Source organism: Lygodium microphyllum, chromosome 11, assembly GCF_053477565.2.
Source record: "Lygodium microphyllum isolate KBCC chromosome 11, Lygodium_microphyllum_v1.1.10, whole genome shotgun sequence".
Lineage (NCBI taxonomy): Eukaryota > Viridiplantae > Streptophyta > Polypodiopsida > Schizaeales > Lygodiaceae > Lygodium > Lygodium microphyllum.
In genome coordinates, this window is record NC_141145.1 from 140,973,980 (window position 1) to 141,046,068 (window position 72,089).

Genomic DNA, 72,089 nt, shown 5'->3' on the forward strand with positions numbered 1-72,089 from the left:
AATAAGATTTTTGTCTACATCAAAGTCTTCAACTTCTATGACCATGATCACTGTCCAGAACTTTGAGGTGCAAAAATCGACTAGAATGCTATCCACCAATGGTTTTTTGCTAAGAGCTTCCCTAACTTCAAGTTGGCCACAATGGTCTTTGTGAATGCTACCTAATTAACCGAACCCGTAAGTGCTCATAGAGGAACCCTTTCACTCCTTCTTTGAGATTGAACCGTGCTTCATTGTTTGCCTCTCTCATCTGCTCTGTTGTTGTATCCTTGATAGTGCCATATTGCTTGAAGGTGTTTTTTTTTCTAGTCTCCATGATTATGGGATAAAAATGCTAGTAATTAGACAATACAAAACCGAAAGGAAGAAGGGCACGTTCCCCATGACATGCAATAATGAAACAATGAAGTGGAATTTAAAGTTAAATTTTTTATATTAGGCTTTTGCATGCAAATATTTATGCCCCACCACTTGGAATATCAACTATCAAGTGTCTCTATCTCCCACCAAAATCTTCATAGCTAGTGTGCCACCTTGTCATACATATGCCCACTTGCTTAGTTTGAAATCTTAGTTGTTATCTTTGATATCTCTGAGAGGTGATCTAATTGTCCCACATGAGGAGGGCTTGAGTTTTTATCTCAAAGTTTTTATATTGCAATTTTCTTTGTATATTAATTTATTGGAGGTTGGGCATGTTAGAGACTCATTAGAGTTGCCCTACTCATACTACTTAAAGTAGAAAGATACATCAACATCCATCCAATGGAGTGCATGAAGATTGATCGAATAGCGTTGAAAACGTGGTTTATTCCTTCATTTATAAGTTCAACAATGAGAACAACACTTTCGGATTTTATTTCCTCCAACCCCTCTTTAATAAGGTCTTTTTTCAAGCCTTGGCTTATAGAAGTTCCATTTACATTCTTGATTCCTACTTTCTAGTCTATGAGTAAATGGATCATGGCTTTCTGAATATCTTTTCCTTCTTGATTCCTCCTTTCTAGTCTATGAGTAAATGGATCACGACTTTCTGAATATCTTTCCCTTCTTATTGCTCATCCATCCTCCATCCCCTTTTTATCTTTTACACCTTCATTAGAATCACATATATTCCCATTTTTATTTCATACCCCTTCATTGCAAATTGTATATTTTCCCCAACTCTAGATTGCTTATCTCCTTCAAAATTTCCCTTCTTTCTATCTTTTCTATTGATTCCCTCCGACCATTTTTATCATTGTTCCTTTCTTTTTCTGCCTCTCTTTCTTATTATCATTCCATCTTTTTTAGATCCTTTTTCTTACCCTCTCCTTCACTCATTATTTCTCATCCCTCTTCTTGAACCTACAACCTACATCAAACACCCCCCTGAATTGATTCTAGATATACACATTCAATATAGCCATGTTTCACCAATGACCATTGACTTTTATTTCTTTAACCAAATTTATCTTCATTGGTCATTAATTATGGGTTCTTAGCAAACCCTTTCTACATACTCCAATTTTTATTTGTAATTTGCTTGAGTGCAATCTTAGTTAAGGGATACTTTAGTGTGAGGCTAGTACCAAATTTTACTGACACTTGAACAAACATTATTGCATATTAGTCTCGCATGAACACTTGGAATTCTATCCCTTTACTCACAATCAATCCTAATATTGATGTTTCTATTTCCCAAATGAATATATTTCGTCGTTTTTCTTAGCTTTCTCTACCCACTTTGTAGTATTGATGGAGAGGATGTTTTGTTCATAGTTTCCTTACAATTCTCCATCTTATTTTGTAGATGAAAATAGAACAACTGAGAGGCTTCAAATTAGTGTGACTTTTAAGAAAAAATGCTCACATGCAAGTAAACATTCTAATGTATCTTGATCTTTCCCTCTCCATTTGATATTAAATTCATTTTGGGATGTCAATTAGTCCCATTTGTGCATTGTACATATGTATGTGTGGGAGTGTGATGTGTTATATGTATCATCTTCACATAGAGCTTGAGCATGCAAAGTTCAAGCTAATCCCTTGGAGATAGTGATTGAACACATAATGAAGAAGCATAAGAGTTCTAAAAACCACTTATATCCTATAAAAGTTCTTCCATATTTTAAACAAGATGAGTCAAAAACCTAATGATTAATTGTTTTTTCTTAAGTGACTGTTTAGGCCTTAGTTTTCATAGTTGTTCAATGTAGCTATTATGAAAGGATGCTTTGAAGAGACTTTTAAGATCATGTTGGGATCTTGGTTTATTTGTGGATGATCATAGTTGAAGACAAAGATGACGAAGGAAGATATCTAATTTAGATATTTTCCCTAATCCACCTATTTTCAGGGTCATGAGGACACTCCTTAGCTAAGTGTGGGAATACCTTTGAAATGATTGATTTGTGTTAATTTTTGTTGATTTTTATGTTGAAAGTGTGTAATTTGAGTTTTGCTTGTGAAGTTTTTGAGATATTTTGAACATTTTTGGATATGAGAGGACATGATTGATGAAGTGTGAAATGATTAAAGTGTCTATTTTTTATATTTGGATCTCATTTTAGCATTTGGATTGATTTTACATGGTTTTGGAGTGTTTTGATTGCTTTTGTAAGGTCTTATTAAGCTACTCATCTTTTGTTGAGAGTAAGCGTCAAGTGACTTGAGTGACTTATTGTCTTTGACCCTTGATTTGTGATTCTTCGACGTGGAATGATTTATTGATGTAGTTTTTATGGTTGTTTATAATCTTCACTAGCTTATGTCGACTTTTGTTAGCTCTTGTTAGCCTATTGTAAGTGTTTGTGACTATGTATCCTTCTATATGAGTGATGATTAGCTAAACAATATAGTTTCCTCTTGAAAAAGGGTGGATTTAGGAACTTTTCTAGCTAGCTAGATCAAAGTGGAAGCTTCTTGAAAACTCAAGTAAAAACACGGATGAGTAAAGAGCCATGTTGCCCTTTCAAACCAAAGATGACTCTAGGGGACCAATTTCTCCAACTTGACGAAGAGGAGAGATTGATGTATCAATTGATGGAGGAATGATGTATGCGTGATAGCATGAGAATATATCCAAAGTTATTTAATATAAACAATAGCCTTCTAAAGGTTGAGGAAAGCCTTCACAATATAAGGGCCTAATTACCTTAGATAAGAGTAAGGTGCCCTTAGGATCTTATAAATCCTATATGATCTTGATGGTAAACCCTTTGTCTTAATCAAGCATCTAACTATAAAGTGTGTAAATAACAGAAACCAAGTGTATAAAGTACCCACCCTCGTTTTCAAGATGTAGTGGCCTTGATATGTGATAAATTTTCACTCTTCTTAATAAGTCACAATTATTCCCTAACTGATGTGTTGACAACGCTTCTTTCAATGCAAAGGCAATTATCCTCATTGAAACAAATCCATGTGGGGTTGATTGCATCCAAGTGCTAAACTTCAATGCATTATTGGTGGGCTTGGCAATACTTGGCAAAGAGCAAAGCCCTTCATTGAAGGAAAAGTGTCAAGGGGGAAGAGATCAAGTGATGGCCAATTCCCTAGTCCATCAAATGATCTGCAAGATATAGTACAATAAGCAAAAGGAGGGAGACATAGAGGACTTCAAAGAGAATTATATGGACCCTTTTTTTTTCATGCTCTCTCTCTCTCTCTCTCTCTCTCTCTCTCTCTCTCTCTCTGTGTGTGGTATCAGCTTCCTACTTGTGCTTGTAACAGGTGGGTGGCTCAGAACGATTGAAACCGCTCTTTAATCTCTTGCATGCATGCATACACTCAATTTGTTCTCCAAGATGTCAGACATTCGGACGAGGTTAGAGTGGGAGAGACTTAGTGTAATAGCTTCATGATGATTTAATTAAACCGCATCACGAAATGGCACGGCTCGTTCGATTAATTGGTATATACCTCGAAAATGGGCATGAAGTCTGGGGCCTATACTGATATTTATCTTCAGCCTGGCTACATAGGGAGGAAAATCTGCCATATGGCATATGCTTCAATCGACGCACAGCTCTGTCAATAGAAGAAGGCGGGACGCAGAAAACATGCGCAAGATTGCCACTACCAGCCTGCCTGCCTTGAAGGTCGACTGCCTTAGCAGCAAAAGGGGGGCTGCTACGGCAGCATTTCCAGAAGCAAAGGACAGAGTGAAGGCCTGCTGCGGTGCGAGGGATGCATGTTCACAATCGGTAGCATCAAGAAGCCCGTTGCACGCTGCAAGAGGTTGGAAGATTCAGCAAGGAGAGGCAAGCGAGGTAGTCTATCCATCCACGCCCATGAGGTAATGTACCTGAATATAAATGCGGCTTGCGGTGTATGGTCATCATCTTGTTCGTTGCGAGCACAGTGATCATCCATTTGCTGACGTCCAAACGGCAATATTCGGTTGGTTGATCGTGTCAATGATTACGATGACAAACATCATAAAGCTGCCCCTTCAACCTTGTATTTAATTAACTCTGGTCTGGTAGCACAAGAGCCACTTCTCTGGTCCAGGAAAATTCAATTTCTTCTGACTATCGCATGCACAATGCACATGTTAGTTTTATACATAGTCGAACAAGGCCCGAGTGCTGATACACTTTTCTCAACGCCCATGACGCGTGATATTAAATTGTAGGTTGTTTTGCTGCTCACAAAAAACCTTTTCCTCTACTCCACCCGTACAAATAAAGGCAAGTTCCTAAAGCGACCGATTTGGGACTCAAAATCTACATGAAATGCTGGATTTATAACTAAAATACTCAAAATTCTAACCGACACAAATAACCGTTTTATTGTTAGCAAACCGTTGTTTATTACACATGCACGGCACACCTTCAATGTCCTGATAGGGTATCGTATAACGTACTAGCGCCCCGCGCTATGACCATTGACCAACGTAAGCCCAAAGCTTACTTCCATCATTCTCTATTATTATTATTATATATATATCCTCCATACTCGCATTCGCCATCCATCTTTCTCACGAGGGCAACGAATATTCTACAACATCGTGATGCCGAAGCCATTAATTATTGAGGGATTGATGGGGCGGATTTCAATCTTGTCCGATGACCATCTACTTTTAGCCTGGAAAAACTTCCAATCGATCCAGATTCCAACGTGTCGATAATTCTTACGGAAGTTCTTTTGGCCTAGGCCTCTGATCTTTGGATCCACACAAGGTTTTACAGGAATACGGTATGGATAGTATTTACACGCAAAAAATAGTTCTCTGTGTTTGACTTTCAATCCTCGCAACCTTTAATGGCCAGAGATCTTCTTTGATCGTAAACCTTTCTACGTAAAAGTTCCATTGGTATAGTAAAAACCTTTTAAGGATACGACCTCTCTCTCTCTCTCTCTCTCTCATTATAGACAAAATAAAAATACCTAATTTTATAGCATAAAACAAGTAAACCTGTAAAGTCTCCTTCCACATGCCTTGACACGTATACATCCCTAGGTAGGGATAGGCATTCATTAGACATATACCATGTAGAAAACATGCGAAGGTTAGATGCCCAATAGATCACACACATAAGGTTACGCAATCCCCTCTATCAAGGGCCCATAAGAAAGCTTGGTGTAAATCCATCTAAGGTATTCACTACCCTCAAATCCAACACTAAGGACTACCAAACTATGGCAAGTGACCCACCCAACACGAAGCACGCTCTCCTGAGCTTATCATTCACACAAGTATTGCTTGACAAGCCTCGACTTAGTATGTAATGCTTATAAAAAAATGTGTTCATAATTCATATGCTTGGTCAAATAATTGGTGGGAAGAATATAATGTAACCTTGATAAAAATGCACAATTCTATCGTTTGATCCATCATCTTGGCCACATTGTGACACCTTTTCCAATCAGATGCAATCACAAGTCAAGACCCTATCAACCATGTGCATCATCATCTTTATCATAATCTTTGCCAATCAAATGCAAGAGCACACAATATTTCCATGACACAAAGTATGCTCAAACCTAACACTAAGCTATATCCCAAGTCATGCTCCAAATCTAACATTCAATCACAATCCAACAAGTTAGGCGTGGATTTGGAAACCCCACCAACCTAATGAATATACATGTGAACTGATCGAGCAAATAAATAAAGGGTGCCATTATGGTTTGGGTCAAGAGGATTTTATGGGACAATGGAGCCCTATCAAAATGAGCCATAGCGCTTTTACCGCTCAAGAATTCCTTAGGGTATCCTTGAAGACAAACAAGTTCATCCAACTACAAGGCTCTGATACCAACTCACAAAGTACACAACACAAGACGCAAAGACAAGACAAGAACACAGTGGAAAACACAGATATGGTGCTAAAAAACAACAGTGCAGATATGGAGACAAACGTCAAGACGAATGGAAGATAAAAAGCAGACTTGCTATTGATTGTTGTCAAACTTGCTATGTTACAATGCTTTACAATGACAGCCTTATATAAGCGAAATCTGAAAGGCAATAGCCTTTCCCGCGTAAATATTGGAGCGGGGGCATCTTGAAAAGTTACATAAAGTTATTTTGATGCCTATTGGTGGGAACAAAAATTGGGTTTTGATAAAGGAGAGTCAGAAATATTATACATCAGGATAATTTGCTTTTCTTCAAGGTGGTTTTCAGAAAAGTAAATCAGCTATACTGTTTTGGATTCTCGGCACATGCTCAAATGTGACATCCAGAGCATCAAAGAATAATGACCACCGAAGTAACATTTTGTTCCCTATTTCATTTGATGCCTTTTTTGTCAAGCAGCCTGGTACATGTTTCAAATTAGTTCTGATTGTGAAGGGGACAAGTTCAATGAAAAAGCGAAAGGCTTTGATAGCCTTAATCATTACAAGGATTTCTCTTTGGTAGGAGGGATAATTCTTCTGAGTCTTCGAGAAAATCTCGGATGCATATCTACAAGGGTACAATGTTGTAGATTCTTTTTCTTCTTCACAAAGACATGCTCCCCAACCTGAGTGAACGCATATGTATAAAGGATAAGTGGATGGCCAGATGGCAATCTTAATGGGGAAAGATTGCTAATTAGGTTTTTTATGTTTTGGATGGCCAAAGTATGGATATTTTGCCAATGAAAATTATCATTTCTTAGTACATGATATAATTCCTTTAAATATATGGCAATATTAGGAGTGGATGAATTTCCCCAATTTAAACAACCTAAAATTTATTGTAATTGTTTGACTGAGGTTAGGCTATTTGGCATATCCAAAATTTTCTTCAAAACATGGTCTTGTAGTTTGACATGTCCCTGGGTTATTTCAATTCCAAGGAACTCAATAGAAGTTTGAAACATTAGGGATTTTGTAGATGACAAAACCATTCCAGCTTCTTCGACAACAGTAGCAATCTAAGAAAGATGATCCAAGTGATCTTGGATGGTCTCAGAGAAAACCAAGATATCATCTATATATGTCAAGCAAAAAGAAAATTTGCCAAAAACAAAATATGTCCATTCTTGGAATTTCGTTGGAGCAACCATTATGCCAAAAGAAAGAACTGTCCACTGATAGTGGCCATGGAGAACGCAAAAAGCGGTCTTGTACACCTATCTGCTTCTTTTAGAGGCAATTGCCAAAAACCAAATTTGAGATCAAACTTATTAAATATATTGGCCCTTTTTATTCTTTTCAAAAGTAGATCCTTCAGAGGAATAGGGTGTCCATGCCCTGTGAGATATTTGTTGAGTGGCTTATAATTTATCACCATTCTTTTTTTACCTCGCTTTTGCTCCAAGTGCTTGTTGACGTAGAATGTTTGGCAAGCCCAAGGGAATTTGTAGGTTCAATCAAGCCTTTCTCTAACAAAGACTTTATTTCCTCTTTACATAGTAATAAGTCTTCTTCTTTCATTCCTTGATAAATAGTCTTTGTAGGTATAGCATTTGGCTGATATGGCAAAGATATAGCAAACTTTTCTCTTTTCTCCTTATAGACCAAAGGATCTTCATGCATGAACTGTTGAAGCCTTGTTTCCATGCTTTTTATCTGATCCGCATATTTTTTCATTTCCTGCTTTATCCAATATTCCCTTGATGTTGTTTTGTCAAGGCCAATAGTTTCAGTTATTGAATAAACTGATCTACCAATCTTGGGGAGTAGAGGTAGTTCTTCCTTCTTGTCTTGGTAAGTGATACCAAAACGATTTGACCAAAAAGTATATGGCACAAGATGTTGAAGAATATCAATACCGATCAAAAGATTGTACCACATCTGTCGCATGAGCTGAATTTCAATTGGCACTTTTATTTTGCCAAAATGGAGATAGGTCTGAGTTACATGAATAAGAGTGATTCTCTTATTGTTTGATAGTTCCACTATAATTGGAGTGGTAACTTTTATGCATTTTCTAGGGAAAACCTCAAAGGGGAAATGGTTAAGCTTGAGTCTGTATCAAGTAGAGCATCCACATACAAAGAAAATTGTGGCATGTTTTTTAATTGAATACATACCATGGGGATAGGACCACTGGTATCCAAGGTGTTGACCTTGAATGCATGTTCTTTGCTTAGCCTAATTTGGTTGAATGGGACTGTTGGTGTTGAACTACTAGGAGTAGCTTTATCCTGGGAAGTAGAAGGTCTATCTTTAAGATCTTTGAGATGAAGATATCTAAGAATAGCTATTGTTCCTTCAGCTAGTTCTTTCTGGCTGTAGAGAATTTTTCTGTATACTTTACAAAGTGAATGTAATTCTTGCTGCATTTGGGTAAATGCCTTTATCATTTCCTCATCGGTTTATTGAGTAGCAGTTGTTGTGGGCGCTAGGGATTAAAGTAGCTGTGATGCAATTCTTGGTTGATGCATGCTTTCCAACTCGTATGAGATGAACATGTTGGCTTGGTTTTTGGTCTCCGGTCCCAATGTACCTGGTTTAGGCAAGTCATAAGGATTAGCAAAAAATTCTTGTCTAAGCTTATCATTATGTTTATTATGCTTGGACGAGGATGTATCTATGTCTGCCTCTAAAAAAAGCAGACATGTTCAAGACCGCTTTCTGCGTTCCCCATGGCCACTATCAGTGGACAGCTCTTTCTTTTGGCATAATTAAGGTTGCTCCAACGAAATTTCAAGAATGGATAGATTTTATTTTCAGCAAATTTCCTAGATGATATCTTGGTTTTCTCTTAGGCCATCCACAATCACTTGGATCATCTTTCTTAGATTGCTACTGTTGTCGAAGAAGTTAGAATGGTTATGTCACCTACAAAATCCCTAATATTTCAAACTTCTATTGAGTTCCTCGGAATTGAAATAACCCATGGACATATCAAACTACAAGACCATGTTTTAAAGAAAATTTTGGATATGCCAGACAGCCTAACCTCAATCCAACAATTACAAAAAAAATTATGTTGTTAAATTGGGTCTTCTAATATTACCATATATTCAAAGGAATTATATCCTTTACTAAGAAAGGATAATTTTCACTGAGAAAATATCCATACTTTGGCCATCCTAAACATAAAAAACTAATTAACAATCTTTTCCCATTTAGATTGTCATCTGGCCATCCACTCATCCTTTATACGGATGCGTTCAACTCAGCTTGGGGAGCATGTCTTTGTGAAGAAGAAAAAGAATCTAAAGCATTGTACCCTTGTAGATATGCATCCGGGATTTTCTTGAAGACTCAGAAGAATTATCCCTCCTAGCAAAGAGAAATCATTGCAATGATTAAGACTATCAAAGCCTTTCATTTTTTCATCGAATTTGTCCCCTTCACAATCAGAACTGATTTGAAACATGTACCAAGCTACTTGACAAAACAGGCGTCAAATGAAATAGGGAACAAAAGGTTACTTCGGTGGTTACTGTTCTTTGATGCTCTGGATGTCACATTCGAGCATGTGCTGGGAATCGAGAATACTACAGCTGATTTACTTTCCCGAAAACCACCTTGAAGAAAATCAAATTATCCTGATGTACAATATTTGCGACTCTCGTTTATCAAAACCCAATTTTTGTTCCCACCAACACGCATCAAAATAACTTTATGTAACTTTTCAAGATGCCCCCACTCCAATCTTTACGTGGGAAAGGCTATTGCCTCTTAGAGTTCGCCTATATAAGTCTCTCATTGTAAAGCATTGTAACATAGCAAGTTTGATAGCAATTAATACCAAGTCTTCTTTTCATCTTCCATTTGCCTTAACGTTTGTCTCCATATCTGTACTGTTGTTTTTCAGCACCATATCTGTGTTTTCCACTGTGTTCTCATCTCATCTTTGCGTCTTCCGCCGTGTACTCTGTGAGGATTGATATGTGTGAAATCTTCTTCTATTACACTTTCACCATCTTTATATGAAGATGTGATAGTATGAGCCATTCTTTCCACAAAATATGCTTGATCCCAATAATACCATGCATGTGTTTCGATAGATGGTAGATTTGGTGGAGTTTGTTGTATACTTTCACCCAAATATCTAGAGTTGATTCTGTTATGAACATGGTGGGTAAAATCTTCATTGTCTTGTTCTTCTGGGTCAATACACAAAGGCATCTGGTCAAGAACTTTGTTTTCTTCTCTTAACCTACTGATTTTCTCTAAGTCAACATCAATGTCATCAAAATCCCATTTGTAATCAGATTCTGACCAATCTAGAAACATAAATTCTAGATACTCTGATAAATCAAGTGCTGTTGATCCTGTCTGGATCGGTCTTTGGAACAATGATGGTTCTTGTGTTTCCTGTGATGTATGTAACCATGAACTTGTGGGTTGACAATAAATATCTTGAATCTATTGCAAGATAACTTCTGGGTAATCTATGTCATGCAGATTTTCATAGCATAATAGCTCATTTTCAGGTATTGAGGCTTTGGGTTGCCGTGTTGCCACTTCAAGCACTTCTGTCCTCTTACGTCCAATAAATTCCTCATGGCTTCCAAGCAAGTTGGGAATGCTTTTTCCTCTGCATTCAAGCATCTCTCAGAAATATACAAATTACTAGGAAATTCTACCATTATAATTGACGAAGCTCAACTAAGTTCTAAATGGATCTTGTCGGAGATTGATGCATCTCAAATTTATGGAGAAAACGGGATTTTGAAGTTCAAGGCTTCTATCATGTTTATAGAAGATCAAGGTATTTTGACTGTTGGAGATTCTCTATCAAAAGATCAGCATGTAAATATATTGTCACTAGTTTATCCAAAAATACAAAAGCAACAAAATATACAGGAATACCCTTACACACACCTTGGATATATTGCTACAGGTATTATCCCACTATTTAGAAAAGGCTTAAATGCATCATGTATGGTAGTAATTTTAGACACACGCCATTTAAATCTACATGATATGATAGTTGGAGCTGCAGTATCACCACTGTCAAATGGCCCCATCTTTTTTGAACTAAGATCAAATTATGTTATAGCAATAAATGATCCTTATATTCCAGAACTTCTTATGTTACATATTAAAAACATAGGCTTGCAAATGAAAGCATCATCTGCACACCTTGCAATTCAATACAGAATGGTTTTCCATTGTATGTCTTTAGCCATCCCCAGAGTAATAGAAGGGGTAAACTCTTCTAATGATAAAGGACAAACCATCATCATGAAATTTGATGAGGTTACACAAAGGTTTTTACCCGATTCTGTAAATTGGTATGAGATAGAGTTGTCTACTGAATGACAGCTTGATATTATTAGCTCTATTAGGAAGAAAGAATTACTTCCTCAAAAATTTATAAAGGTTCAGAATATAAAAGAAAAAACATTATTACTTCCGTAAAAACAGGTGATCACAAATTCCTCTCAAGAACAATCATCTTCAAATGCAGTGATACAACCACAACTGAGGCTTTCTCTGTCTCAAAGAGCAAACACTTTAAAGTTTCACACTCAACAATGCTCACATGGCCAAGTTATTCATGGAGTCTGCCAACACTGTAAGAAGCTCATTGAAAAGGCTACATCTTCTGTAATCCACAGATGATTCAGATATAGATACATCCTCGTCCAAGCATAATAAACATAATGATAAGCTTAGACAAGAATTTTTTGCTAATCCTTATGACTTGCCTAAACCAGGTACATTGGGACCGGATACCAAAAACCAAGCCAACATGTTCATCTCACACAAGTTGGAAAGCATGCATCAACCCAGAATTGCATCACAGCTACTTCAATCCCTAGTGCCCACAACAACTGCTATACTCAATAAACTGATTAGGAAATGATAAAGGCATTTACCCAAATGCAGCAAGAATTACATTCACTTTGTAAAGTATACAGAAAAATTCTCTACAGCCAGAAAGAACTAACTGAAGGAACAATAGCTATTCTTAGAGATCTTCATCTCAAAGATCTTAAAGATAGACCTTCTACTTCCCAGGATAAAGCTACTCCTAGTAGTTCAACACCAACAGTCCCATTCAACTAAATTAGGCTAAGCAAGAACAAACATTCAAGGTCAACACCTTCGATACTCGTGGTCCTATCCCCATGGTATGTATTCAACTAAAAAACATGCCACAATTTTCTTTATATGTGGATGCTCTACTTGATACAGACTCAAGCTTAACCATTGCCCCTTTGAGGTTTTCCCTAGAAAATGCATAAAAGTTACCACTCCAATTATAGTGGAACTATCAAACAATAAGAGAATCACTCGTACCGCATTTGTCGCATGAGTTGAATTTCAATTGGCCCTTTTATTTTGCCGAAATGGAGATAGGCCTGAGTTACATGAATAAGAGTGATTTTCTTATTCTTTGATAGTTCCACTATAATTGGAGTGGTAGCTTTTATGCATTTTCTAGGGAAAACCTTAAAGGGGCAATGGTTAAGCTTGAGCCTGTATCAAGCAGAGCATCCACATACAAAGAAAACTGTGGCATGTTTTTTAGTTAAACACATACCATGGGGATAGGATCATCAGTATCCAAGGCGTTGACCTTGAATGTATGTTCTTTGCTTAGCCTAATTTGGTTTAATTGGGCTGTTGGTGTTGAACTACTAGGAGTAGCTTTCCCCTGGGAAGTAGAAGGTCTATCTTTAAGATCTCTGAGATGAAGATCTCTGAGAATAGCTATTGTTCCTTCAGCTAGTTCTTTTTGGCTGTAGAGAATTTTTCTATATACTTTGCAAAGTGAATGTAATTATTGCTACATTTGGATAAATATCTTTACCATTTCTTCACCAATTTGTTGAGTAGCAGTTGTTGTGGATGCCAGGGATTGAAGTAGCTGTAATGCAAATCTGGGTTGATGCATGCTTTCCAACTTGTGTGGGATGAACATGTTAGCTTGGTTGTTGGTCTCCGGTCCCAATGTACCTGGTTTAGGCAAGTCATAAGGGTTAGCAAAAACTTCTTGTCTGAGCTTATCCTTATGTTTCTTATGCTTGGACGAGGATACATCTATATCCAAATCATCTGTTGATTCAAAAGAATCATCTTTTCTTTGTTTTCCTTTTGAATCTTTTTTAAAACTAGATCTGGGATAAGAACTGAAAGCTGAAGCCATAAACTTTTGCTTCTTATCTCCTAGAAAATAATATTTATGAGCATTGATAGGATGAAAACTTGAAAAAACAATTGTGTCTTCATCTGTGACTTCTGTTGCATCAGAAGTAGTGTCTTCTGATATGCAATCTTTTGATTCTTCTGTAGTATGCCAAGAGTAAGGAGAACTTGATTCAGCTTCTGAATTAGTGGTTGACTCACTTTCTTCTGAAGTACTGGATTCTTCTTCAATTTCAGTCATATCATCATATGTGTAACCATCTAGAGAATAATCTGATGTAGAGTATTCTACTGAATCATCTAATGAATTTGAATCATAGATGTACATATTGACGTTAGCAGAATTGTTCTGCTCCTTTCCTTTTTTTGAACATTTGTTTGCCAAATGTAAAGGACTTCTATAAATGAAACATTTTAGATCTTTTTTCTTTGATTCATTTGTATATTATTTATTTTTGTATTGTGATTTGTTTTTTGATTGTCTATACGACTTCCTCAAATGTTTTAAGTGTTTGTGGCCAGTGTAATCCTGTTTGTTGAAAAATGATTTAGAATGGTAATAATTTATGTGATACTTGGAGGAGTGGCAATTCCGATGATGACGATGACTGTATTTGGATAGATTGTCACAATTGCATTTTTCACATCCAAAATCCATATTGAACTTGTATGCTTGCTTGTAGATTGACTGAGGAAACTTTTGGTTCAATTGGGTCATTTTTTTATGGTGGCAAACTTCTTTCACTATTTGTTCAATTGTCTAAATGATTTGTCTCACACTGTCTGTGAGATCTCTATTTTTTTTTCATTCTTTCTTTGCAGTAAAAAGGAATTGGCTCCGAAAAAGAACAAACTAAGTGTTCCTTCATAGTATTGTCATGTGCTCCCAAACCCTCATATAGTAGATCTCTCATGTAGATCAAGTATTCCTTGTACATGCGGGGGTCACAAAGCTTCCACTTGAAGAAAGCTTCTTGAGCTTCCAAAACATCGTCAAGCTTGTTGCCTACTAACTCACCCAGCAATAATTCAAAAAATACTTGTACAGAGTCAGGTTTTGCGCAATAGCCAATTTTACATGTGGATGTATAGATGTCCACCAGTGCAAGCTTGATGGCGCCCACAAAACCATGGGTGATTACGTTCAAGATATCAATCGTACTTGTCTTCGACTTGTCAACTATCTTCTGGCCTGCATAAGCGTACATCATGTAGCTCAATCATTTTATTTCTTCTGGTGTTTTTCCATCAATAGACCAGATAGGAAATGAGCCAACTTTCTCAAGGACTCCAATTTTCTTGTAAAACTCATTGTGGGAAGTTTTGGATGCTGAACTGGAAGTAGTAGCATTCAATGGAAAAGTTGGAGTAACGAAATGCTAATGTTGGTGAGCATTCATTTGGGCTCTAAGAATGCTTGTAGGGGATTTGGACCTGTGAGGATTGATAGGTGTGAATTCTTCTTCTATTACACTTTCACCATCTTCATCTTAAGATATGATAGCATGAGCCATTCTTTCCTCAAAATATGCTTGATCCCTATAATACCATGCAGGAGTTTCAACAGGTGGTAGATTCGGTGGAGTTTATTGTATACTTTCACCCAAATATCTAGAGTTGATTTTGTTATGAACATGGCGGGTAAAATCTTCATTGTCTTGTTCTTCTAGATCAACACATAAAGTGATCTGGTCAAGAACTTTGTTTTATTCTCTTAACCTGCCGATTTTCTCTAAGTCAAGATCAATGTCATCAAAAGCCATTTTATAATCAGATTCTGACTAATTTGGAAACATAAATTCCAGATACTCTAATAAATCAAGTGTCTGGTTGGATCGGTCTTTGAAAAAGTTATGGTAAGACTTGAGAGTTTTATGTTGGCTATTGTTCAATGAGATGGGGACCATGCAATACTGAATGAAAGATTTAAAGGGCATATGAAGAAGCGGAGGTGGACGTTCATTTTGGATACATGATGTGAAGGGACCACATATTTGGTATTTTTCTTTTGAGCATAATGAAAACTCTAGTAAAAGTAGACATTATTAATCATGGACCAGTTATCCATTTGTGGACATGATTGGATGAGGATCTAAAACTGAAATTATTGATCATGCTTTTTTTATTCATTGAGGGGGCCATCTATTTATAGGTTAGGGATCTCTTTATAAACTATGCTTATTTAGTATGCAAAGTAATTTCATTTTTCCTGATTTGATGCTCCAATTTCATTTCTGTTGAGCCAATTTTTTTTCAAGGTAATCTAGATCTTGCTCCTCTTCTCCTATTATGAAAAGTATGCAAGTTTATTGTTTGCCTTTTGCTATGATGAATACATCCATAAAGCTTGGTATTCACTGAGGGGGGTACCTATTTGTAGGTGATGGATCTCATTATAAATCATGCTTATTTTGTGTGCAAAGAAATTTTATTTTTCTTAATTTTAATGCTCCAAGTTCATTTTTGCTAGTTGTGACAATTTTTTTCTCAAGGTAATCTCGATTTTGTTTCATAAAGCTTGTTGATCACTTCGTTTTAATTCCCCTCAGAGGATTGTCTATTTATATGTGAAATATCCCTTTATAAATCATTCTTGTTTTGTGTGCAAAGCATTTTCATTTTTCCTGGTATTGATGTTCCAAGTTCGTTTTTGTTGATTGTGATACTTTTTTCTTAAGGTAATCTTGATCTTTGTCCTTTACTCCTATTATGGAAAGCATGGTTACATAGAATCTAATCATGTATCATCTACTCTAGTCACATTTCTAATATATATTATGGTTGCTTCTCCTTCCCATGTTACACCTTCTCAATTGTTTGCTTCCCCTTATCATGTTATCAAGGTGTTTTTTATCTAAACCATGTTCTAATTTCTAATTTTCATTTGTTAATTGGGTATTTTTGATCTAAACCATGTTTCATTTAACCTTTGATTGGCAAGTCTGCTATTGATATAAATCACGGCCAAGTTTGATGTTGAACCAAACCATGATATGGTTGCTTCCCGTCCTTATGCAACAACTCTACTCTTTGCTTCTCTTTTGCATATTGCTCTTCCTTTCACTTTCCGTAGTCAATTCTACTAATTTTTATTTTTAGCATAAGATTTTCTTTAAATTCTACATGAGTCAAATCATGCCTAAACCTACACAGGAGGAGCTAAACATGAGAAAGACCTTCAGAACTGCAAATGGTAAACTAGATTCATTGTCAAAAGCTACAAACTATGATGAGAAGTGGTCAATAAATGATGCAACCTTTGCCATTGGAAAGGTTGAACAAATATTTGGCCAAATTTTTCAACAAGAGGATGAAAATGATATATCCCTTGTAGTTATGTTAGAGTTAAAGCTCCCTACAACCATTGCATATATGAGAAGCTTTGGAGTGATTAGTAAAAAAGATGAGAAAGATATTGACATTTGTTGCTATCAAGTTCACATATCGATACTATATAATAGTTATATATAAGTGGCTTTCATAATTTGCCTAAATAGTTGCAAGAGAAATAATTATATTTTCCTATATTGAGTTCTTTTTGTGTTTTGTTTAGATTGACTCATAATTTTAGAGATTAGTCTGATTAATAAGGGTACTTTTTGAGATGTGTGGTAGAAACCCAATTTTGTTCATTTTTCTCTCTTCGGTATATTTTGAGAGTTTGAAAAAAATGGTCCCTTGAATAGCTTGTTTAATACAAATTTTCAATATTGGTAACAAGATTATCCCTCATAAAGTTACAAATTTTGTGAAAAAACTCCAAGTTTTGGCAAATACATTGAAAAACTCCAAGTTTTGGAAAATTTTGTGAAAAAACTTCAAATTGGGAGCTTTCTTTGTTAAATCCCCCGTCAAGTTCATGCTTCATAGGTCAAGATATTAAAATCTGCTCCTTCATTGATGAGAACATTGACACTGCGCTCTCTTTTTGCAGTGAGTTTGACCCTAAGCAAGTGGTATTATGTCTTCATCTTTCAGGGCTTGGCTTATAAGTTCAAGCCTTTTGATACATGCCTTTGAGTCTCCAATTGCACAACCAGATGTGGATTCTCTACTAATGTATTGGGTCATTTGTGTAGTGTCGTTCAAGGTGCATCTATCGTCAGGATTGTCATGTCTAGTCATGCTTGCAATTGTAGCTTGATGTTGTTGCATTCCACTTTGACTAGATGTAGTCCGAATGCAATATATACATGTCCCCTAGCCCATAGGGCTGTTATGCTAAATACCATGCACTATTTGAAGGATCAAACCATTTGTAGCCAAGTTTTGAACTACTTGCTCTAGATTTCAGCCCAATAATAGATCTATGATGTGCTTTCGGCTCTATATGGTCTCTAGGTCGGTTTCAGGGGTTAGATGTATCAAATTTGTATTTTGTTCACATGTTTGATTTTGACAATTTTATGTCCGATTCTTAGAGGTCAGATTCTCAAGAGACCGATTATCAGAATCGAACATCCGATTTTGGGTTGGTCCAATTGGCAGATCGGATAGTTTGAGCTGTCTGATTATGGGTTGGATCCCATTATGGGTTGGTCTGATTTTGAACGTCCGGTTGTCCAAGTGTTTGAATCGGACGAGTCCAATGTATATGATCGGATGGGTTTTTTGGGTATCCGAGTTCGAGAATTAGACTGCATCCGATTCTAGGAATCGAATCATCTGAGTCCGATTCTAGGAATCAGAGTTTGGTAAAAGTGTCTAATTCTTGCGAACGAGTTTCCAAAGATGACGAAAATCAACTCGATTCTAATGATTTTGGTTATGAGGGGTCACACAAACTTTCAGAATGTAAGAATAGACCCTAATGAAGGATTGCATATACCTGAAATAGAAAATAAACTCCAAAATACAAATCAACAAACAAATCAAACCCTCTTGCCCTGTTATGACAATAGAAATCCTAATGCTTTTTTTTCTTCTTTTTCTCTCTGTTTTTTTCTACCCTAATACATCCAAATCAAATCACAAAGCAAACATCTACACTATTCCAACCTGCTTTTCCAAATCCAAAAATACAAACACTTACTTGCTAAGGAGATCAAAAACTTCTTCAAACTCCCTCGCTTTCTACCTATCTACCTCAAGCACTAGTTCGAGGAAAACCCTACTTCAATGCTCGATTCAGAGCGCGCAAGCACTCAAGGCTAGAATCAGTTGGTCATGGCAACGGAACCAAAATGTAGAGGCCACGAACTCAAGCTCAACCACCAAGACCCACAATGGCTTATTGTTTCAAGCGTTTCAAGCCGAGCACTAATGGGTACCTCTGACATAGCTGAGTGCTATCTCTCTCTATGAGTGTAGTGAGCTTACCTCCATGCTCTATCAAGTTGCCTCCTCTCCCAAGCACTTCGGTAGCTCCACTATCCAAGTACAAGCTTCAAGCGAGCTCGATCCTCAAGCTCCACACTCCAAGCTTCATAGCCAGGAGCAAGACAAGTGAAGAGAAGAGAAGAGAAGAGGAGAGGAGAAGATGGAGAGCTTCTCCACCACGGTCCCTCACCCTCACACTCTCACACTCCCTCTCTTAAGCACAAGCGCAAGCAAGCAAGAAGAAGAAGAAGATGAGAGTTGCTTTTGGCTACACACAAAAATGAACTTCTTCATTCACTTTTTTCCTTTTATACAAAACTCTAACCCTAATTCCCTTTGGGCAGTCATCCCCTTTTTGGTTTCCTCCAACCCTTCTCCTCCTCTTCCCTATTGGCATGGCCTCAACCCGTACCTCTAACCATTTACAATTTGCACAAGTGAGAGCCCACAGTGCTCCTTTACAAAATAAATCATGGTGTGCCTTGTGCTCTTTTACAAAAGTATTGACTTGCGCTTTTTCTTGTGCACCTCTCTCCTTGATTTAGGACTTTTTTGCACTTCTTGTGTTTCCAGATTTTTCTTGGTGCGCCTTTGTCTTCCGTTCCACTTTTGACCTGGCCTTGTCTTTTGCTTTAGATTTTTCAGATTTTCCACCGTGTTCGTCTGAGGGTTAATAGATGCCATGTGGTTTGTGATGAGGTACCTTAGTCCTATTGCAAGTATCACATGATTTTATATATTCCTTAACTTCCTTTCACATATGGGGCCACCAAAAATCTCTTGAAATAAGCTCTAAGGTCTTATTAACTCCAAAGTGTACTACTACTAGGGTGGCATGACATTATTGGAGTACTTAGAGTCTCGACTTTCCTGGAGGGATGTAAAGTAGATCCTTATAGTATAACAATCCACTAGTTTCCTGAAACTCACAAACTTCATTTCCTTTTCCCTCTTGATTTTTTCTCTTGACACTGTTGGGCCAAATCATCATGTGGTAGAGCTTCATATGGAGTAACTAGATTAAGGTAGGGTCGTCTTAGTGACAATTGGAGATGGATGCTAGCTGGAGGTACTCTAACTTGGAGTAGTATTTCTCATTGTTGATCAAAAACTTCTTCTCCCTTCTTAGGTGCTAGGTAGGATCTTCTTGATAAAGCATCTAATTGGCATTGTTGGCATCCTAGGCGATAGGTGATGATAAAGTCAAACCTAGATAAGAAGTTACTCCAAATGGGATTCTCTTCGATTGAGAATGTGGGTTGCCATAAATTATTCTAGATTTTTGTGATTTGTATAGAGATAACTTTATAGGCCGCACCCTCTAGATGATAACACTAAGTATCAAAGACATCTACTATGGCAATGAGTTATTTGTCATGGGTGGATCTCATAGTTTAACTCTGGAGGGGAGACCTTCCTTGAGTGGAATTCCACTAGATATATATGATCATCATCTCCATGTTGGGACAAGATGGCTCCTAAGACATAATTTGATGTATCGGTTTTTGAGAAAAATGGCTTGGTAGGATCTGGGTGGACTAGGATTGGGGCAATGGTGAAAGCGATCATTAGGGTCTAGAAGGCCTTCTAGGCTTTTGGGGTCCATGAGAACTTTGAGTTTCTTGTGCATCTAGTGAGTGATGTGACTATCTTTGAGTAATCCTTGATGCATATCTAGTAGAAGTTGGCAAAGCCAAGGAAAAATATTGGACATCGTAGACACTTGTGGGTGTCTGCTAGTTAAGAATAGTCTCGATCTTCTTGGGGCCCATGAAGATTCCTCTCTGGAAGACATTGTACCCCAAGAATTCTACTTCTGTCTGATGGAAAAAACAATTCTCGAGTTTTGCATATAGTCATTTTTATCTAAGCTTTTCCAAAACCAATTTTACATGGTGCTCATGCTCCTTTGGATATTTTGAGAATATCAAGATATCATCCAAGTATATAACTACAAAATTATCTAGATGCTTTCAGAAGATATCATTCATCATATGTTAAAGTATTACAAGAGCATTGGTGAGACTGAATGCCATAACAACATACTCAAAGTGACCATACCTTGTAGAAGGTTGTCTTCCATTCGTCTCCTTCTTTGATCCGTATAAGATTGTAAGCCCCTCTTACATCAATCTTTGTGAAGATCTTGGCTTTTCCAAGGTGTTTCAAGAGCTCTGTTATCAACGACAAAGGGTATCAATTCTTGACCATCATCTTATTGAGTCCTCGATAATCCACACACATTCAAAGTGGCCCATCTTTCTTCTTCACGAACAGAAATGGGGCTCCAGCAAGAGAAAGTTCTCATCGATGTTCTTGCGTAGTTTAGCTAGTTCATTAGGGGATAGCCTGTAGATGGATCCAAAAGGTGTTTGAGCCCCATCATGGAGTTCTATAGCATAATCATTTGGTCTGTGCTCGAGCAAGAGATCTATATTCTTTTTTTCAAAGACATCTTGGAATTCTTGGTACTGCTTGGTAGCTTGATTGACTCATTCTTACTAAATTCTTGAGCTGGTATATGATATATCATATAGGTCGATTCTTGACTTCTTGTGTGCATAAAGGCTTTGGCTCCTAGATATACCAACTTTCCTTGATTTTCACGATGTGTAATCTTTTACTTAACCCAATCAATTTTTTCTTGGGATGTGTTTCTTTAGCCAAGGCATTCCAAGGATAATTGAATTTGTGGGACTAGATATGACATTAAAGCATACATGAGATTCGTGATTGCCAAGAGTTACCATGAGTGGTTGGGTCTCCTTTGTAATATCTCTAGATGGTAGAGGTCTTCCATCCACCACTTCAGCTAGTGTAGGATTGGTCTTTTGGAGTATTGGAATTTGGTATCTATTCACAAATCCATCATCAATGAAATATGCAGAGGCCATGGAGTGAACCAGGGCTTTGAGGACAACTTTCTTGGCAAGATCATCTAGGCTGTTACAAGGAAAGTTTCCATGGGTGTGGTTGGGATCAAGAGACCTATAATAAGGTCTGGTTGTACGGTCTCATTTACAACCAGACATCCTTATTTTCCTGCGAGGGTGGTTTACAGCAACTCTTGGGGGTTTTGCCCTCTTAGTTGGGCAATTTAGGGCGATGTGTCCAGGGTTTCCACAATATAGGTACTTTGCTTTTCTTGTATGATCAAGGGTTGGAATTTGGTATTATCTATTTGCACCAATTCAGGCTTGGTTTCTTCTCTAATTGGATCTCTAATTGGGATTGGGTTCCATTGGCAAGGCCTTAATTCTTCTCGCTTTTTTTGCTTCCTCTCGAACAATCTATTATCACAATGAATAGCTTGCATGATGTAATCGTTTGATGTCATCTCGAAGACCCCATTGAATTGGTTGATCAAATACTCCTCATGCCAAGTGAGGTTATAGATCAATTGCCTAAATTCAGATGCATAAGTAGAGGCAAGGTGGTTACCTTGTCGTAGCTTCCGAAGTTTTATTTCTACTACTTGACTAGTGTCTACATCTCCAAATGTGGAGGTGAGATAGCAAAGAAATGCCTCATAGTTATGAAGTACTTGCATATTCTTTTCCAAGATTGGGGTGAACCATGATAAAGCTTGACCACAAGCAAAGTTCTAATGAATCCCACCTTGGAAGCATCATCTGGATACCTATTCGATTGCATGTGAATATAGAGCTTTACTTGTTGCAGGAATCCCCTAAACGTCAAACGGTCACCATTGAACTTCTTTGGCATGCTGATCTTGGGTTCTCTCATTGGGGGTTGATAAACACATGGAATCATCTAATCACTTCCTCTATTGTTCTGCTAGTCTCAGATTTGGTCTTGCACCTCTTGTAGCGTATGGCCTAGATGTGTAGGGTGTTTTATTTGAAGTTGCACTTGTTGTCCATTCAAGTCTTGAATTTGTTATTGGAGTTTTGAAGGGAGGTCATGATTCTTTCAAGGGTCACCTCCATGGTGCTCAGTAGGGCTAGAAAGTAGTCTTGTCAAACTATTATGGGAGCACTAGACTGTGCTCAAGAGACTAAACAAGATGCAAGATTTGTTACAAGAATTCTGATTACAAAATAATCCCATGTAGGATATGAAGGATCTCACAACCCGGGACTGTAGGTATAGATACAAGATATTAGAATTACAAGATCTCCCTTGACAGGGATGAACAAGATACAAGACTGTGCTAGACAAGTTACTTACTTGAAGGTCTCTACTCCTTGAGCTCCCGACTGGCATTGACAAGACTGAGGAGCTATATAGCGAGCATAGGTGTTGGAGGGTAGCTAGAGATCTTGTAGAACATTCCATGATGACATCATCGTTGATGCAAGTGATGGCATGGCATATCTTCTATAAGATTGTATGATCACATGGCAAGCGTGGGTTTGCATGGTTGGCTCAAGGATATCCTATTAAGGGTGAGTTTACATAGGGTGTGGATTTATATGGCATGAGCAAGAATTAATCCGTACACTTGATCATGGCATGCCCGTGGAGCCATTGACAGAGGCTCAAGATGTTGCACGTCCTTCATAAGGCTTTCTCTCTCTTTCTCAATCTAGAGGATCCTGAGCACATGTGCAAAGGGGCAAAATACAAATCAAATCAAAGATGAAATATTGTTTGGAGGATCAATAACATGTCCTCCTTGGAAGCATCAACTAATGTGCTGTCTGACACGTTTGTTAAGATATATGTGCTATTTACCTAGTTGCTTGTGGCACATGCACCTGGCGGGGCAAAAGACAAATCAAAGATTGTCATATTGGAGGATGCTATTAGTCACATGAAAAAAGGCTCATGGAATTGAGGAAGAATGAAGCAATTGCTAAAGCCTCCACAGTAGATTAGTTTTGCAAATCTCAATGGTATTGATGGCACTCCTTGACCCTTCCTAGCATTGGCCCTACAATTGTTTGAAGCAACCCTTGCAGATTTTGGGATTCAACTTTCAACATACTATGCATGCTTGAAATTCTTGATTAGGGGTTAGGGTTTGGTGTTTTGGTTTTTAGGGTCGAGGCAGAAACTCCAATATTAGGGGAGAAGGCCATGCTCTGGCATCAAAGGACTCCTTACAACAGAAGTAATGGAGGAGATTGTAAGCAATGGCCATGACACACGATCCTTTTCTTTCAGTTCCCAATGATTGGGAGGTCAAAGGGTTCTCATCAAATATTTATTTTTTGTTTGCATAGTCTTGTTTCTTTTTCTATGTTTTATTGCATCATCCTTTTCTCTTATTGTTGAGAGTCCTTTTCTCATGTTGTGCCACTTAGGCCTCGGAGGAATATTCCTTGCTGGACAATCGAACCTAATAGATAGAAAATATTTATTGTTTGCAAAGTCTTCTTTCTTTTCCTATGTTTTTTTAATTATCTTTTTCTCATTTTGTTGGTTCTCATTTTCTCATGTTATGCCATGTAGGCTTGGGAGGAGGTTCCTTGCTTCGTGACAACCGAACCTAACTTGTATTGAATTTGATAGATTAATTTTTTATTTGTATTATTTTTGTCATTTTGTTGGTTCTCCTTCTTCTCATGTTGTGCCACGTAGACCTGCCACCTAGGAGCAATATCCTTCCTCTGGACAAACGAATCTATTATCTAACCTGTTTTTAATAGAAAAGAAAAGGAATTTTGAAAAAGTAGATAGAAACGATAGGGCTTGTGTCTCGGTTGTAGTAAAGACACGAATAAATGCAGTGGTGTGGAAAGCTCTGCTCGTCGCTCGGCCGGGGCACCATCGTCGTCATCGTCCCATTATCGCCATTGTCATATCATCATCGTCATCATCGACAGCGCGCAGTACAGTGACAGTAGTTCACAGTCGAAGTCAGGAAGTTTCTTTCCGGTTCCACTTTTGCAGAGCATCAAATCGGGAGCCTAGCTGTGAGATTTCCACTTGTGATGTTCACAAAACGGTTCTAAAATAGACGAATGCACATATAGAAAACAGATTCTGATTACTGATTCAGAACGCGATAGCTGGAGATCGTTTAGCTTCTTGATGTCTAATCCGGCCGTGCTTTGAAGACTGGAATAAGAAGCTTTTGACCAAATAGCCTTTCAGGAAGAAAATCCCGTTCAGAAGGGCCTACATGACCTTGTTGCCAGCATAATTGATTCATTCGGGCTTTGTGGTGATGGTTATGATGGATACAACCGATTCAATGACAGAGGAAAGATCTGAGCCAAATTTGGCTGAATGCAGCGAGATTGACACTGGGATTCAGGAGAGCATCAAGGATGGGGAGGAGAAGGGGAAAAGTGGTGGTTATGTGCGGGCTGATAAGATAAATTTAGCGGACATTGATGCTGCCCTGGAACGGCATCTCCATCGTGCTTTGAATCCTGAGCAAGATCACAGGAAGAGAGAAGACTGGGAGATTGACGTCAGCAAGCTTGTTCTCAAAAACGTTATTGCACGGGGTACTTATGGAACTGTGTACAAGGGCATGTTTGATGGCCAGGATGTTGCAGGTACATGTATCCACTTGTTCCTTGACCAATGAAGCACTGTGCAAATGAGCAGATGATATTTAGTTTGCCTAGCAGTTTTCATAGTTGTTAAACTGCAACAAGAGAAGTTTCTAGATTTCATTATTTGAATATAGAAATTATGACTGGCTAGGGCTTTAATGATGCAGTTTATGATACTTTCATTGTTTCGTACATATTAAAGGCTATAATTAAATTTGATGATGCATTTTATGATTCTTTTTTTGTTTGTTACATATTCAAGGCTATACTGTTAAACATGCACTTCAATTTCTCCCATTCTCAAGCTTGCAAGCATCGATAGATTTGTATTCAGCTTCTGTGATCAGAGTCTTGAAATTGATACCGCCTTTTGCATGGTCATAACCTTTACAGGGTCTCATGGGGTTCAAGGATAGTAATCAGTCAACTTCTGAATGTGAACCTGCATATGCTATGCTTTTAAAAAAAAAAAAAAGGCATGTGCATGAGAAATTTACCCCTCAGGGAGTTTTCAATCACTAGTTGGCTAACTTTTATCAATTTTCAGCCCAACATAAGATGGAAGTATGCTAAAAATCAAGGTTGCGAGGCTGCCATTGTCATGTGGTTTTATGTCCAGTTGTTGAAAATTTACGGGAAGTCTGCTAGTGATAGTATTTTACCTGTGTGCCTATGGGATTGATCCGATAGTGGTCATGCCGAATCTAAACTACTTGTATACAACTGCCATGAAGATTGAAGTTGCTTCATACCTTAGTGTGAATGCAAGTGTCAAATAGACATGATAAGTGACCTTGGAGAAGATTTTGAAGAGAATGACAAGTGTGAATGCTCCTAGGGCTCCATGATTTTTGGTGCAATTTTTAGGCTTGCACAGGGCGTCTATAACAAGAGAAGAAAAGGCAGAGAAAAAGCATAGTGTACATGCTTTAGACAAGGAGAATGCACAAGAGAAGACCGAAGAGAACATGCTGAAGCTTCTTGTTGTGATTCAGAGGACTGATTTGGGATGTTGTGGATTGTTCTAAACAGGGCAAACAGGTTGTCTATTGCTGTTCATGAGGAGAATACTATCATCTACCTTGAATCAGTGGGAGATTATTGCTCTTGGTTGTCCCAAATAGGGGGATTGTGTGCACTATTTTGTGGTTTCTTGGTCTACTGCTGCCGGAGATTGAAAGTCGAGATTTTTGGGTTGAAAGAAGGATCTTTGGAAGCTTTTGAATAGGATATTATTGGTCTATGTGGATTGCATAGACATTGGGCTATTCTAATGCATGTTCGGGCTTGTTTTTGAGCCTTTGATATATTGTTTGATGCTTGATCTCATGTATAGCGAACATTAATGCATATGAGCTGAATTAAATTGAATTTTATGAAGCCATAGCTTCAGATTTAATGTCTTTATATGGATATATATGCTATAAAGGATTGAGTTGAAGCTCTACACGAGAAATATATTTTACAGTAGGGTTTTATCTATCTCTTCATATGCTTGATAGGTACTAGATAATACCTAGTGTCAGATTTGGGCTTGGATCAATTTATTGGCCACTAATGTTAATGCGGACATTAGAGACTAGGCATTAATTAATTAATTAATGCTAGTCTAAGGGTCAATAATTGCCCAAGGATACTTGGGAGACAAATTGGCCTAGGTAATTTAATTATTGGGTAGTAAAATTAGATTTTTGAGCACTAGAATAATTATTAAAATAATAAGCTAGATAATTAATATTTAAAAATTAATATAATAAGCTGGGTAATGCTAGAAAATGGGATTAGAAGGTTGCCAATTGGCAAAACTTGCCCATGCAAGCGGGAAAGACATTTTTGAGGTTGAGAGAGAGAGAGAGAGAGAGAGAGAGAGAGAGAGAGAGAGAGAGAGAAGGCTACTGTTGCTGTACAACAATTGACAAACCATTTCCAGCCAACAAGAGACTCTCCAAGAGTTGGAGAGATGTCTAGAAGAGTCTATAATATTAGGTGATAGTAGTTTGAGGGTTGTTTCAGCTAGATAACATCATATTTTGGGTATTTCATCAGTGGAGACAGCTTTCATGGATGTCTAGATAGAGTAGTAGTTGACTTCTTCCATTTTCTCATGACGGAAGTGTGAATTTTCTCTCTTTAGCATTCTCTCTTATCCTCCAGCTATCTCTCAAGTCATCTTAGCATTTTCGAGCAGTTTGATCTATTAAAGGAAGAGATTCTTGTCAAACTTTGATGTAAACCCTAATTTATAGCAAAAATTAGGGTTTCGACAACTACCTTGGGATGTGTGCTCAGAATTGAAGGCTTAGGACTTGAATTTCAGCAATTGAAATTGAGAAATTTTAGGGAGATTTATAAGGCCAACCAGCCAATTTCAACTTGGGGCTAAATTGATCTTACAAGGAGGGTGAAGGTCAATTTCCCAAGCAAACCAAGGGGCAAATTGATTTGAAGGCCTATTGGTCATTAATGATAGCAAGTAGAACTTGAGTTAGTGAAGGAGATCGGTGAATCTAAGTTGTACTTCATCCATTTGCAAAAAAGATAAAGAAATACCCAAAGGGGCCCCAGTTTTGGGGCCAACACGTTGTCCATTATTTAAAAATTAAGAGGTAAAGTGTGCATTTCAATTTTATGTGAATTAATTACTTGTTGTAATCATTGTTAAATCAAGTTATTATCACCCTATCTGAGGATGAAGGCTAGTTTCATGGTTCCATTGCCAAGATACCATCAATTCTCTTGACTTGGCGGGCTCGAGGCACTTGATTAAAGGTTAGAAGTTTTGCCCTAGTACTGAAATTGTGTTCAGCTGAGCATTTACAACAAGTATGTCATCTTATAGTGAGATGGGATTAAGCAGTGATGATGTATCTCATTCTAAAAATGCACATAATGAATGGAAAATGCAATTCCTAATCTTGGAAGAAGCTTATAGTATGGACAACAATGAGAAAATGTGATTGTTGACCAAAAAACGGGTCCTTCAAGGCCACAAGATGCTAATGACCAGAAAGGAGATGAAGAATATGATGACTAGTTCAAGGTCGGTTGAAGGCAGTAGTTGACATCTTTGTTCAATTGGCCAAAGATTCACAATTTGAGAGAATTTTGAATTCTCTCAATAAGCACAGCAAGGGCAAGAAGAAAACGTCAACTTCAAAGGCCTTTGGGCAGTAAGAAGTTTCCAAAGGACCTCCAATACAGCCTAAAGATGCACCCAAGGTTGGGGATGAGCAAAAGTATATGGTACTAGCGGGATTGGATACCCAAATGCAAGGCCATCTTGGTAGTGTCAATCTAATGGGTTTTGGACAACTAGGCGTACATGCAATGATGGGATAACTAGGATACCTTGGTGATGACACTATTTTTCATACTATGGTGGGCCAGGAACCGCATATGGGAATGTATGGCACAACTCCTTATGGTATGCAGCGGCCAACACAGGGTGTGCAAGGCCTAATGTATCCGGGTATGGCTGGTAATGTGCAAACCCCATGTATGGTAGCATTGGCATGATGCTTGGGGTACAAAGTTGCATTTTTGGTAATGCATTTGTATCCCTAGGTGCTTATGGGACTAAGGAAGGAGTGCTAGTAATGCAAATGCTTCTTTTGGTATTGGTCATGATGCAAATACAGCAAATGCACCCTTTTTGTAGTAGCTTTTATATGACAACTTGACTCCCAAGGGGGTAGCAAAAGGCAATGATGAGGGTGGAAAATGTCAGAAGTGGAGCTGCGGTGGAGGCATAAACATGTGCTGAAATAAACTGTTGAAACACAAGACAAAGAGAAAAGAAAAGAAAAGAACACGATACAGATGAGAACTCAGTTGTATACACGGGAAATGGAATCCATATATCTGAACACGAGACAGTCGCATACAACAGTGAGTCACTGGCTGCGTGGACACTGGCACTGGCACTGGCACTGGCTCTGGCTCTGGCTCCTCTCTCCACAGAGTCTGCAGATAGTGAAGATGATGATACTGACTGAGGAGGAGCCACTGAGTATAAATAGGCTGAAAAAGTGGGGAGCAATAAATGCTGGTCGGACAGCATTAATGCTGGCCGATTGGTGCATAAAAATGCCCCAATGGCATAAAATGCCTCACCAGAAACAACCTAAAGTACCTAATAAAAATGCCCAGCCCAGATCAAGCTCAGACTCACACATGAGCTGACAAATACTCTGCTAACAGAAAAGGGGTGAAGTTTGAGTCCTTTAGTGGTGCACAAGATAGACTAAAAGCTTTGATATTTATTCAATAGTTTGATGTAGCCTATTTAGGAGGAAGCTTCATTGAATCCTCAAAGATTCGGAAGGCAACCACTTTCTTGAAGAGGAATGCATTGCAGTGGTGGTCTACGCTCTTAATGCAAGGTAGACCACTGTCAACATGTGTATAATTCAAGCAAGTGTTTGCATTGAATTAGTTGACTAGTACATTTGAGGTGGACATCCTGACAGCTTGGAACAAGCTTGATGCAACGTAATGCAAGAACTTGGAACAATATAATAAGAAGTAATAATGTATCTAGCACAAGTACCATTGCAACTATTGATGAAGATCTACTTGAGATCTCGAACTCTAGCAACAAGAGTGATGAGGAGGAGGATGAGGAGATTGAGGACAGTGAGGAGGACATTTAGCATGAGTCATGTCTCATGATACATTCTCTAGGACTTAGGATTGAATTTTAGTAGTTTTCATAATCCATTTATGTATTGAATATTTAACAAGGTTTATGAGGCTTGAGACTTGTTTGACACTTTGCTACTTTATAATTCTCTTCATGTTTGCTACTTTTATCCTTTCTTTAAAATGGTATGTAATGTTTTCTTCTGAATATCGTGTTGACAATAATGATGTTAATGGTTATAAATTGAAATGTGATTTAGAAATGGCCAATAATAGCTATTTTCTTGAAGGTCTAACATTGTTTGCATGTTTATAGCGTGCAATATGATCACTGGTCATGTAGACAATGGATAGGTAAGATTATTTCTTTGAGAATTTCATGTATATGGATTCTATAAGCCATATTGTTTACTATATAGGTAAGAAACGTTTTTCAAACGTTTTCTAAAAATTAATACTGTAGGAAATTTATTTGAAACCCATTTCCTACCTTACCCTTTTTGAAACTCTTGGCTACGATGGTTGGAGAGAAGGCCAAAAGATATAGAGCTTGCAGTACAAAGATTGAAAGAAGCCACGTTAAGAAACAAAGATGACAAGAGGCATAGACTTTGACCTAGAGCTATTGAAAAAGGAGATTGGATACTTGTGTATGACAACAATGCTAGATAATTAACTTGGTACCATCAAGAAGGTCTCGAAGAGATGGCTTGGTTCTTATATTGTGAGACATGCATATGATAATGCTACATATTCTCTTTGCAAGCTTGACGGGATAGAGTTGAAGATACCCATAGTTGGAAAAAGGATCAAACTATTCAAGAAAAGAGACTCTACCACTTATAAAGAAGAAGAGGATAACACTAGGACTACTCAAAATAACATAGAAGAATAAGAAGAGGAAGATAATGAAGATGAAGTAGATGCCATGCTAGAGGATATGCAGGTTTAGAGGGGATGGATGTTATGTGGTTCTATGTCCAATAGTTGAAAATTTATGGGAAGTGTGATAGTGACAGTATCTTACCTATGTGTGAGACATAGGTAAGATAACACTAGGACTAATATAAGTGGCACATGCCAAAGGATGTGTAGGTTTAGAGGGGATGGATGTTATGTGGTTCTATGTCTAGTAGTTGAAAACTTAACGGGAAGTGTGCTAGTGTTGGTATCTTATCTATGAGACTATAGGATTGATTTGACAATGTTCATGTTGAATTTACACTACTTGTATACACTTGCCATGAAGATTGATGTTGCTTTATACGTTAGTGTGAACGCAAGTGTCAAGTACTTGTTCTTGGACAACGAAGTGGACAAGATAAGTGACCTTGGATAAGATTTTGAAGAGAATGACAAGTGTGAGTGCTCCTAGGGGTTGCTTTGTGATTTTTGGTGCAAGTTTTAGGCATGCATAGGGCACCTATAGTAGAAGAAGAGAAGGTAGAGAAAAGCATAGTGTTCGTGCTTCAAACAAGGAGAATGCTTAAGAGAAGCATAGCAGCTAAGAAACACATTTCTTTGAATTTGAAACTTACAAAACGTTTCTGAGAGTAAAAAAATCGTGAGGGCTCAAGATTTTGGATGAGAGACTCATTTTTTTTGTGATTTTGTTTAGTTATTGGACTTTGTCAATCTAGTATCTATTATTGTCTTGAGATTTGAATATTATACGACTTTAGTCTCATTTATGAGTTATTTATGATATATCACGATTCATTCTTAATTTGACCTTTTGTCAGTTTGTTTTGAAATGAGAATCATGATGTTGCAACTTGACCGAGTCCATATTATAGATAGGCTGTTTACATGTTAATTTCAATTTCCTTTGTATGATAAGTATAAATCATAATGTTTGAGTTTTGAACCATAGTATAGCTTGTCCAAAGACTAACTTTGATATAAGTGACAAGTCAATAATTGATCATAGATATGTAACGTATAATGTATTATTCTCAATTGACTCTATTATCACTCAAGCTCAATTAGCCATTCTTTGTTTAAGAGAGAGTTCCATAGAGGTTTAGAACCTCTTTCCCCAGTCAAAACTATTTAAAATTCCTATATAAAAAATCCCGCGTTTCTTATTTTACCCCTTCTTAAAAGAAACTTATGAAACAAGTTTTTGACGTTTCGTTTCTAAACGTTGTTGTATTCCAAACGGATCTCGAATTGTAGCAAGACAGCCTCCGGATGTCGAACAATAGTAAGCGCAGCTTGTGTATGGCTAGACTTGAAGCAGACGACATTCTAGAGAGAGAGAGTGCAATAAATGCAGGCTGTAGAGAGAGAAAAACAGCAAATGCAGGCTGTGGAGAGAGAAAATCAGCTAAATGCAGGCAAAGGAGAGAGAAAATCTACAAACGCAGGCAGTGGAGAGAGATCTGCTGCGGCAGGCTGAGGAGAGAGAAAATCTGCTGCAACAGGCTGAGTAGAGAGAAAAACAGCGGCGACAGCAGGGAGGAGAGAGAAAACTGAGCAAGTGGCAGCTTGAGAGTGATCAGCAACAGTCGCTCTGCTGTAAACAGCTGCAAACTGCAGGTGGAAGGTTGGAAATATTTTCCAAATTGTAGATGACAGCAAGGGACAGCTGAGACTGTGATATCCTCTGCGAAAGGGGTGTGGGCAGCAAGCTGAAAACACCTGAAACCTGCAAAAACGAGATATATGATTGAATTGAAGGTAGCATACATGTTTATAGATAGTTTGGGCCCTCCCAAGTGGGTTTGCGCTTATGGGACACAGACACTCTCGAGGAATGCATTTCTTTTAAATAAACAAGGTTACTTCATTAATTAAGCATGTTTTGGGGCTGTTTAAGTGAAGCTAATGCATTTTTAGCTCAACAGGGGACCCTCAGCTAGCTCATCCTAATCATATCTATCAATGGAGAGCTTACAATGTCACAGCCAATGTTAAGCTAATACAGGGGTTGCTCCCAGAGTTCCACTCTCAATTATAGCATTCCCTTGCATCTGAGTGTTGGAGTCATCTCATTGACCATTATGAGTTTGAGTGCCGGTTCTTGTGTTACATGAGACTACATGCTCAAATCGACAAGAAGTCCTCTTCACATTCTTATTCGGAGAGGGGTTTGGTTGCCTCTCCTTTACAAAGGGGAAACCCAGAGATGGCAAGAACTCTCTTGATGCTATCATGGCTGTGAACTTCTACCTTGCTCTTCCAGTCAGAGTACTTCATCCTCATCCTCATCTATGATCGTGGTTCTTCACACCGCACGAAGAACGATATCAATCTCCTCTTTCTCCTTTAGCCTCGAGATCTAGGTTTGAGAGGGGGATCCTACCCTTTCTTGGTATTCTACAGGATTCAACACTTGTCTTTGATATCGGCCTCCCTTTTCCGATGTACCTCCCTTTGCATTACATGATTATCATTATCTTTGTAAAATGGCGCCTGGGCAAGTGAACAATTTCTCCACGAGGGACATTGTTCAAATGGCACATGTTGCATGCGCATTCATGTAGCATAACTCTATGTGTCTCATTGTGCAGAGCACACGTGGGCAGATCTTGAGCTGTCTCCTTGGCGGTTCTTCACCGCCTTTTCACCACCTCATCAATCACACATTTTGATACTTTTGATTGCACAAGAGGTGGATCTTTTCACTGCTTGGAAATTGATGAGTCACTATTTTTTGCCATCGCTTAGTGCATTGTGGTTGTCATTGCTTGCTTTATTGCATTTGTGTGCATAGTTCAAGCATCCTCTTTAGGTTCGGATCAATGGTGCTCTGCTTTATCTCTTTGTTGCTTTAACTCAACATGTTTCTTCTCACCTGGTGCATATTCTATAGATTTTGACTACAGTTTTTATGGACTTGGCACAAGGGGGAAGATTTTCAGGTATTGGATTTTGTGGACTTGGCACAAGGGAGAAGATTTTCAGGTATTGGATTTGTGTGTTGTGGGTCAACCATTAGCGTGTTATTCTTTGTTGAGTTAATGATCCTAATGGAGGCTTTCATGTCCCTTGTTTCTAGGGGAAACGTGGTGAAGGGGATATTCTTTCCTCATTGGGTGGCTAGAGATCTTTGGAGTATCATTTTGTAGTTGATTTTGAGCTCACTTTGCTATTTGATATGGAGATCTCATCTTTTGGAGTTGGCCATTTCTATTTTAGACTACTTGAGGGAGAGTCATGCAATGCTGATTTTCTATTCTAGTGAGTCATGGACTTCTCAAGCACCATTGTTCTTTTTTCTTCTTGTGGCAATTGAGGTGTAGAGGTGCATTGGGTTTCTAGGAGCATCTAGGGCATCTTTGCTTGCAAGCCCACTAGAGTCTGGGGGACATCAAAGTGCCTTGGGTGAGGGCTTGATTGGTTGCCTATCCTTTGGGTTGGTGCCCACTCTCATTTGGGTCATTGTACAACGTTCTCGATGTGTTTACTATATATACGTTTATATTCTCATATTATCGTGCTGGGTGTTGCTATTGCTCTTATCTTTTCCTCATGCTCTTCCCACTTGCATCCTTATGGCTTTCATCATTACCATCATGTGACCATCATAATATTTTATAAAATTTCCCTAAAAGTGACTATCTCTATTTTATTTTGCTAATGATGAATAAACACGTATAAAATCAGTTGTTTAGGTTCAAAGCTTCAACTTGGTATATAGAGGATTAGGGAATTCTCACTGTCGGTGATACTCTTTTTGAAGACCAGCATGTAAATCTTCTTTCCTTAGTATTACCCAAAATCCAAAAACAACAATAGAAAAAAGATTATCCTTATTTGCACTTAGGGTATATAGTTGTAGGTGTTGTTCCTTTATTTTGCAAAGATTTACCTATCTCCTACATGGCCGTTGTCCTAGATACTAGGCATTGTGATTTAATGGATATGATCGTAGGTGCTGTAGTGTCTCCTCTCTCTAATGGCCCAATCTTTTTTAAACTAAGAACTAATTATGTTATTGCTATGGATGACTCCTATTTGCATGAATTACTCATGCTACATATCCGCACAATGGGTTTACATATGAAAGCCTCATCTGCCCATTTGACAATACAATACCGTATGGTGTTTCGTTGTATGTCATTAGCCATCCCTAGAGTGGTTGAAGGGGTTAATTCTTCTAAAGATAAAGGTCAAACAATCATCATGAAGTTGGATGAGAGTACACAAAGATTTCTGCCAGATTGTGTTAATTGGTCTGACATAGAGTTACCACATGAGTGGCAATTGGACATAGCTTCACTGCAAAAGGAGTTGTTACCCTCTTGGATCATAAAGGTTCAGAACATCAAAGGAAAGACATTACTTCTACCACAAAGGATGACTCTTGATGCGCCTGATCTTCCTCAGGAGACTGTGGTGGTACCACAACCCACACTCAAAGTCTCTCCATCACAAAGGGCAACAAATCTCAAGCTCCACACACAGCCTTGTCCTCAGGAACAGGTAGAGCATGGTATATTCTTACATTGCAAGAAGTTAATTGAACGTGCCTCTTCATCAGTTGTTAATGTCACACAAGAATTTGAATATGGGACACACTAGTATAAGGCTGCACCATATCTAAGACCCTAGGACTCTACTTAATGGATTGTTGAACTTCAAGTTACCAATTGGACTCATTTGGCTCTTTCTGGTTTGATTGAAAAGGTAGATGCTTTACAACTCCTCTGTGATTCTATTCTTATCTTATACCAAAATATTGTAAAAAATCAACTTCAAGTGAAAACTGATACATCTGCCCCAAGTCCACCAGCTACTACCGCATCTTAACTTTTGTCTATTCAGTCTACTAGTCTCGATTGGAATACATTTTCCGATAGACATAGAAGGAGAACCGTCCGAGCGTGCTCCTCCACGCCCCTCTTCTTATTCTTCCTCTATCCCTTCTCTTCCCGATTTAAATCAGGCCTATCCACCCATTTGGAAGGATGAGGAGGATGATTACTATGATGATCTTCAAGCAATTCTAGATATTTATTGTCCATCTTTACACTCTGTGCTTAAAGGTGAAACAACTGTTCAACAGCCCTGTCTGCTACAACCTTCCCTCCTAACTGGTGATACAAGTGAAGATTTGTCAAGAGTATTTGGAATTGTTATTTCTAGATTGGTCTGATGAAGATTTTCAAGTTGCTTTTGATCAAGTTGATGCAACAATGATGGAAAGAATTAAAAGGCAACATGAAACAAGCAAAGTGTTTGAACAAATGCCTCTTTGTATCTCACCCCTGGTTCAGACTAAAAGTCAAGCTTATAGGCAGTTGGATACCAGATTAGACTCTCTCCTCACGAGAGAGAGTATTGAATAGCAACCACCTCATCAACTTGCCCAAGAATTATCAGCATGGTATTTTTGGGATCAAGCTCAATTTTAACACCAAGCAGCTTACATCTCGACTTTTTCCGATGAAGATGGAGATAGTATTGTGGAGGACGATTTTGTTTCCATTAATCCTCATTGAGATAAAGCTGCAACAGTAATGTGCTACATGCATTACTCAATGTGCATACTGATACTGGTGTAAGTACAAATTCTTCTTATGCTATATCAACTACCACAACCCAATCTACTTCTGTAAATGCTACTTCTTCTTATACTTCTAAACCCTTATACACGAATTTCTACAAAAAAGATAGGTGTTCCTAAGAAAGTAGGTTTTTTTTCCATATGGTCAATTGATGGAAAATCTCCTGAAGAAGTAAAGTTTTTAATCTATATGATGCATGTTTATGTAGGGCAAAAAATCTTAGACAAATTCCAAACAAATAGAATAGATATCCTGAATGCTATGACCCATGGATTGTTGGAGGATTAAAACAATGGTGGATTTTCATACATCCCCAAGGGAAAGTTGCTATTGCTCAGAATGCAAATCTTGTACAACTCTTTTTTGAATTGCTTCTAGGAGAATTAGTTGGCAATAAACTAGATGATATTTTAGAAGCTCAAGAAGCTTTCTTCAAAGCAAAACTATGTGACCCAAGACGGTATAAAGAATATTTAGCGTATATGAGAGATTTATTATATGAAGGGTTAGGTGCCCATGACAACAATACGAAAAAACACTTAGTGTGTTTCCTTCTTGAACCTATCCCATTCTATTGTAAACAAAAAATGAAAGCAGAAAATAGGGATTTCACGAACAGCGTGGGACAAATACTTTAGACAATTGAACAAACTATCAAGGATGTCTATCAGCAACAAAAAATGACTCAACTTAATCACAAGTTTCCTCAGTCTGTGTGTAAAGCAGCTAGTAAATATGATTTGGATTTTGGCTGTGCCCATTGTTCTTGTGCTACTAATGGAACTTACTATGCAAGATACTCTAGGTGGTTTTCTTCTCGCCACCGACCTTATTTCAACCATCAAGACCAATCAGACAACAGACATTTCCATCGAAGATCTTCTCATAGAGATGGTAAGCATCAGTCCTCACATACATAATTCTCATTCCTATCAGTCTCAGAATGGTCAACACAAAAAGGAGTTAAAATGTTATATTTGTAGTAGCAAGTCACACTTTGCTAATAAATGCCCAAAGAAGACGAATAAGAAAACTTAGTCTACATCAGAAAATGCAACTAAGGTCAATCTCCATTACCTTAGTGATTATTCGTCTAGTTCTACATCAGATTATTCTGACTACTTTGTTTTTTCTGACACGGAGTATGAAGACTCTGTTGAATCTGACTCTGATTCTGTTACTGAGTCTAATGCCTTTGAATCTTACTCTTTTGAATGTGAAGCTAGTGATATAGTTCAATTAGATGTGTCATGGCATACTGTAGATCTTAGTGACAGTGAATCTTCTTCTTCTTCTTCTATACCGGATATAGATTATGCCATTCATCCAGATACTTTTCTTTCGGAGAATGCTCATTCTGCTAATTTCTCTGGCCATGGTAAAAAAGACAAACTTTTCCTTGGAGCTACAACCTCAACTAGCAAAGTGTCTTACAAAGGAAAACATAAATATGAATCTGATATTGATGAAGATATCTCTACAGATACAGACTCATTAGATAAAAAGGCCAAAGACAAAATTCGATAAGAATTCTTTGGCAATCCATATGATCTGCCCAAACCTGGACCCCTCAGTTTTGAAACTAAAGGTAAAGCTAATATTTTTGTGTCTCATTCTTTGGATCAAATCCATCAGCCTCGGAGTGCCACACAACTAGTCCATTCTTTGCACTCTACCTCTTCCACTCTGCAACATGAAGGAGGTGATATGCTTTATGCCTTTACTGCAATGCAACAAGAATTGCATTCTTTGTGCAAAGTGTTTAAAAGTATCTTACACAATCAAAAGGAATTAGCTCAAGGTAATATTGTCATTATGCAAGAATTACAATTGCAGGATGTTCATAACTCTACTGTAAAACTTGTCAACCAGATAAGGCTAACAAAGTAGCATATACATAAAGTCAATGCTCTAAATACTGGAGGTCCAATCCCCATGATTGGAGTAAATTTAAGAAATATGCTGCAATTTTCCTTATATGTGGATGCCTTATGAGATACTGGGTCTAGTTTGACTATTGCTCCTTATGAACTATTCTCCCCTAACTTTATTAAAACTACTTCATCGATCATCGTGGAGCTCTCCAACAACAAGAAGGTGACTTTAATACATGTTACTTAAGCTTATTTGCAACTATATGGCATTAAAGTACCCATTGAGATTCAACTCATGAAGCAAATGAGGTATGACCTTCTCATCGACACCGATATTCTACAACATTTAGTTTCTTAGACTTTTTGGTTCGATCATTTTACTATGTCCAATCAAGAGAAAAAAGCTGATATGCCTTTGCTTCCAAAAAATTGGAAGAAGTATTTATTCTATTACCGAAGCATCACACATACAAAAGGAAGCTGCTATAGAAAATCGATTTGCGGAAGAAAAGCACAAATATGCCGTGGAAATACAACAGGTACAAGCCCAGCTCACTAAATTCATGCATGAAGATCCTTTGATCTTCAAAGAAAAAAGAGCAGCCTTTGCCATTCCTTTTGCCTTTACAACCTAATGCAATACCAACAAAGGCAGTTCACTCAGGAATGAAAGAGGATGGCTTTTATCATGGTGAGAATCTCTCGCTGGTATGAAGGATAATGAGTTTGTGACTCATTAAATATTCCCGAGGCATATGTGCAAGGATGTAAAGCGGATGGTGACGTGGACACGTCTTCTTCATAGAGGCAGGCTTTGTTGGTATTGCATTAGGTTGTAAAGGCAAAGGAATGGCAAAGGCTACTCTTTTTTCTTTGAAGATCAAAGGATCTTCATGCATGAATTTAGTGAGTTGGGCTTGTACCTGTTGTATTTCCACAGCATATTTGTGTTTTTCTTCCGCAAACCATTTTTCTGTAATAGCTTCCTTTTGTATGTGTGATGTTTCAGTAATAGCATAAATACGTCTTTCAATATTTGGAAGCAAAGGCATATCAGTTTTTTTCCCTTGATAGGACACAATAAAATGATCAAACCAAAAAGTGTAAGGGACTAAGTGTTGCAGAATATCGGTGCTGATGAGAAGGTCATACCCCATTTGTTTCATGAGTTGAATCTCAATGGGTACTTTAATGCCATGTAGTTGCAAATAAGCTTGAGTAACATGTATTAAAGTCACCTTCTTGTTGTTGGAGAGCTCCATGATGATCGGTGAAGTAGTTTTAATACAGTTAGGGGGGAATAGTTCATAAGGAGCAATAGTCAAACTAGACCTAGTATCTCATAAGGCATCCACATATAAGGAAACTTGCGGCATATTTCTTAAATTTACTCCAATCATGGGGATTGGACCTCTAGTATTTAGAGCATTGACTTTATGTATATGTTGCTTTGTTAGCCTTATCTAGTTCACAGGCTTTACATTAGAGTTATGAACATCTTGCATTTGTAATTCTTGCATGATGGCAGTATTACCTTGAGCTAATTCCTTTTGACTGCGTAAGATCCTTTTAAACACTTTGCACAAAGAATGCAATTCTTGTTGCATTGCAGCAAAGGCATTAGAAGCTCATCACTTGGCATTGTGGATAAGGACATGTCTTCACATGGAATAAAAAGGAACGGAATATTATATTTACCTAGGTTAGAAGGCTAGTGAACTAGCCGCTATCTCAATTGACTATGAAATATGAGAGAGAGAGAGAGGGGGGGGGGGGGGGGCAGCTCCATTCTTTGGGTTTTGTTATTTTGGAGTGATGGATATGGCTTTGGCATGCTGGCCAAAAGGCCTCTTGTGCATCTAATTATTTTTCAACTTTCAGCAACCTTTACCCGGAGAGAGAGAGAGCAAACAAGTGTAGCTTAGTTGGTTAAGTTGGACGGGGTGGTGACCAGAAGGTCTTCGGTTCAACTCCTACATCCGGCACAGTCACTTAGTATAGTTGTTACAAAGAGAGAATTGAACCCGGGCTAATGGGTTAATAAAAACAAGTGGCTTACCACTAGGGTAGCCACTTGATTATGGGAAAAAAAAATGAGAGAGAGTCCATGATATGGCTGCTCCATGGTTAGAGATTATTGGCATGACTTGGATCACTACTTATGCATGATAGGATATTGTTACTATTCAAGGGCTTCAAGCCATTGGAAGCTGAACATTCTATTCTCTCTCCTATTTTTTTGTTAGTGTGAACATTGCATTTATGGCTGACAAGGAATGGCTTTATTTTTTGTTCTTTGGAAACTTTCTTCTTGGGGATAGTAAGGATGGTTGAATAAGAAAAGCCTCAACCAGGGTTTTTGGTAGTTAGGGATTGGCATGTTATCCTCTCCTTGAAGTTTAACATGTCACTTGCATCAAACTTGCATGTCGGCCAAACTGCCTTTGTACACTTATTCTTCTCAAATAGAGAGGGTCTCCTTGGCATTGGGTGGTTTCCTCTGTGACCCTACCTTGACTTTTGTATTCTTTTGTGCTTTGTGATATAATGTAACAACTCATTACGAAAAAAAAGGGAGGGCTCTCCTTTCCAGGGAGGACTTGGTTCCTTGGCATATAACAATCTTTGCTACTTCTTTGCCGTGACTTTTGTACTCTGTTAGTCATGTGACTTTTCTACTCTTTTAGTCATTTGATATAATATAATTACTCATTATGAAAAAAAAAGGAGGGAGAGAGGGAGGGAGGGAGGGGGCTCAACATTCTGCATTGGTGGAGCAGTCAAGCTGTTGGATTGGGGTGAAGAAGCAACAATGTCCAAGGGAGAGTATGAGGCTGTTAGAGCTGCATTTAGGCAGGAAGTAGCTGTCTGGCACAAGCTGGATCACCCAAATGTGACCAAGGTGTGAAGGCTGCTGTATTAAATGTAAAATAAAGAGTTTGATTATATGAGTGATTTTCTGATCCATTGTTTGTCGTTTTGTTATAAATGTAGTTCATAGGTGCCTCAATTGGCAATGGCGAGCTCAGAATACCTTCCTATGAACATGGAGCTGATGGTTTTGTTCATGTTGCATCAAATGTTTGCTGCGTAGTTGTGGAATATCTTGCTGGAGGAACATTGAAGGACTTTCTGATTCGGCATTGCCGTAGGAAGCTTACTTTCAAAGTTGTAATGCAGCTGGCTTTGGATCTTTCTAGGGGGTAAGCTTTCTGAAAACAGTAGCTGCATTGATGCATGCAAGCATGCGTCTGCACACGACCTTTTTCACTAGCATTTCTGAGTTTTTCAGGGCTACACTCATTCTGAAGATTTACCCATTTTGCACGTTCTGGCGTGCTCGTTAATAACATCACTACATAGAGAGAGAGAGAGAGAGAGAGAGAGAGCGAGCGAGCGAGTGTGTGTGTGTGTGCGCGCGTGCGCGCGCATATATGTGCCTTGCGTGCAGTTGTGCAGGCTGTGCATGCACATTTGCTTGTATACTCCAACTATTAGAAAAGGTGGGTGCACACAGCTTGCACGTGCCCATGTGCTTTTGTTGTATGTAAAAGCGATGTGCTTTGGGTTGTTGCAGGCTCAGCTACCTTCATTCACAATCAATCGTCCACAGAGACGTCAAATCAGAGAACATGCTATTGGACAAGAAAATGAAGTTAAAGATAGCTGACTTTGGGGTTGCAAGAGTTGAGGCACAGAACCCCCGTGACATGACTGGTGAAACAGGAACTCTTGGATATATGGCTCCTGAGGTGGTTTTTCTCCTTATGAAAATGGCGTCTGTTTTAGTGTAATCATTCCAGTGAGAGTGATGATACTCAGCGGAGACTTACACCATCAAATATTTTGTTCCCGGTTCAATTTCATCACACAAAATTAAATGAAAAAAACTGTGGGTGCCGATTTATGTTTGCATGAATGAAGATGGTTAGTTTTTGTCCTTGAAACTGTTGGCTAAGACAATTTGTGCATTCAATAGTGTCTTTTAGTATACGGAGCTTTAAAAAACAAAAAACATCATTCTGCAATTTAATATACTGAAGAATTATGAAGTCAAAGCCAGGAAAAGCAGCTGTATGGAGGTTGTCACTCTTTGCTACATTCGACTTTTCTGAAGCTGCAGTTTTTATGCTTCTCAGGTTTTAAATGGTAAACCATACAACAGGAAATGTGACGTATACAGCTTTGGAATTGTTCTTTGGGAAACTTATTGCTGTGACATGCCATATCCTGACCTTAGTTTTGCTGACATGACTTCCTTAGTAGTTAAACAGGTAATCATCTCTCTTTCTCAAGTCCCTCCTATCTTTGGTATCACAGAGGCTAATGTTTGTTTTTCTTGTTCTCTGATGTAAATTGAATGCCTAAGACTTGTCGGTGTCCAGAATTTGCGACCTGAAATTCCAAGGTGTTGCCCCAGCTCTTTGGCTTCAGTTATGAAGAAATGCTGGGATGCAAATCCAGACAAAAGACCAAGCATGGAGGAGGTGGTACATATGCTGGAGGCTATTGACACCAGTAAAGGAGGTGGGATGATCCCTTCTGATCAACCTCAAGGATGTTGTTGTTTTGTGAAATACAGGGGTCCATGAGATTTCTCTTGTGCGACATAGATGTGTAGTGGGGTGTAAATGACATTTCCCACTGAGCTTTTATCTGCAGACACTGGTGGCTATATGAGATAAATGAGGTGGAGAGCTTCCTTTTTACTGGTAAGGGGCTGAATATGTCATCCAACTCTTGATGGTTTTGCCCCTACAATAAACCACAAAGAGTAGATACACATTCTCAGCTAGGCACTGGTTTAGTTTGTACATCTGTCATCTGTTACCTAGCCATTAGTACATTCAATATATGGTCATTGTGAGAAGTCTTCTTTCATGATTTTAAAGTAGCAATAACTGAAAATTTCTGAATGATTAAAGTTAGCAAGACTATGGCAGATGAATATACCTGAAATTGGTTTGCACAGAAAAATACCTTCACAGAGTTCTCCACCGGAAAGACGTTATGTGCACGTGTACCGTATAACCGGGAAAGACTTCTGATTGGGTTTGTAAATGTGGGTGCTTGGGGGGTTTTTGCAACTGTAGTCTCATGTTGAGGGTGGATATTTGATGTCAGCATGGTAGTCAAGAGACTAAATCTGGCGGTCATGCTGATAATCTGATGTTGTGTGTTGATAGTAGTAGATGTCTATTGCACTTTGTTTCTCCTAGAGCTTAGGAGATTATATGTAAGGATCATCTTCTTGGGCAGGATCTCAGTTGGAGAAATTGGTGTGTAGTTGATGTTTGAGCATCAAGGGCTCAAATGCTGAAGGTTGGAGTAAGATACATGCTATTCGAAAGTGACAGTGCAATTCTTGCAACGTCTAAATCATTGCAAAGTGAAAATTTAGATATGGAATAAGTAATTATGTTTAGATATGTAGAATTTGCTAGCAATTATGTTTAGACGTTGGTCCAATTCTCAATACTAGGTCTTCCAAGTTAATAAGAATTAAATCCTTGGTGGGGTTGCCAAGTTTTGCATATGCACTAGGTAAAGGTAGTATATATTCCTTGACAGAGTAGACTTGTGATGCTTTGAGAGTTACATAAGCGCTGTTGAAATAGTCTCCATGATTTTTAAAGTTAGATGAGGTTTACTAAATACAAGTCTACTACAAGTTTCTTGAAAGTGTATGCTTAACACCATAGCTGTTTCATTCATCCACTTGAGTGAAGTGAGGTTGTTAGTGACATTACGAAGCTTAGCTCATTTTCAGGTATTGAGGCTTTGGGTTGCCTTGTTGCCGTTTCGAGCACTTCTGTTCTCTTACGTCCAGTAAATTCCTCATGGCTTCCAAGCAAGTTGAGAATGCTTTTTCCTCTGTATTTAAGCATCTCTGCCTTTTATGCGTCGCGAAAGGGCAAGCATAAAATTTAAATCAATTTGCTTAAGGGAAGGTTGATGCATCATCATATGTTGATTTTTGTCCATCCCAAGCACACGAATGTAGACATAATACATGTGCTTACAGGCTAAGAAGGGTTTACTTTCCAACTCTCTCTTTTGAAAGTCAGGACATGTGTAGAAGGGCTCGGGATTGACATGCACCTCATACAAATGCTCTGACATAACATAAAATGACTTTCTCATTTGCCACCACTACTTTCTCTTCCATGAAAACTACATCCAATGCCTCAGTCAATGCAATTTCTCTTTCTGTATCTTTAGAAATACCATGTCTTCATTTTTTTCTTCGCTTGCCACTTGAAGAGGTAAGTGGTTCTGTCCCATGGGTCGTAGTATTTTTGGGGGTAGGTGGAATGCCATAATGCTTGAATACAAAACCTCCTTTTATAGGAATTGAAATCTTCTTTGTAGGAGTATTGGTGCCCTTGTCAATAGATCAAATCCTTGGTCGCAAGGGCACATGCTTAACTTGTTTATTAACATCCCATGTATGCTCCATATCATGACTGCAAAACCAGAACCATTGTGCAATAGGCTTACCTTGAAATTCCCTCTCTGACCAAAATGAAGGGCATAGTAACCCAGGTGATCTACTTTCTATCACGTTGCAGCACTTCTTTCTATTTATAATACCAAAACATTTTCGTTTGCAATGAACAGGCATTCTCCGGATGGCCCACAAACTTTTATGCATTTCCTCCTCTGAGACAATATTAGTTGGGAGATCCATTTCAATCTGCACTGCATGCATCTCATGGTCCAAGCCCACTTCTGTAGGTTGGTCATTTCTATTTTGAAAATTTATCTTGTGTGGTCGTCCTTTTTGTTTTCTATCCCTTGACTCCATTACATAGCCAGGTTTATGAGAGCTACAACCATCTAGAGTTCTTCTTTTCCTTTAAACCGTTTCTTTGTTTCTAGAAATGAAAGGCTCTCCGTACATGGGGGTGCCAAGAACTGCTTCTTGAATTGTTCGAGCTATAAATGTAGGTGAAGGGGTATTTCTTGCAACCACCCTATTAATAAGAGCTTTCATGTCGGGACCACTTCCAGAGTATCTTCCAGTTGTGAAGGCCAGTTGCCTTGAACATTGAATATATGAGTTGATCAAGTCAGTGACACATGCATCATACAAACCAATTTTCTTCTTTCCATCCTCCCCTACCAACCAACTTACATGCACGCTCTTAGAAAGATTTGTGTTGGGAATACAAGCCCTCTCCCAAGGACTCAAGGAAGCCTGCAACCCAATAAAAAACTCAGCAATTTCTCTTATATGTCTATTTTGTTCTCATACTTGGGTATTCCCACCCCAATGATATTAGTACATGTGTATATAACAAATAGAAACAAAAAAAAACATTTACATATGTAGTACTACCCCAATGGTCTATCCTATTTTTCCACCATTTGATCCATCTCTTCAATGGTATGGTACTATCTTGAGGTAGTCCTACTTGCTGCCACCAATTTTGTATAGCTGTGGCATTCTTGTCCTCTTCAATGAATTTTGAAAGGTGTCACCTCTCACATAAATTCAAGTGATGCTTCTGAAGGTTTGAAGGTACGTATTTTGTTGTGTGCTTTTGTAAGCTTTGTTCCCAGTGAAACAAACATGATCACTCTCTTCCTTTCAAAACATTGTCAGGTCCCACATTGAAAACAGTGCGGATCGCCATCCAATTTGCACCGGCTTCATCCGCCATAAAACCTACAAAGGCTGCAGGAGGGTGTCCACACTCGAGCATCACATTATTAAGGCATCTCCAAAAAAGAATTTGTGTTTCTGTATCCTCTTCCTTTGTATCACAAATAGCAATCACCATGATCCCCTTCAAGCTGCAATAAGAAATACAGTGATTAGCAACTAGAATATGTCGACGAAAATTGATAACAAGTAAGGTTTCCGAACAAACCATGGATCGTACATAGAACAAGACATTGTTGCCCAATCATCTATTCTATGTGTAAAGTCAAAGTGAACCCAAGACTTGCAAAGGTCTCCATTTCCTAAGCGTCGCATTCGATTAACCAATTCCACTCCAGAGCCGGGTCCTTTAGTAGACATCTTGAAAATGTAACTTTTTTTACCCACCTCTCCTTGCCCTGGAAATCTACTGCTATGAAAAAAAGGAAACATGCATATTTTTTTAAACTCCAAAATGTTATCAAAGCCATCTTCAACAACACATGTTTCTTTTTTTTTCTGGCATGTCACGATACTATTGAACCTGCAACCTCAACAAATGAAATTTTGTTAAACTAATAACAATGCTACAAACCATAGTTTGCAGACTTAAATAACCGAAACTAACCTCTGATTTTGAACCAATTGCATCAACTCCTCCAAAAAGTTTGTAAGCTCTTGTTCTTCCTCCACCATTGAACCATTAGTTGCCAAAGATTCAGTGATAATTTGTTTTGCTACAATCATTTGAATTTTCCTAGCACCATAGTGTCGATTCACTTGCAAAACTGAGTGAACTAGAGATCTAATTTTTTTCATTACAGCCATTGAAGTCCTTGGTTGCACATTGTGTGTGTGAGTGTCTACATGAAGCATCAATCTCTCCATGCTTGTATCCTTTGGCAAAATGTAATAAACTTTGCAATTACAAGTTGCATAACAAGTGACAACTTTACTATAATAGTGACACGTGATTGAATGTTTTTTTTCACTTGTAAGTAGCCCCTTGCTCACTGTGCTATTGAGGTAACCATGAAAAATACATTTTATTATGTTGATTGTTGCTCTCATAGTAAGGACAATTGACTCGATGACATTGTAAGTCTCCAAGGCAATGGCTAATTCTCGAAGTAGCATTAGGGAAGATATTAGTTGGATGGGGTATTGTCTAGACATGACCACATATTGTTGCTGCATCCCATCCATGTTTGAAAATGTGCCATATGTCGGCAGAAGAACGAAAGCAATAGAACCATTGTACTCTCTTGGAATCTCACTAACAAAAAAAGGGCCTTCACTCATCTGCAATAAAGCTTTCAACTTCTTTCCTCTGGGGCTATTAGCAATCCAAGGTAAAATCTCTTTCTTTATTTGTGGAAATGAATGAGGACTATCAAGTTCATCATCCAACTCTAAGTCAATAGTCGGAGTTGAGACGGGTGCACAAAAAGCATTTGTAATAAGTGGCGAAGAAGTTTGAGATGACGTCTCTGCGAAGGAATCGGATGTAATGTCTACAACAGGTCTTGAAAGTGAATGAGCTTGTTTGCTATTTTCTACAGTACGTAGTCCTTCATCTTGGTCCATGGTGAAAGTGGTATCACAATGTACTATTTTATACTGACATGAAAGAGAAGAATCGGGCAAAAAATTACTCCGCACCATTGATATCCAGTTGGCCATGAATGTCATGAAGAAAAATACAACATTAATATTTGCACCTTGAATTCATTCCAGCCTTTGTAAATTTAGCCCTAGCCTATGTGTACATGTGTGAACAGCCCTTAAGTTTGGAAGAGGGTTAGAATAAAAGGGACTAGAGGCCAAAGGCAAGACATCTTTTGATCATTCAATAATCTTGGCTTTACCATTTTCTTGGAGTTAGCTTCTTCTTAGCTTTGAAGCACTCAGCCATGGCCGTCATGTATTCTTGAATCCCCAACCATTAATACATGATGAGGATGTCTTGGTGCAATAGATTTGTTAATTCTTTATTGTAGCTTAGTTAATTCTCAATTTCAGTTAGATTTCATTCCATGGTTGATTGCTTTCATTACAATGAACCGTGATCTCTTCACTGTAAGCATCAAGTTGGAAAATAGCATACAAACCTACCAACTTCCGGTCAAGGGGTAGAAGTGATTGAAGAAAATAAGAGCTCACAAGAATCTTTCCATCCCTTAGGGGCACAACACGTTCCAGTGATTCGGAGCCGATTGAGTATTAAAGAGTAACTTCTGCCATCGTCTCTCACAAAAGCCGGTTTGAAACTCAGGAAACAATGGAGCTATGAAGGCGAAATATTATATATAATATCATGCCTATTGTTTATCAATTTCTTTGAATGTAGAAATAATAGTCCGTTACCCCCACCAAATATGGATTAAATGAGCTCTTACTCCATGGGCAAGTTCTTAGTGACGGTTGAAGTTGCGAATCAGTCCATTAATGAACCAAATCATTAAAAAAAGTCTACATATTGAAAAATCACAAGATTTAGTTAAATTATTTTTTTAAAAAAAATATATTTTCGAAAATAAATCATGTCTTTTCGAAAATCATGTCATGTTGTAGCACATATTTTTATAAGCACGTTTTATTTTGTCAGATGTCACGCGCTGTCAGTATTTACATTTTTTAGTAAATAATTTTTCGTTGTTCGAGAGAAACATTATCTCATGATGGATGTTCAATATGCACGTACCGCTTGCCATTGAAAGTTTTGTGTAACGGTTTAAACGTATCTTCTTATTTGTCCTCCTCCTCCTCCTCCTCCTCCTCCTTCTTCTTCTTCTTCCTTTTCTCTTTTGTTTCCCTCTTCTTCTCTCCCATTGCAAGTTGGAAGGCATAAAGAAGAAGTAAAAAGGAGAGCAGCCCCTACAACAAGCTCAAACAAGATCAACATTCTCCATCAAACTCACTGGGTAAGCTCCACACTCCATCCTTATGACTGAAAATCTATATTTCAAGTTTCATTTTTCCTTCATGGCTGAAAGAAATGGAAGAGCACGTAGACAATGAGAGGACAACAATGGGAGGGGAGAGAAGGAAAGGGGAGGTAGAGAAGGAGACGGTAAACTGAAAAAATGGAAGAGGAGGAGACCTTTAGGACACCCGGGGCTGTCTGCATCAATGCAGACAACTCTTGGTGGTTGGGCGCAACCCCCTTTGGAGGGAGGAGGAAGAGAGGGAGAAGGCGAGGAGAGGGAACCCTCAGTACCCACCCACTGTCTGCGTCAACGCAGACGACCTAGTGGGGGGATGGGGTACCTTATGAAATGGGGCGGGTAGTGCACAGCCGCCCCCCTCTCAGCCCCTCCTTCTTAAACCACTCCCCTCTCAGTCCCTGCTCCCTAAACTACTCCCCTCTCAGCCCCTCATCCTTAAACCACTGCTCCTCCCTAAATCGCCCCTTAAACCTCTTCTATCGCCAAGTTACCTACAATTTTTGGCTTTGGGGGCGCTGCCCTCGAACCCCCGCCAAGGGGGGCCTCATGGCTGTTGCCGGCCCCCCTTGGAAACCCCCGGCGACAGTAGTAGGGGGGGCTGATGCCCCCCCTACATCCCCCCTCCATATAGAGTGGGTGTAAACTGCGCGAGTCCAAGTCATGAAAAATTAAACCATTTTTAAATTGTATGCAAATCATCCTAAAGAAATAAGTGTGACATGATTTGATTTTTTTGGATTGGGAATTGTCAAATACTCAGCATTGTCTGCGTCAACGCAGACAGGAACAAGGGGTTGGGAGTATCCCCCCTTTGGGGGTGCGGGGGTGAAAATGCGGTCAGGAGGTTCAAATAATTAATAAAATTTAATACATTTATTAAAACCAAATAACAAATGATATTAAAGTATGTTGTCTGCGTCAAATGGTCATATTTTGGTGGAGATTAATTAATAGAACATGTGATTTAGTTGAGTTGTCTTCATTTTTAAAATGATTTGTGGTTTGTTTTAGTGCTTCTGAGCATGGCTAGAGGTCGGCGTGGTGGTGGTAGGAGAGGTCAAAGCAAAAGGGGCCATCAAAGCAAGTCATTCAATCACTCTTTTAAATTTACATAGTTTATTCTTAATGGTTAAGCAACTCTTTTAAATTTCCATATAAATATTATATTCTATTTTCAAATTATTTTTGTAGATAGTCCAATTACAAGGTTAAGATCCGGTCTATGCAATAGACTAGTAAGTATCGATCAAGAAGCATCCTCCCGTGCATTCTCTGAATCTCCAAATAACAAGGGTGGAAAACCAAGGAAAAAATGTTCTTTCATTGATGATGAAGCGCTTGAGGATAGCATGGATGAAGCAAGCAATGACATTCATGCTGATCCTATGAGCACCCACACTACCACCACGGAGTGTAGTGAAACAACACATGGGAGGTCTTTAGATTTGCAAACTGTACATGAGGAAAATGAAGAGGTGAATGAGGATGTTGCTAATGAAGAAAAGAAAGAGGTCAGTGAGCATGATAGACACCTTGGATAGAATGTCAAGTTTGGGCTTATGTCATATGTGTTGGCCTCATTTTTTGTAACGAGGTCTACTTCTCCTCCTCCTATCCCTTTGTGTAGACTTGTGCCCTATGAGGCTATAGGGCTTGCATCTAGTTCTGCTACATGGTTGATTTCATCTTTCGATAATGCTTCGCATATGGAAACAATGGGAAAATTTTTGGTTTCTTTGAGAAGGCCCACTGGTGAGCTAATGGATGTATCTCCCCAAAATTTGGAAGAGTGGGGCCCTCTTTGGAGAGAAGTTAAAACCAAAGGTTTGAAGATGAATTGACTGATGAGTGGGTTGATTTAAGAGGGCGCAAGTTTTTGGTATGGGACAGTAATCATAGGTTGAAGACATGGATGAAGAGGATAAAGGAAGGTAACTATGCATTGTCTTGCTTTCTCTTGTTTATTGTGATGATACTTCCTTCTTTGACTAATTATTTATTTTATTATTTGATGTATGTAGTTTATAATGAAGATATTTCGTGACATGTTAGAGCTCTATGTCAATTCATTCAAGTGGAGAAGAAGAAAGAAGGAGAACTATTGTTAGCATTGGATACATCAAATGCGTAAGTATACTTATCACTATTAACTTTTTCAAATGGATTAATAGATCATCAATTGTGTGTGAATATTGCCAATAGTTTTTATTTATGTGTGAATCTCAAAATATAAAGATAATTTATGTGTGAATGTCAAGATATTTTATTTATACCAATAGGTTTCATTTACGTGTGAATGCCAATAGGTTTCATTTATTAGTTATGTGAATGTGAATAGGTTTTATTTATGTGTGAATCTTAAAATTTAAAGAAAATTTTCAATGTTTTAGTGTAACAAGAGCACATGTCAAACCCAACCTAGGCCATGAAATTTTCATGTTCCAAAAGTTTGGCATCGCTGATAAACAAAGCATTTTGGAAAGGATGAGCCCTTCTCAAAGACGGTGGGCTGAAATAGAGTATGAAATTGAGGGAAAAAGTAACCATGGCAATGATCCATGGTACAAGAACCCATGTTTGCTAATATCGCTTTTGGTGTGGAAGGTAAAAATTTTGGTATAGTATTTTAGTTTTCAGCATAACAAATTGTGGTATCTTGAATTTAACCATAACTAAGAATAGTGTATTGGTTTTTCTATTTAGGATGACTATAACTCTGCCAGACTCAAAGAGGAGGCCCGGCTCAAGGAGCTTGCATTGCTAGAGGCAAATTATGAGGCAAAAAGAAAACAATTCATAAACAAAGAGCAAGATAAATTGAGGGACAAAGGATACAAGTACCTTGGAATAGCTAATCCTACGCATGGAGAGGATTTCTTTTCTGTTTTGTTTGCATTGAATTGGGATAAAAAGAACATGATGGCTATTACCAAGGACAAATTGTATGCCATTTGTAGTGCTAATATTGCTACGGAGAGGTATGTTTTCCTCATGGACTAATGTTCTCTTATTTCTTGGAATTGAACATAATTTGGTTCAACAATATTGAAGTTATGTTTTGTTCAATAACCAATATATTAGAAAAAGGGAGATTTTACTTCTCATGACTGTCACAAAGGCAAAGGACTCCACTATGTCACACTTTGCGGATGTAAGGAGATTTCGTAGCTACATGAAGCAAGAGGTGTATTGGTTTCATATGATTGGAGAATGCTCCTTATTGATCAGGAGCTTACAAGTTGATGGCACTGAGATTCCAGGAGGCTTTGATGTTTTTTTAAAAGGCCAAAGACGTTTACATATTTTAAAGGCATTTGTAAATATTTTTGGTGAAATGAAGAATGTTAGAGACTCTGAGAAGGTTCCAGAGCTCACACAATCAAGCAAGAGGATGGTATACATGTATTTCTAGTATAAAGAAACCATATTTTCTAAATACCATATGTACAAATGTATTCTAGCTTAAGAGTGCTATTTTTGTTTGTTCTTATGTTTTTGGAAAAGATGGTTGTGTAGTCTACAGGAAAGTGGAGTGCTAGAAAGCCTCCCTCCTCTAGTGGAGGAGTGGATGGACTTGGGATGTGAAAATTGTATGTTCTCAAAAGCACTGCTTGAGAGGGGTCTGTTGGAATGGAAAATGTGTATTTGTCCATGGTGGATAGACTATCCATTGGATGACATTCCACGGCAAGAGATTGAATTAAGAGAGAGTAAGTACTTTGAGAGCCAAACATAGTAAATATGTGGTAACTCTTGCTCTTAGCTATTTGTTTTAGTAATACTTGCCTTATATGTAGGATTTCTGGAACAAAATAGAGTAATTTCTATGCACAAAGAAGAGGATGAATGAAATGGTACTTTCTAAAAATGCATTTGTTTAACATGAAACTTATCATAACTTTTTAGACTTTTGTGTTTTCTTAACTTTGTTATTTTTGCAAATTAGAAATGTCCAATACAATAGACATGGTCCCTCATGTTGTGGGGATAAAGGTGACTTGTGTTGGTAGCATGACAAAGGGTATATTGGATGGAATGCAAATTTTTAGTTTGATCCAAGTAGCCTTGTTTCTAATTTGCATGAATATGATATTATATTGTGTTGACTTCACACTACTTAGGTGCCATTAGTGATGCAACTGTTGATACTACAATGAAGAAAAAGTCCATGGGAAAACGAAAGAATATCCCCACGATAGATGATGTGTTGAAGCATAGCAAGGGTAAGCCAATTTGCATGAATGATAGAGTTTATGATTTTCATTTGACGAGTCAATTTATTAAAGTATTATTTTGTTGTCTTTATATTGCCTAGGTAATATAAGTGAATCAAATGAGGTTGGTACAACAAAGCGAAGGTCTAAACACAAAGAGAAAGTTGTTTCATTGGATGAAGAATTAGAAGGTGAATCAAGTATCATTTTTTGGATTATTGGAGTCATGTTAAAAGTACATTTTTATATTTTTTTGAAGATAATATAAAATCTAAACATTAAACACTAAATAATTTACTTTCCTTCCTATTTTTCTTTACAACTTTAGGCAAAAAAGATGGTTTTGACATGCATAGCATTTGGAAAGAAAAGGAAAAAAGTAAGGGTCACTTTGAGGGATCTTTGCAACATACTACACCTTCTCGGGCTACGTCGTTCATGACTCAGTCATCAGAGCCTATACAAGAGTCTTGTAGACGTCCCGCTATACGCAAGACAGGTATGTAGATTTCTAGCTTTACATTCTGAGTCTTAACAGTTAGCCAACATCAACATTTGTAAGTAAACTTTATTTTGAGGATAGGATTTCAATACCAAACTATCGTAGATGCTCTGTTGGTAGACGTGACATCGATCGACGATTTTGCATTGGATGGGTATATTTTATCACCATTCTCTATATACACATCTATTGGAATGGTTACTTATGCTTTGTTATTGTGTTTTCAATTTTAGCATTAAGCGCTTCATGGAGGGAAATACCATCAACTCTTACCAATGTAATGGTATCCCATAATATGAGGTTGCTAAGTTGTTGTTTGCAGATTTTCCTACATCTTTGCTTGTTGTTGGCCTTGAGGCAGAAGGTATATGTGCTTGCATTAGTTTAGTTTATAAACTCATGTGATATTGCTTGGTCTTATACATCTTTACATTTGAAAGGGATTCCCGAATGGAATACATTTTCTAGAGCACTTGTCAAAGGTGTCATGGACCTAGCCTATAGATTCTTGGCAGATGAGGGGTTCTTGGTGACTTTGGGACTTGCACAACACTTTGGAAAAGTGCTTATTTAGAGGAGCTCATGCCATTGGATTGAAGCTCCATCACACATGGACTCTCGTGTGTGAGGGTGGATATAGACACCCTGATACTCGAGAGGAGGTAAGTGTGTTGAAGACAAACTTGTAAATTTTTAAAATAAAAGTTTAAGTAGCTAACAAGATGATTCTGCATTGCTAGGTCATGGACCTTATTATTGGCTTGTTTTATCGAGGGATGCATGTCCCTTCATATGATAGAGAGGTTGGCGAGAGGGTTAGCCCATACAGGTTTCCTGCCTCTTGTAGCTTCCTCTTCGAGACAGACCTCCAGGGCACATCATTTGAGCACACTTATGTGGATGGTGTAGAGGTTTGAGGGGGTGTAGAAAGATCACTAGTTTTTTATAGGTGCGTTATACACTCTTAGACTGGTTTATACTTTGCATTGAGATATGTCATGCTTTTGTTATGGATGTTACTAAATGGTTTCTTTTGTAGGTGGCTCCTTGCTACGTTCACAGAGGATCTCGACTATATGCTGGATAATTTTTCAGGTTGTGGCAGCCTTGGTAGAGCATGCACAGAGATGCATCGTTTTTGCATGTGCCTTGAGGGTGATTTTAGCCTCTACAACCAGTGCTTGGTTGATGTGGCATGCGGACCGCCATCTGTTCATCCTGGTGATGATGATGATTTCACATGATTTATAGTTGCATTATTTTTAATATGATGCCTTGTATTGGTAGTGCATGCCATGGGCCTTGATTATGCTCGGGAATTATGTATGACTCTATGGATTTTGGATCTCACTTAAATTGGGATTACTTCATAAACTTATAAAATTATGCTAAAACTTCATGCTTTAGAAGTAGTAGCATACATATTTTTTGTTAGAGATCAAAGCATTCAATAGTTTGCGATTAGTTTGCAATTCAACATCCTAATATAATTGATCTAATTAGTTTGCAATTGCAAAATAATTAAATTCAAAGCAATAACATAATCAAACAAAAAGCTCCATAAAATAACCAAAAAAATCCAAGTGATGACCAAAAAGCTTCAAGAAGCACTTAAAAAGCTCCAAATGAAGAGCTTGCTAAATAATAGCACTCGAACTTGACTAGGCCAACCAAAGCTCTCATCGACGACTAATGCAACTCTTAATCCTTATGGGAGACACCTATAAGCACTTATAGGAAAGTGCAAAATCCTTGTAACTATTGAAACAGAAAGCTTCCCTATCCTATTTCATGTTCCTTCAAACAGTGCAAATTGTGAAAAGGAAACCCTCCTAGGAAGACCCTTCAAAATGGCGACGAAGTGTGAGGCCGATTATGTAGCACCACAAAGGATACACTTGACACTATCAGGTATGAGGATAATCACAACCTTTAGCAAGGGGTGACCTCATTAAACCTCAAGGGAAAGACAATGAATATTTTGGCATACCAGGTAAGCCCAGTAACGAGATCAAGGACTTGTTGAAAGAGTTGATACAAGCGCATATTAAACAAAGAGAACCAATGAGAGAGGCCAGGCTTGAAACATGAAGGTCAAGAGATAATGCCAAGGATAGGCTTTGGACTTATAACTATCTTAGAAGACCACAAAAGAAGCCCAAGCCTTATAGACAAAGGTGTCGATGGAGAGTCAACACAACGCCGCGATGGATATCCAAAATGTTGCTTCGTGCTCAAGGGTATTACATAGGTAACCAATGGATTTGGGTACCAAAACCCCCAACTAAACCACCTTTGTCAGCTGAAGGCCAGACTGAGCCCCTCATGATTGAAATCAAGAAACCAAACATGACTATTAAAAAGGTAGATCCTCATCCTAGCATGCTTAACAAGCGGATATCATATGTAACCGTCGAGTGTGCATAAAGAGTATTAGTGCCCAAGGAGCCTTTGACTTCTCGAGAGGATGATGAGCAGCATAGGCACAATGTTGCTCATGATAAGGCTGATTTCTCAACAAAGCAAATGACAGAATCATCTAACAGCCACGAGCAAATCTTCCAGCCAATGCCAAGTCCACCTAGGAGTCCCAAATCTCCTACACCCTCTTTCCCTAAATGGACATAGTAGGCACAATAGCAGTTGTCAAGTGCAACTACTCAATCCCAATCACTATCTCCATCTGAGCTTCCAAATGTCCAAGGTGCGGGACATGACACCACCTCTAATTCTTAACCTAAGGATATGCTTGTGGAATCCACTATTGACTAGCTCAACTAATGCTCGATTTGCATAAGTGAATGTGCAAAGGGAAAAACAATACATGATCACTTCTGATTTGCTTAAGGATTTGACTCCACAATCTACCAATAGTAGCAAGTCCATTGAACTAGCCGCTACTACTTCCAATCAAGAATCACAACAACAGTCACATCCTTTGGCCCTAATGACGGCCCTTGCAAAACATGTCCTTAATAATTCACCTGTGAAAGAGGTGTCACAACCAACATCCTTGACACCTCCAGCACTTCCAAAGCACCTAAAACCTAGGCTTGAGGAGAAATCTCTCAAAGATTTGGCCAAAGAGATAGCGCATCTAACCACAATGAACTAGAGATGAAGTGCATGATAAAGCTTGATCACAAGCTGACAGCCATGACACATGCATATGTCCATGTGGACAGTGGAAGGCCAACACCAGAGCACATAAAGCTCATAGCCACTTGACTTGAGATGAGCAACACAAAGCTCATAGCCAACTGACTTGGGATGAGCAACAACATGTTTGCTCCTGCTATGTAGTTGTTGTTGAAGAAGTCATAAAGGACATCCCAAAAGCCATAGCTAGGGAATTGCACTCGATATCCTCATGCCATATTTCTCAATATGAGACAAAAAAGGAAAAGCTCCAAGCAATCAAACAAAAACGGAAAGGTTTATGCACAAATGGTATCAACCAAAATTTGGCAGCCAAAATTGGCCACCAACTAATGACGCTCTTCATTGAGCAAAGGAAAGCCCTTTGGACATCAATACATGATCCCATGTACATTGCCCTGACCTCATTAAGAGTCTTGGCGATGATCCATGAGGTTTAGCTTTCTGTCATTGTCCAACAACATCCCTTGTATGATAAATTGTTTCTAGAAGAAGATCTACACATGGCTAGCAAGCTAGGAGTAGGGAGCATGGTACTTGATGTTAGCGCATATGTCTTTTGCCTTACTCAAGATCTTGCAATCCTAGATCTCTATGATTCCCATCAATACAACCCTGACTTCTTCAGCTAGTTTCGTCCAAGCCTACATGATAGGAACCCTAAATCATCTCTTGGTTCTATACTAGAGTCACTCGAACCTCCATGAGCAAGAGAAAAACAACTCTAAACACAACACCTACTGTGATAAGAAGCAATGGAGGTATGTTTCAATGGGTAAGAATAAGAGTCTAGAGCAAACACCCGTGATCAAGAGCAACTGCCAATGCAATTGGATGAGGGGCTAAATGGAGGGGAATTATCTGAAGAGCTAGACTCTCCAAAAAGAGAGGCAATTCTACCCTCACAACCTAGCAAGGTTGTTGAGTAGGCCGTGGTTATGTCTGATAAGGACACACTAGAAAAAGAGAATGCTGAGGCCCAACCAAGCACATCAATGGCTAACCTAGTTCAAGGTCCTGAGTCTTTAAAGGATACACTTAGATTGCCTGAGAAAAAGAGAAGAAAATAATGAAAGCAACAGTAGTTGCAAGTGGTTGTAGATGTTAAGAAGATTGAGACCAAGAGTGCTAAAGAGCTGAGGAATAAAACATCGAGTCCACCCATGAATGAACCCATTGCCATCTCTCCTAACGGTGGTGAAACCTCAGACACATCTGTGTGTTCTGATAAATCAAAGCAACCAATACCATCAATAGTTGCTTGAAACACTCAATCCACAGACAATAGAACTTACATTGACCAATCAAGAGTGGATACAACACTGTCACAATAGGTTGACAAAACTATACCAATCACATTCGAGGAGAACCATGTTACAATAACAACAAAGCGTAAGGAGAAACATGAAAACCTTGAGGAGATGAGCAATCCTAGCATTGACCAATCGTCCCAAGCCCCCAACTATGCCAAAGCTTAGGGAAACTCCGAGAACCTTGCATAAGATAGCAACTGAGCAAGGCCACATCGAACATAGAAGTGTCACAGAGTGCTTGATCGAGTTGGATGCTAAACTCAAATTATTCACACGTGCTTACATCCTTGCGGACATGGGCACGTTTCCTAGGGAGCAGCTTGAGGAATATTTGTCATATCCACTATCCTGGGAAAAGCAAGAATATCTTAACAAGCACTATGACAAGCTCCTACATGAACACATGCAACTCATCTTTGATGAGGAAGCCAACGAAGTACGCTTAATTGTGACATTCAATGAAATGCTTTGCCAACCAAAACTCTTAGAGATAGAGCAACTAAAGTGACAATTAGAGGGTCGAATTTAGTTTGAAAAATGTTGGTTTGAAAACTGCACTACAATGGCTGAACTTGGAGTCCAAATTATGACAATCACAGAGGAGTGACTGGCCAAATGGTGGTCTCAAAGAGACACAACCTATGTGGCGCCAACTTCCTTCAGGGTATGGACTTAGTTGAAACTAGCCAAGAGAACTCTTTGATTGATAAAACTCTCACTGAGGAGGAGCTACATGTTGCCAGTAGAGTCAGATAGACACCATGCTACTCAATGTTGCAAAATATCTGTTGTTACTGAGTAGGCTACCACGATTATTGGATATGTATGCCCCACTCTAGTACAATCCTAAGTTCTACAATTGGTTCTTATCCTCATGAAGTGACATGGATTCATAAATGTGTACATAAATAAACAATGTGATTTGTGACTATGTATAAATAATACCAAAAGAAGCAAAGCTAGCACACACACACGTGCAATAATAATCAAGCGCAGGTGATATGCATCAAACTCAACACTATGGGATTTAGATAAGTGATATCTTTATGAGTTGCACCTGTTCATTATGGTTGAAGCATATGATTTTCATGTACTCTCACTAGTTGCCAAGTGAATGTAGGATGACACATGTCCCTATATAAAAGGATTCAATGTCCAAGTCACCACAAGACCACCAACCCACAAATAACCATTATGGAGAAAGCAATAGAAATACCAAGAAACAAAGAGCCATGACGAAAGACCCACTGGAAGAGAAAATCACCCTTGCAAAAAGCACACATTGCATTTAAGCATGGCACAAAAAAGCATAGTCATTGGCTACTCTCTCTTTCTTGGCCAAACTCTACATCTAGGTAGGAGCCAGGCTCCCAACAATGGCAAACATTTCTTCATCAACCATGATTCAATTCGCTAGATGCTCTATTCATTGTCCATGCACAGCTCACTCCACTTTGCTACCTCAATTATTTCGATGTCTCACATGTTACAAAGAGGTTTGCAAAATCTTAAGTGTATCTCTTCATCTCAGCAATTGTTTCTCTAGCATAGAGCCTAGTAACACAATCATCTTTGTAAAATCCATTTTTCACAGCCTTTGGATCTCGGCATTTCTCAATCCAAATGAAAGGCTAATAGCCTCAATGTATTGCATTTATTGTATTCATTTTATCCCCAAAAAAGAGAAAACAAAACCCACGATCATAGCACAACACCTAGGTGTCCTCAAATTAGATACGTCCAGTGACCTTGGCTGGTTGGCTCCACCGTCCCTAGTCCCCTAGCCCTTTAGAAATCCCCCACAATTGTTAAGGGTATCAAGGGCAAGACATACCTTGGGAGCTCGTCTCGTAGACCTGTCACCCTGAACCATTTGCACAATTCCTTTTCGCACTTCATCTCAGTGCCACCACAATCAACAGTGGTAAGCAAGGCACAAAAGGCCATGGAAAGTACACCATACTCTTCAAATAGTACAAGTAGCCACTAGCTACCAAAAGTTATGGCGTCAATGAGCTCAATTATGCTACATTGTGTTGTCAAGATCACAAATGATGTCTCAAGAAGCCTTCAAGTGTACTTCTTCTCAACATCGATATTTTTTTCCACCCCATTGAACCCTCGCTTCATCCACATATTGCTACGAGGAACCATACCAACAGCAACAATCAGAATTCTAACTACGTAATATCTAAGCATGCACGTGCACTCACATAATATTTACACCACAATCTATACACAGTTTGGGTCCTCAAGTGCAGGACAATACTCTAGACTTGCTTAGAGTTCAATTTGTCTCCCAAACTAATCAAAACTACGTCTTGTGCACGATAAGAAGACTAGCACTAACCCTTAGGGAGAGACCATATGAGAGGTTTTCAATTGCAGGTATTGAAGACTCCAACGAAAGTACCATCACCTCTTCATCAACACTTAACTCTGAAATCTTGTCTTTTATCATCATGCAAGCCCACCAAAGAATTGTCACATGCAAAATCCCCAAAAACCAACACTTGTGCTAGCCATCAATGCAACTCCCAACAAAGAACAGCCCTATCACCAACTACAACAACCCTATCACTAGCCAATCAGGCCAACAAAGTACCACCAATGACCTTCATCTGCACCACCACCAAAACTCCTCCACGGCAAACCACAACAGTCCCTTCCACTCACATCTTCGATGCATGTTAAAGCTTGCATCCACGATGAAGAGTGCCATGGGACTGACACTCGTCTAGGAGGGGGGTAATGTTAACCCTTAGATGGAACAAGGTGAAAAATCCAAAAAATCTAAAGCAAAAGACAAGGCCAAGGCAAAAGTGAAATGGAAGACAAGGCACACCAAGAAAAATTTGGAAACACAAGAAATGTAAAAAAGTCCTAAATCAAGGAGAGAGGTGCACAATAGAAAGCGTAAGTCAATACTTTTGTAAAAGAGCACAAGGTGTACAATGATTTATTTTGTAAAAGAGCGTCATGCAAATTGTAAATGGTTAGAGGCACGTGTTGAGACCATGCCAATAGGAAAGAGGAGGAGAAGGGTTGGAGGAACGGGGGCCAAGCCTAGACCAAAAAGGGGATGACTGCCTAAAGAGAATTAGGGTAAGGCAAAAAGTGAATGAAGAAGCTCATTCTTGTGTGTGGCCAAAAATAGCTCTCCTCCTTTTCTTCTTCTTCTTCTTGTTCTTGCTTCCTTAAGCTTGTGCTTGAGAGAGAAAGTGTGAGGGAGTGAGTGTGTGAGGGTGAGGGACCATGGTGGAGAAGCTCTCCATCTTCTCCTCTCTTCTTCTCTTCTCTTCTTTTCACTTGTCTGGCTCGTGGCTATGGAGCTTAGAGTGTGGAGCTTGAGGATCGAGCTCGCTTGAAGCTTGCACTTGGATCGTGGAGCTACTGGAGTGCTCAGAAGAGGAGACAGCTTGATTGGGCATGGAGGTAAGCTCACTACACTCATAGAGAGAGATAATACGTTGGATATGTGAGAGGTAGCCATTAGTGCTTGGCTTGAAACGCTTAAAACAATAAGCGGTCCATGGGTCTTGGTAGTTTGCCTCTATAGCGTCTTGTAACCGTTGCATATTCCAGTGTGACCTTGGTCTTTGGATTTCATAACAGATCTTTCCAAATCACACAAATTGAAGCGGGCTCAACTGCCAAGACTCACAAACCGCTTATTGTTTCAAGTATTTCAAGCGAGCTCTAATGATTATCTCTCACCTAACCAATGTGCTTCCAATCCTACGAGTGTAGTGATCTTACCTTGATGCTTGAATGCGTGGCCTCCTCCTTGAAGCACTCTGGTAGCTCCACGATCCATGATGCGAGCTCAAGCAAGCTGAATCCTCTACTGTTAAGCTCCATCCATCATAGTCATGCATGCGAGACAAGAGAAGAGAAGAGAAGAGAAGAAGAGAGGAGAAGATGGAGAGCTCCTCCACCACGGTCCCTCACCCTTATACACTCATGTTACCGTGTTTCTGCAGCATAGAGGAGCGGAAAATGGAAAAAAAGGGGAATAGCAAAAAAGGTGCATGATAAAAGCAGAAAAAGGTGCCTTGACCAGTAATCAGTCCCTTAAAAATTTAAATGTTCGAGCACGACCCTCAGAAAGCCTCGGTGTCGCCCCAAGACAACAAAAGAGTAAAAGGGCGCACCATTAAAATGTGGGAGCGCCCCCGAATCTTTGTAAAAGAGTGCCAGGCTCGGTCCTGTGCAAAGTGTACGCATTAGTTGGGGATAGAATAAATTAGAATGGTGGGAAATGGGAAAGGGGGCCTAGCGGCCGGCCATGTAAAAGAGGGAAAAGGGGATGACCGCCCAAAAAGGATTTAGGGCTTTGTATATAAAGTTGAAAAGTGAATAAGAAGCTCATTCTTTGGTGTGTGGCAAAAAGAGTCTTCTTCTTCCTCTCTTCTTCTCTCCTTCTTGCTTGTGTGTGCTCTTGAGAGAGGGAGTGTGAGGGTGTGAGGGAGTGAGTGTGTGAGGGAGTGAGGGATCAAGAGGGTGAAGCTCTTCACCATCTCCTCTTCTCTTCTTCTCTTCTCTTCTTTTCTCTTCTCTTGCGCGCGCGGCTATGGAGGATGGAGCTTGGAGATAGAGGAGGCTTGAGGATACTTGAGCTAGCATCAAGAATCGTGGAGCTATCGGAGTACAAGGGAGAGGAGGGCACTCGATCAAGCATCAAGGTAAGCTCACTACACTCGTAGGATCGACTAGGTGAGAGATAGGCATTAGAGCTCGCTTGCAACGCTTGAAGAATAAGCGGTCCATGGGTCTTGGCGGTTGAGCGAAAGCTCCCACATTTTGGTTCCGTTGCCGGGACCAACGGATTCAAGCTTGAGCACTTGCGCGCCTCATATCGAGCATTGAAGTAGGGTATTCATCCCCGAAATAGAGCTTGAGATAGGTAGGAAGTTGGGTGTTTTTGATCTTCAAAACAGGTAAGTATTTTGGGATATTCTGGTTGTTTTGATGATTGGAAAACAAGGAGAAATTAGTTCAGTTTTTTGCTTTCGATTTGTGTTGCATTTAGAGTAGGTTAATAGTAGGAAATCACACCCAAGAGGCATAGGGTTTGCTGCTGTAAAACAGGGAGAAAATCGGGGAAAACTAGGGAAAAATGGAGGAAATGTGCATTTGAATCGGCCCGAAACAAGCAAGAGTGTGTAAGACGCCGAGGAATTGCTTGCGGCACTCACATTGAATTTCCCTACTTGAAGTACACTTAAGAAAGTTGAAAGCCTAATTGGGCACAAGTGCACGAGAAATGACACACTCACCGAGTGACCATAAATTGAGGTTTGCATTCAATAACCAAAGGAACTCACTCAGATAAACCACTCAAGGAACCCACCAATAGGAGAGGACCCAAGACATAGACAAACAATTGAAGCGTAGGGTAGGACCAAGCAAGGAGCGCCAATGACGATGATCTATCAAGACTATTCAACCTGATCGACAGCGCAGTGGGGCACAAGAATTCAACCATGATGTAAGAAAGCTCAGACCATCGGTCTAATGAGGAGCTCGATTTGAGTGTATTCCCAGATGCTATATGGCAGATGGTGAGCAGTTACGACGCGCACGCCCGGTACGAGCCCCGCGGTAAGACAACAGATGCAATCATTGCAAACCTAGAGGAGGAGAGAAGGCTAGTCCACAAGGCATTGCATGGAATAGCTGATTATAATAGGGATCAGCAGGCTAGGAGCCAAAGGCAAAGTATGGAGCTGCATGAGGTGCAACGAGTGCTGAACTTGGCTGGCCGAAACCGAACGGACCATGAGAGAGCACTAGAAGGAGACCTGACATTGAGCGAGCTCCTCATGAAATGGCTGCTCGATAACACCGCAGTAGAGCAAAGTGCCACCACACTAGCGACGTCTCTACTTACAGGATTAGGGGCAAACCAAGGCTCAAAGAACCAAGCCAAAATACCCATTGTTGCCAAGCAGCTCGATAAGTACCAACTGCATGACGATCCATATAGCTTTGTTGAGCAGTTTGAGCAAGTCTAGGAAGCCAACAGTCTCAATGACCAGACTCAACATTTGCAAGCATTCGGGCTCTGCCTCGACGACAAGGGTAGGACGTGGTATACAAGCCTCGATGCCGTGGAACGAGCCAACTTCAATAATCTCAAGGATCTCTTCGTCAAGAGGTTCGCTGAGCCCGGATACTTTGATAACCTACTAGTACACTTGATGAACGTCAAGCAGAAAGAGAAGGAGGACATCCGCGACTACGTAACCCATGTGAGGAATCTCTTTAAGAAAATCCCTCTAGGCGAGCGACCGACTGACAGAGCAGTTTAGACTATATTCATCAGCGGAATTAGAGATGAGGAGTTATATAAGGCATTGACAAGCAATTCAAGCTTGCAGCGGGACGTGGTGACTAGAGTGTTTGAGGAAGCCATCAGAGTCAATGACCAGCTGAAAGAGTAGAGCTCTAGGAGCTCAAATCTAGAAGAGACCAACCTGTGAAGCTCGGAGAGAACATCAACATCTAGTGAGCGGTCAATCCCATCATTCCAAGACAAGGGGAAGGCCACCGAGACAGACCAAGGCTTGGCTAAGGTCAAGATAGAATTAGCCAAGCTACAAGACATGTTGAGACGACCAACGCACCCGCACGTCCAATGAGTGTATTGTGGCGGAAACCACTTGCCGGCCGAGTGTCAAGACCCTAGGTCAAGACCTTGTGCTAACTGCGGTAAGTTCCGGCCATGATGTCGCACATTGTAGATTACCAAGAAGACTTCCATACTCGCAACCTTACGACCAGCCTTATCTAGCTAACAGGCCACAGCCATTCTTTGGAAGGGGAGCCCCATTGGCTCTTCCCGTGCCTAACGATATGAAACCAGCCATCCCTAGAATGGACATAAATCCTACAGGCATTCCTAGACCGCCTGGTCCTTATGTGACCCACCCACCGAGTGACACTCCAGTACACTACGTGGAGGAGCCAAATGATGAAGAGACCTACATATACCCTTATGTCTCGCACGACGACGAGGGCAACGTGGTCCTCATGGATTATCGACCTGTGCCGGTGATGGCCTTGGGACAAGGACGGGGTAGAGGCCTAGGAGCACAGCCACAGGATCCAGTCACTTGTTGGACTTGCGGACACCTCGGTCATGTCTCATCACGCTGCCCTGAAAGAGAGCAGCAAAATAGGGACAAGGCTGACCAAAGGTGCGCAGAGTGCGGAATCACCCATCTTTTCATAGACTGCCCAAAGCAGAAGCCGTCCTCTAGCTCAGCTAATTTGCCATCCATCACATTGGGGCTGTTTGGTGTCGAAAATCCCGATGGGGAGGTCACACCTATTGCCTTACGAGTTATGACCCGAGCCCAAATGAAGGAGACCGGCATCTCTCTGCCATGACCTAGCAATCTTCATGCAACCTCGATAGGAAAGAAAAGCCGCATGCGAAAAAAGAAGAGATCGAAAGCTAAGGTTGCACTAAAGACCGAGAGTGCTACGACTCTACCTATAAGAAAGAAGGTTTCAGACATGGAGGCAGAAACTTCAGCCCCTAAGACGGTCGAAAAGGGAAGCGCTAAGGTAGGGGAATACCCGCATCCGAAGCGACAATTAGAGGCCATAGAAAAAGTGAAGGAATGGGTAAGTGAGGCTGAACATCATCTCAAAGACGATGAGCCCATCATAGAGGATGAGATCGATGATCTCTCCAGCATAAGCATGCCAATATCACCGCTTCACCTAAGTCGGCCAAAGCAACTGTGCCACAAGCAGTGCCACTGGGACCAAGCCTAGACGCGACAGAGCAGTAGATCAGCCGCGGCCATTGGCCCGGACAATTTAAGCCGAGGGAAGGACGAGTATCTAACGATCTCCTGACCATGCTAGTGACTACCCCTGTAACACTTAGCCTGGGAGATCTGCTTAGGCAGCACCCTACCCTATGGCAAGACCTTAAGCAGTGGGTCGAAGGGTCACAAGAGCAGGTCGCGGCAAACCCTCGAGATCAGGATGCAAAAATGCAATTGCCCAATTTGACGTTGCACTTCGTGCCTAAATCCTTGCACGTCAACTCCTTTTGGGAAGGCTCTGAGATGCACGCGGTCCTACCGATCCTAGCCCTGGGTGACACAACAAGGAAGGGAATCGTAGACATGGGAGCTGGGGTTAGTGTGCTTAGCCACGCAGTGCTTCAGACTTGGGGAAACTTACCTATCGAAGCTGCTAGGTTTAATGTCACGCTAGCAAACGGTATGAGAGTGAAGCCATTCGGGTACTGAAGAATTGGCCAGTGAAGATCGCAGGTGTCCAATTCTTTGTCGACTTTATAGTCAGGAAGGGAGTGGACTACGATGTCCTATTAGGCCAACCCTGGATGTGCAACGCTAGAGTCATCGAAGATTGGGGTAACGGCTTGATCTTCCTTGGCAATAGAACGGACGCTGTAAGAATAGAAATGGACACTTGGAAGACCTCACCAGTCGACCTAGACGCCATCTCTGCTATGCTCAAGGGGAACACTCAGGTCAAGAAGCCCTATGGGTCCTTGACCAAGTATATCCCATGCCCAGAGGATGAGCGGGACTGGATGCACATTCTCGCTACAATCGACCTGTCATTCTCAAACCATGAGGCGTATGAGCAGGCCATCAAGACGATCAGCAAGACCAACGAAGCACTCTCTACACTAGTCTGCATGATGGCAGCAAGCCTCCATGGAAAGCCTAAGCATGTCACTTTCCAAGTACCATCCAACAAAAGGGAAGTCCAGGGGGTACTGGAATACCTAACGGACTAGCTAGATGGCAACCCAGCTGCCAACTTCAAACCACTCCAGGAACTCTTAGAGGATTCCAAGTGGCAATGGACTAGGGTGCACGAGTTGAACCTCATGTATAACTAGGCCCTGGTTCCTGACCAACGACACGAGGCATACCAAGCCCTAGGAGATGATGAGTAGTCGAATGACAAAGATTCCTGCGACGAATACGAAGACTGCCAATCCTTCAGTGATGAGAGCAAGGGTGAAGTAGATACCATAGAATACGATACTGAAGGACAAGAAATTGAGCAGATACGAGCAGATGCCAAGCCGCAGAAAAGGCAGGCCCTTAGAAGGGAGCAAGGAGTCATGCGCATGAAATGTGATTGTGCTTGGTTGGAATGCATAGGAGCCATAGACCTTGAGCAAGCAGGCCTAGCCCAATCAGGAACGATGTCAATACTTATGATCGAATCGCCATCTGAACTGTGGCCACCAGGGGAGACCACCTCTTCTAGCGAAGATGGAGGGTTTGACTCTGAATCGGAGGTTACTTCAGATAGTGACCCAGAGATCCCTAGGCCGCCCATGACTAGACGCACCAAGGGGGACTTACCCGTCCACCTGAAGCGCAGACGGTTAAGGCAGGATAAGGCAAAACACCCCAGGGATACAAGATCAGAAGAACAGAAAAAGCCGCAAGACCTCCCTAAATGCTTCACGAAATTCAAAAAAGGGGATAGGGTGGTAGTTCTGTTAGGTGCTAAACATCAAGGGCAGACGAGCGAACCAATTGAAGGACCAGCCAAGGTCAAAGAGGTAGACCTAGCCCCGGAAGGGGAGACACCCCGACCAGTGTTCATCGCCGATGACTTGACTGGTAAGGAAGAATTGAGTCTTGTGGCTCTCTTGCGGGAGTACATAGTTGTATTTGCCTAGTCCTTAGAAGAGCTACAGGGGGTATATCCGAGTGTTGTGACTCACAACATACCCATGACGTCAGATGCAACGCCGGTCAAGCAACGACCGTACCCTATGAATCCAAAACATACTCATGCTGTCAAAGAGGAAATTGACAAGCTGATGAGAGCTAGATTCATTTACGAAATTGAGCACACAGATTGTGTATCACCCATAGTCATTGTGATGAAGAAGAACGGCAAAATTCGAGTGTGTGTCAATTACAAGAAGGTGAACGCTGCTACGAAGAGAGACAACCATCCCTTGCCGTACACCGAGCACATGCTTGAGAGAGTGGTAGGCAAGGAATCCTACAGTTTTCTGGATGGCTTCTCAGGGTACAACCAGGTGCAAGTGCATCCTGTAGACAGGCACAAGACCGCCTTTGCCACCGAGTGGGGCGTCTTTGCATACATAGTCATGCCCTTTGGGTTGACCAATGCCCCTGCCACTTTCCAACGCCTCATGTGCACCACCTTTAAGGACATACTTTGCAAGGAGTTAGAGGTCTTTGTCGATGACCTGTGTGTCCATTCGACCTGGATCGAACACTTAGACAAACTCCGCGCAGTCTTTGAACGGTGCCGCTTATATCGTCTCTCCTTGAACCCCTTGAAGTGTCAGTTTTGGGTGAAGCACGGATGCATCTCAGGACACGTGGTGTCGAAGAACGGCATTGCCATTGACTTCTCGAAGGTTAGGGTTATTGTTGACCTTCCACCCCCAATTAATTACAAGGGAGTTCAATGCTTCTTAGGTCATACAGGATACTATCGGCGGTTTGTGTTGAACTACGCGCTGATTGCCAGACCATTGTACAAGCTGCTGATTGTCTTCGAGTGGACCGAGGCATGCCAACGGGCATATGAAGAATTGAAAAAGGCTCTAACAACAGCACCAATTCTACGATCCCCAGATTGGACTATTACCTTCCACATGCATATTGATGCTTCTAAGTTTGCCGTGGGGACAGTGTTGTGCCAACCTGGTGAGCATAACTTAGATTACCCAGTGAGCTTGCTAGCAGACAACTCACTGAGACAGAGATGAATTATTTGACAACAGAAAGGGAGGGATTAGCCATGATGTTTGCCGTGAAGAAATTCCGGCATTATCTATTGGCCACACCTTTCATCTTCTTCGTGAACCATCAAGCCCTGCTCTATTTAGTGAATAAACCTTGTGCTACAGGACGCATAGCTCGATGTCTCCTCCTACTCCTAGAGTTCGGTTTCTCGGTGGTGGTACAAAAGGGAAAACAGCATTACATGGCTGATCACATGTCCCGTATACCCACAGGAGAAGCCGCTGGACAAGGCATCATTGACGAGTTACCTAATGCCCACTTATTCCACTTGTCCAGTGAGAGAGATCTATTTAAGGCTGATCTGACGCCATATTGGGCAGATGACATAGTCCAAGTGCTCGAGCACGGACTACCTGAGCGACCGATAGAAAAGGCATGACTTAGGCGCTTGATCCTAAAGATTCAGCCCTACCAGCTGATTGTAGGCCAATTCTATAGACTGGGGCAAGACGGATTGCTGCGTAGGTGCGTGTGTGAGCATGAGATGCACAATGTGCTCTCAGAGACGCACAGCGGCATTGCAGGAGGACACTTTAGCGGAGACATGACAGCACGAAAGGTGCTGCAGTCCCAACTATGGTGGCCCACACTTTTCCGCGACGCCAAGCAATTCCTCAAGCATTATGACAAGTGCCAATGGACAAAAGTCCCCATTCGTAAGGATCAAATGGAGTTAACCCCAATTATTGATTGCTAACCCTTCGAAAAATGGAGAATTAATTTCATAGGACCCATCAGCCCTGCAGCGCAGTACTCACAAGCCAAGTACATTGTGGTGGCCATGGATTACCTCACGAAATGGGCAGAGGCAAGAGCCACACGAAAAAACGATGCTAGGATGACTACTAAGTTCTTATGGGAGCAAGTGATCTCATGCTTCCGTTGCCCCATCGAATTGGTTAGCGATCAAGGCACACACTTCATCAACGAAGTAATAGCACATCTCCTATCCACCTTTCTCATCCATCGCAAATCCTCACCATACTACCCTTAGGCTAATGGCCAGATAGAATTGACTAACAAGATTCTTATCAATGTCGTGACTAAAGTAGTCTCAGCCTTACGACTGGGATAACAAGTTGATGGCAGCCTTGTGGGCCTACCGCACAGCTTATAAAACAGTTGTCGGCCAAACCCCCTTTTAGGCTGACCTATGGGACGGAGGCAATTCTACCATTAGAATTCTTCATTCCTAACCTAAGAGTGGCACTTCAAGAACGATGGGAAGGGAAGGAAGCATGGATGCAACGCCTGGTCGAGCTGGAACGCTTATCAGAGACTCGCCTTCTAGCCACCCACGGCTTATCTACGAGAAAGCTCGACGCAAGAGCTAGTTTGACAAGCATGTCAAGCAGCGCAAATTTGAACAGGGTGACTTAGTGCTCCTCTACTCAGTTAAAGGACATAAGCAAAAGATGAAATTCAGAGGTCTTGGACCCTTCAAGGTTTGGGCAATCAGCCGAACCGGCAATGTCGAGCTTGAGACCCTGGACGGTGAAGGAATAGGCTTCTTCAATGGCAGTCGTGTCAAGAAGTACTTCCCTCCCACTCATCCTTTGCATGAGCCACCAATGTTAGAACCGCCGGGGTCAAAATACGAACAGCCACAATCATTGAAATCAGCGAAGACGATGAGGAAGCTGTAGAACCTGCTTACCTCCATGTCACGGTCACTGCCAACCAAACATGTGCTTTCAATGCCTTGATTGATGAGGGAGTAGACTTCAATGTCTTAACCCACAAGCATTGGATCCAACTTGGCAAACCACTACTTCAACCCACAACTGCCAAATTAAGCCCATATGGGGCTCAATCCTACGCACTTCTTGGCAAGTGTAGAGTCGCCGTTTCTATCGAGTCTGAGATTGTTCCAATGCTTTTTTACGCGTTGCCCAGTACTATAGACGCAGGCATGGAGTCACTGCTCGGGCAAACCTTCAAAAAGCAGACTCACTGCAATGTTGATTATGAGTCGCAGTGCATCCACCTAGCAATCGGCAACGTGCGCATTATCATAAATTTCAGCAAGGGTTGCGCAACACCATCACCGTCCCATAGGGCCACCGATAAAAACATTTGTAGGCAAGACTAAGGAGGGGGGTAGTGCGCGGCTGCCACTCCCCAACTTCCATAAACCGCAGCCCGCAGCGATCAAAGCAAAGACCCAACAGCCTCGCTTTCAATGGGTGCCTAAACAGCCGCGACAACCGCCTAGGAGTCGACGTGCCTATCTGCATAAGACCCAGAACTCTAAACCTAGGAGGCCAAGACGCAATCACAGGAAGAGCCGCGTGATTAAGAAAAGATGGGTCCCTAAAGCCCTCTTGCATGCGCAAGGCTACTATAAGGGAAATGCCTCACTGTGGATCCCTAAGGCCCCTACGGCCAAAGGCACTAGTCATACGCCACCCTCAAGCTTGATTAGCCCACGTCCCCCAACACCTCAAGACCATAGGCTGCAGTGCTCTCCAGAGCCCTAGCCATCCGACTCATCTATGCTTCGGCCCAAGAGAGTCGCACAAACCTATTGGCCCAAGCAACAGCCACCGTCACAGGTGGCATCCTCCGACCAAGTCAATCCGACTCTCCGCAGCAAAGCCGACTGCAGCAGCCCAGCTACTGTGACCCTAACACGCCCATCTTCCAAACAACCCGGTTGCAGGCTCAAGGAAACTCCCAACCGCAACTATGTACTATCAAAGCCTCTAGTTCTAGCAAACCTCAACCGCCCGTCAGCCTCACGCCCTCCTATGAACGGAAGTCATTTCTAGTGCTAGCCCGCTGACCTTGAGGAGGACACCGGAGATGATGTGGTGGACTGCATCAAACGGCTCGATGCCACCTTCGTGTCTCTAGCCCTCAGCTATGACTGCTTGGACTTGGGTCTATTAGAGAAACCCTTTCCAACAGAAGTGTGCAATATGCCTTGCTCTTGGGAGACATTTGAATTCGCCTTTGCACAAGCTTCTCGCTCTGCTGCTGCTGAGTTGCTCGGTAGCGAGGTCTCCAAAGAGCAAGCCATTAAGCAACATCTCATCACGTCATACGATCCACAAAACACTTCTGCTATCACTGACCAAGAGATCGCAAGGCTATCCCACCTTGCTGATACTGAATCACCTTTCTTGAGGCAATGGTACGCTCTTAGGTTGCAATGGGAGGTTGACGAATGTCGCATAATGACCAACGCCGAGCCATCAAAACG

General features: G+C 40.1%; 1 protein-coding gene across 2 annotated transcripts; it reads left to right on the forward strand.

Annotated features, from left to right (window-relative positions):
* The first annotated feature begins 24,452 nt into the window (after positions 1-24,452).
* On the forward strand, positions 24,453-43,196 carry LOC148029447 (serine/threonine-protein kinase 52-like). 2 transcript variants are annotated; one of them, XM_087688262.1, is made up of 6 exons: positions 24,453-25,268; positions 41,079-41,200; positions 41,293-41,501; positions 41,876-42,050; positions 42,438-42,572; positions 42,668-42,848. In XM_087688262.1, exons 1-6 carry the CDS (start codon positions 24,932-24,934, stop codon positions 42,695-42,697), a joined length of 1,008 nt encoding a protein of 335 aa, XP_087544388.1. In that variant the 5' UTR covers positions 24,453-24,931; the 3' UTR covers positions 42,698-42,848. The 2 variants fall into 2 exon arrangements, with proteins under 2 accessions (XP_087544388.1, XP_087544387.1); XM_087688261.1 differs by having other exon boundaries at positions 24,454-25,268; positions 42,684-43,196.
* Positions 43,197-72,089: the final 28,893 nt, after the last annotated feature.

Bases quoted from the DNA above. Each gene is read 5' to 3' on its own strand.
- LOC148029447 (XM_087688261.1), top strand. From the start codon at position 24,932: ATGGTTATGATGGATACAACCGATTCAATGACAGAGGAAAGATCTGAG. The intron at 41,502-41,875 runs GTAAGCTTTCTG...GGGTTGTTGCAG, and splicing joins GCTTTGGATCTTTCTAGGGG to GCTCAGCTACCTTCATTCAC. The intron at 42,051-42,437 runs GTGGTTTTTCTC...TATGCTTCTCAG, and splicing joins TTGGATATATGGCTCCTGAG to GTTTTAAATGGTAAACCATA.